The sequence below is a fragment of the Chanodichthys erythropterus genome, chromosome 13 (genome assembly GCF_024489055.1).
Source record: "Chanodichthys erythropterus isolate Z2021 chromosome 13, ASM2448905v1, whole genome shotgun sequence".
Lineage (NCBI taxonomy): Eukaryota > Metazoa > Chordata > Actinopteri > Cypriniformes > Xenocyprididae > Chanodichthys > Chanodichthys erythropterus.
Window position 1 is genome coordinate 12,799,939 of NC_090233.1, and position 71,431 is coordinate 12,871,369.

At 39.5% G+C, this 71,431-nt stretch overlaps 4 protein-coding genes across 9 annotated transcripts; 2 read left to right on the plus strand and 2 right to left on the minus strand.

The window, feature by feature from the left end:
* Positions 1–1,439: 1,439 nt before the first annotated feature.
* On the plus strand, positions 1,440–4,219 carry LOC137034935 (uracil nucleotide/cysteinyl leukotriene receptor-like). Its single transcript, XM_067408182.1, has 2 exons — positions 1,440–1,513; positions 3,265–4,219. Exons 1-2 carry the CDS (start codon positions 1,440–1,442, stop codon positions 4,217–4,219), a joined length of 1,029 nt encoding a protein of 342 aa, XP_067264283.1.
* Positions 4,220–8,160: 3,941 nt separating this feature from the next.
* Positions 8,161–12,637, minus strand: LOC137034515 (zinc finger protein 436). Of its 2 annotated transcripts, none has more exons than XM_067407502.1 (2): positions 12,414–12,637; positions 8,161–10,158 (listed from the first exon to the last, which is right to left on the minus strand). In XM_067407502.1, the coding sequence occupies exons 1-2, from the start codon at positions 12,613–12,615 to the stop codon at positions 8,723–8,725; spliced, it is 1,638 nt and encodes a 545-aa protein (XP_067263603.1). In that variant the 5' UTR covers positions 12,616–12,637; the 3' UTR covers positions 8,161–8,722. The 2 variants fall into 2 exon arrangements, with proteins under 2 accessions (XP_067263603.1, XP_067263602.1); XM_067407501.1 differs by having other exon boundaries at positions 8,161–10,161.
* An 8,793-nt stretch (positions 12,638–21,430) lies between these two features.
* On the plus strand, positions 21,431–38,407 carry LOC137033992 (PH and SEC7 domain-containing protein 4). Of its 2 annotated transcripts, XM_067406534.1 has the most exons (14): positions 21,434–21,756; positions 22,328–22,884; positions 24,935–25,019; positions 25,376–26,327; positions 26,412–26,492; positions 26,591–26,762; positions 26,889–26,978; positions 27,077–27,120; positions 27,199–27,371; positions 29,588–29,658; positions 29,798–29,943; positions 30,021–30,165; positions 33,858–34,004; positions 36,678–38,407. In XM_067406534.1, exons 2-14 carry the CDS (start codon positions 22,477–22,479, stop codon positions 36,960–36,962), a joined length of 2,799 nt encoding a protein of 932 aa, XP_067262635.1. In that variant the 5' UTR covers positions 21,434–21,756; positions 22,328–22,476; the 3' UTR covers positions 36,963–38,407. The 2 variants fall into 2 exon arrangements, with proteins under 2 accessions (XP_067262636.1, XP_067262635.1); XM_067406535.1 differs by lacking the exons at positions 27,077–27,120; positions 27,199–27,371; positions 29,588–29,658; ... (2 more) ...; positions 33,858–34,004; positions 36,678–38,407 and having other exon boundaries at positions 21,431–21,756; positions 26,889–26,984.
* A 7,538-nt stretch (positions 38,408–45,945) lies between these two features.
* Positions 45,946–58,448, minus strand: pax8 (paired box 8). 4 transcript variants are annotated; one of them, XM_067406089.1, is made up of 12 exons: positions 58,309–58,448; positions 57,836–57,975; positions 55,092–55,257; positions 53,865–54,062; positions 53,674–53,750; positions 53,455–53,580; positions 52,709–52,872; positions 52,521–52,626; positions 51,969–52,208; positions 51,759–51,860; positions 48,988–49,074; positions 45,946–46,760 (listed from the first exon to the last, which is right to left on the minus strand). In XM_067406089.1, the coding sequence occupies exons 2-12, from the start codon at positions 57,855–57,857 to the stop codon at positions 46,690–46,692; spliced, it is 1,359 nt and encodes a 452-aa protein (XP_067262190.1). In that variant the 5' UTR covers positions 57,858–57,975; positions 58,309–58,448; the 3' UTR covers positions 45,946–46,689. The 4 variants fall into 4 exon arrangements, with proteins under 4 accessions (XP_067262190.1, XP_067262189.1, XP_067262192.1 ...); XM_067406088.1 differs by having other exon boundaries at positions 51,969–52,211; XM_067406091.1 differs by lacking the exon at positions 57,836–57,975 and having other exon boundaries at positions 51,969–52,211.
* Positions 58,449–71,431: the final 12,983 nt, after the last annotated feature.

Here is a 71,431-nt window from a genome sequence, read left to right on the forward strand (position 1 = left end):
TCGTCCTCAAGCAACAAAGCACCATGGTATTCCTTCTGGAAGTTGTTTTGGAAAAATGATTTAAATGATTTAAGTGATCGTTAAGAGACCATTCAATGAAGCTGAAGAACATGAATGTCATTAGAGGCTTTATATATCTGCCTCAACTGTGTGTTTTACACATGTTATGTAATGAATATCATACTGTTGATCTCGACTCTTATTTGTTTTGTATATGTAATCCACACCAATCTTGATGCTTTTCCATTATTAAAACAAGTCGTTCATTAGTGACACTCTCTTCTGTATCAGTCAACATCAGAGGGATTTCGCTTCTGGTCACTGATTAAATGCAGAGTTATCTTTTTGCTTTTTTACAGAAGACTTGTAGGTTAGTGTATTGTGTAGTTTTTGGTTTTAAGTTATCTGCAAAAATAGTTTGGAAAATAGTAGGACAAAAGGTGAGTTAAAGGACAGAAGGTGGTCACATAAAATATTGATTTTGGCAATACAAGTTAATTGTTAAGTCTAACTTTTCACAGTACTGTAGCTTTACAGTAGTTTTCTCAATGTTTTTTCTGTTTATTCAGGTAATCCCAGACAGACTTCATGATGGTGAGATCAGATCTCTGTTGTTCATACAAAATTAATGTTTGGTAAACTGATATTTATATCCTACTGGCACACTAAATCAAAAGATAATGTCTTAAATTAATTTTTGGTGAAAATATAACATGCATAACACAACACAGTACTGAATATATTCTGCATTTGATTCTGGGATTGATAATTGCCAATAAAATGAAGTGGATAAAATCTGGTTTCTCAGTATCTCTTTCTTTTGTTTTTGATGCATGGTTTTTTCCCCTTAATATTTCATCTTTGACCTCTTACATTTTTATCTCAAAACTGAGAAGATCACAAAAGTGCTTCTGTTATGACACTGAAAATGCTTCTGTTGCACAAAGGTAAAAAAATAATAAAATAAGCCGCTGTCTGACAATCACACAGCCGCTTCTTTGTCTTGTTCTTCCATCCAGATGAACCTCCATGTCATCTTCACGTAACAAATGACACTTTGTTACACTGAATTTCAGAAGTATACTAATGTAGGGTTGCATCAGTTGTTTACCACCAAATTTCCGTCAGGAGCCAATGGCGAGTTGCATCATTGCCAATCAGTGTTAATGATGAGGACTTGCTGCTACACGTCTTCTGAACCAATCCCACCATCCATGAAACTTGTCCTTCACAAAGCCACTAAATAAGGTAATAAGTTAGCATGTTATCTGGTCAATAAACCCAACAATATGCAAATAATTATTCTGTAAGTGAACCATTCGGAGAACACATTTGCATATTGGTTTAATCTCCAGAACGCTTGGCTTCGATTGGCTCCTGAAGCTCCCGGTGGTGTTGAATCATGGGAGTGAAGGTGTCATCAGTGTCTTCAGCTTAAAATGAGCTGTCAGTCCCACAACCAACTTCACACTGCGGCTGAAGACCATCTGCAGACCACAGAAACTTATGAGAGGTAAGAGATGCTGTTTATAATGACACTGCTGAAAGGTTTCTCTATGCCTGTAACAACTGGTGGTTTGAGACGATTCATATTCAGTGACACTTGTTGGTTAGACTGTATTGATTGTAAATAACTGAATAATTCAACTTAATGAAACTGTACAGACTTGTGTAGAGCTGCTTTATGGTTGAAATCATAATGATATCTGAAATGACAGATTGCTGAAACTAAAGAAGCTTTTGACACTCATGCTGTTTTCCTCTTCATTACTATGAAGCTGTTTTGTATAAAGTATTATGAACATGACTTGACAAATCTCAGTAGTTTATTTCACAAACTCTCTATATATACAGATCTTGGCTGTAAAAAATAAATAAATAAACAAGTTAACTGGTTGCCTAAAATTTTTGAGTTCATTTAAATTAAAAATTTTAGCTAATGCAATGAGGGTGATTTATATTATGTTATTTGAACTACATTAATTATCTATGTTGGTTTAACAAAAGAAAATTGATATGATATCAAATCATGAAATTGAATTGTACTGTTCAAATATTGCTAAACAGAAGATTTTTGTACTTTAAATATTTTCTTATATTTCAAAGCAACACCACATAATGTGACAACATGCCCCATTGTAGATGTCAAAGTTTGTTTAAATGAACTGTAACAATCATGTTTTAATGTTTTAGCTCAAATATATTTTTTAACAAAAGAAGATTCATAAAGCCTTTTGTTGCATTTTGAGAGATCGTCACATGTGATGTTAATGCAGCTGCAGGTATATATGAGCTTTAATTAGGGGCCAAGCACCAAAAGTTCATAGGCAACTATTGTATCCGTTGGTCTTCTTCTTCTTCTTCTTCTTCAGCTCTGGATGTCTATGGTACCCTATAGAACCGCTTTCGGGAGATTTATGAAATTTGGCACACTGATAGAGGCCAGGCTGAACTATCACCATAGCAAATTTGGAGTCTATAACTCAATCCCTCTAGCGCCACCAACTGTCCAAACGTGCACTTCAAGATTTCAAGATTTCCTATGAAAATTTTTACTTCCATTTAGAATTTTCAGTAAAACATACTTTTTTAACTCCTAAGCCATTGCTCTGATTTTCACAAAAAGTTAAGCAGAATCTTCAGAACATTCTGACAAAAAGTTGAGGAATTCAAGTTGATTTGTCAAACCGTTTTCGAAAAATGTGTAAACGAATTTTACGTAGAGCTTGCGAAAATAGACGTAAGGCTCTATCTCCTCAAAGCTATATCGTATTCAGACCAAACTTGGTCCATGTCATCACTAGCATGACCTGAGGTTACATGCCACGTTTCGGCGCAGCACCACCTACTGGTGTGGAGATTTGATAAATGGCTATTTTTGCTTATAACTTCTGAACGGTTTGTCCAAATGGTTTGTAGATTTGGGGCGTTATGCCAAATCAAATGATATCCAATTTTCCCATATCGGAAATTTTAAATTTTGTAGTATAATGCTGTATTATACAAGAGCATGAACGTATCATTACGAAACTTGGTATGGGTCATCAGCATGATGCCCTGAAGGAGTCTGAGAAGTTTCAGATCAGCGCCAGTTAGTGGTGAAAATTTTTTGTTTTTTACATGCATATAACTTTGGATGTTGCTGACTTATCAAGTGAAAGCTGTTTAAGTGCTGTTTGGCTTCATGTGTAAGAGACCAGAAAAGCACAAAGCAAGAGTTTGATTGTATGGTTTGGTTGCATTTGATCACTGTTTGTGTTTCAGCGGTTGGTCTGAGCCCACAGAGAGGACAATGGCAATCACAGAGCTGTTCAGATACATCAACTCCTCATTGCTCATCAGCCACCGACCACTGAACTCCTCACCGGCCGAGCAGACGGTCTACGCCGGCTGCACACACATGCCTGCCGTCCTCATCTTCTACCTGGTGCTGCAGTTCATCAACATGTTCCTAGGCATCCCAGCCAACATCATGGTTCTTTGGCTCATCCATAAGAATAAAGGCGACTCCTCCACCTCAGACATCTTCATCGTCCATCTGGCTGTGCTGGACATTTTCTTCTGCCTCGTTCCTCCACTGGAACTGGCCAACATTGTCTATCTGACCACCAGCAGCACCTGGTACGTCCTGCGCTTCTTCTACGGCGTGAAAGACTCGTCGCCACTGTTCCTGTCCTGCATCTGTCTGGACAGATACACGGCCGTCTGCCATCCCATTACCTTCACCAAACTCAAAGACAAGCGCCATCGCTCTGTGTGTGCCGGAGTCGTGTGGTTCATCACCTTGGTTTACGCCGCAGCAAAGTGTGTAGGAAACATCCCTAACTTTGAGAAGGTCTTCACCGTCATGATTTTGGCAGCGTTTGTATTTATGCTGTTCTGTAACATCTCCATTCTCTGGGCCCTAAGACAATCTGCTCCAGGTCGAGATGAGAGGCATCCCGTCAAGAAAAAGGCCTTCAAAATGGTTATCATCATCTTGGCCATCATTGTGTTTAACTACTTCCCACCGGTGGCTCTATTTCCTTTTCAAGATTATTTCTCTCCAGCGGTCTTCCGCTGTTATATCCACTACATTGCCTTTGGCTTCATGGACATCAGCAGCAGTATCCAGCCAGTTCTGTATCTGTCACGGGAGAAGCTGCCCAAAGTCCCGCTCTGCTGCTCCTTAAAAAACACCGAATGTGCAGATGATCCCGTGTTCACCGTCAACCAGTGAGCTGCTGTTATTGGAGTATTTCAATGATCAGACAGATGCACTGAACTACTGTAATAATGTAGGGCGGTGCATTATCTGTTTGGTTTACAATGTGTAATGTTATATTATAATAGAGTTATTAGACTTTTGTGCATAGAAACATGAGCATATTTGCTTGTACTGGATTTCAGTTTGTTACTAAAGCATATTAAAGGATTAGTTCACTTTAAAATGAAAATTAGCCCAAGCTTTACTCACCATCAAGCCATAAGTGTATGTGACTTTCTTCTTTCTGATGAACATAATCTGAGATATTTTAATAAATATCCTGATTCATCCGAGATTTATAATGGCAGTGAACGATACCAACGAGTATGAAGCTGAAGAGAGTGCATCCATCCATCATAAATGTACTCCACACGGCTCCGGGGGGTTAATAAAGGCCTTCTGAACCAAAGCGATGCATTTGTGTAAGAAAATATATCCATATTTATCAAGATATGAAATAAAATATCTAGCTTTCTCCAGACCGCCTTCCGTATTCAAGTTACGAAGAAAGTGTAAACTGGCGTCACGTCAGTTACACTTTTTCCATAAGCTGAATAGGGAAGGACGCAGCGTATGCTTTTTGAACTGCAAGAGTTTTACACTTTCTTCGTACATTGAATACTTGAATACCTTTATTAACCCCCCGGAGCCGTGTGGGGTGTGTTTATAATGGATGGATGAGGATGGAGACACTTTCTTCGGTTCATATTTGTGACCCCTGTTGCCATTATAAAGTTCAGATGCCTCAGGATATTTGTTAATATAACTTTGATTGCGTTCATCAGAAAGAAGAAAGTCATATACACCTAGGATGGCTTGATGGTGAGTAAAACCTGGGCTAATTTTCATTTGAAAGTGAACTAACCCATTAATGGTGTGTCACATCTCTTTATTTATTTATGTCTGGAAATTCTGGATTAATTTGCTGTCTATTCAAAACAGCTGCTAGCATACACTGTAAGATGCTTGTTTTTTAAAAAACATATATATTTCACATTATTGCAATATATATATATATATATATATATATATATATATATATATATATATATACATATATATATATATATATATATACATATATAAATAAGCACACACAGTTCTGTATACAAACACTGCACACACAAGTGTGCCTCTACAAGGCAGTCGCTGTTATTCCAGTTCTTAAACGTTTATTTGTGAATAAATAAAAGAACATTTGAATGTTTCCATGTTTGTTACAACAGATTAAAATCGCCATAAAATCAACATTGACAACTCTTTTTTTTTTTAAGAATATTGCAGTTTTTAAATGTTTTCTCCATGCACATCATTACTGTTTTAAAGAGGACCTATTATGCAAAATTAACTTTTATAAGGTTTTTGAAGACAGATGTGTCCACTAACCATTCAGAAACGTCCAGTTTCATTCTAAAAGTTGTAACTTCTTCCTGAGTCTCTCCATCAGTGTCCAACTCCAGTTCGAACATGCAAGGTAGAACACTGCTACATTTTGGCTGCGTGAGATTCTCCAGTTTTGTTGTTGTTGAGTGTTGAGCTGTTAAAGCTCCGCCCTCTTCTGGAAAGGGGCCGGGAGCAGCAGCTCATTTGCATTTAAAAGGACACACAAAAACTGTGTTTTTGCTCACACCCAAATGGGGCAAATTTGACAAGCTATAATAAATTATCTGTAATAAATTAAATGTTTCAGATTTTCAGATGAAAATTTACAGACATTCTGGGGACACCATTACATCTTGTGAAAAGAGGCATAATAGGTACCCTTTAAATTCATGCTCCTCATAATCTTGAATCAGATTAACTTCCCCTCCCTCTTGCAGTGGCATCTCTTCTCATCTAAAAAAAGTTAATATGTAAAATTCACAACTTTTAAGTCAGTGGATTGTTCCAATTTAAAGCCAAAAATAAGACTGATTTGCCCTTGGTAAACTGTTAATTGGTCAGAACAGGTACCATGATGGTGAACAAACTCAGAGGATTATGGGATTAGATTAGAGATGACAAAATCAAATCAATCCAATCAGGCTTTGTTTTTTACACTGATCATCGACTTTCTCTGCCAACTCTTGGATAACTTTGGAGCGTGTGCACATGAAAGTGACATCAGTAGCGATCACAGGTTGTAAAACTGTGTGAGAGAGTCAGTGGGATTTGCTTCTCTCTTCTACCAAAGATTAAGAGATTGGAAAACATGAAGAATCTGAGCGTATTTGTTTGCGAGTGGAGTTTTCCTTTGCAAAGCAGATCGTGTTTGTTTGCAAAATGCTGGATTTGTTTAATTATGGCACAATATTAACTCCATACTATATCAGTGCAAGTGAAAGTTGTGAAAGTAGTTATTATAATAATTATTTCAATCATACATTTTTTTCTATGTAGTGACCTTTGATTTGTACGGAAGAGGATTAGGGCCAATCAATAATAAAAAAATAGCTAATCCATCTTGAGATTAAAGTCGTTAAATTACGAGAAAAAACTTTCGAGGAAAAAGTCGAGATAAGATGTTGAAAATAAAGTCATTAAATTACGAGAAAAAAGTCGTTAGATGAGAACAAATTCGTTAAATTATGAGAAGAAACTCGTTAAATTTCGAGAAAAAAGTCGAGATAAAATGTTGAGAATAAAGTCATTAAATTACGAGAAAAAAAGTCGTTAAATTACGAGAAAAAAGTAGTTGAATTATGAGAACAAATTCGTAATTTAACGAATTTGTTCCCATATTTTAACAAGATTTTTTCTCATAATTTAATGAGTTCATTAACATTTTATCTTGACTTTTTTTATCGAAATGTAACATTTTTCTCATAATTTAACGAATTTGTTCTCGTAATTTAACGACTTTATTCTCGTAATTTAATGACTTTATTCTCAACATTTTATCTCGACTTTTTTCTTGAAATTTAACAACTTTTATCTCGAGATGGTTTTATTTTTATTTTTTTATTAATGCTTGGCCCTAATCCTCTTCTGTAGATTTGGAGCAAGAAAAACTATAGCTTTATTGTGGTCGTTTGTGATTAACTGTGCTGCTGCCATTACACGAGTGACCACTAGAGGCCACTGGATGCCCATTTAAAACATGACTCTGCTGAAATGAACAGTGACTGATGAAATGATCACTGGAGCTCAAACTAATAAATCTAAGATTCAAACAACAAGCTGATCATTTTAGAAAGCTTTATTTTATCACTGAAGCTTTGAGTTAAAGGATTAGTTTACTTCAGCATTAAAATTTCCTGATAATTTACTCACCCCCATGTCATCCAAGATGTTCATGTCTTTCTTTCTTCAGTGGAAAAGAAATGAAGGTTTTTGATGAAAACATTCCAGGATTTTTCTCCATATAGTGGACTTCAATGGGGTTCAACAGGTTGAAGGTCCAAATGTCAGTTTCAGTGCAGCTTCAAAGAGCTTTACATGATCCCAGACGAGGAATAAGAGTCTTATCTAGAGAAACCATCGGCCATTTTCTTTAAAAAAACAAAACACAAATGCACATCTTGACTTCACGCATTACGTAATCACGTTGGAAAGTCACACGTTATGTAGGCGGAAGTATCGACCCAGTGTTTACAAAGCAAATTTGCAAAGACCAAGTCAAACAGCCTCTACAAAAAAAAAAAAAAGTAAAAAATTAAAAAGATGTTGGACAATTTTGAAGTTTGAGAAGAAAATGCAATGGAGTTTTTTGGTGCTTCCGTCAACATCAGGTGTGACCTTTCCAAAGTCATGGACGCACATAGAGCAAGACGAACATTGTGGTTACAAAGTGTATAAATTTATATATATATATATATATATATATATATATATATTTTAAAAATTACAGATCGTTTCGCCAGACAAGACTCTTATTCCTCATCTGGGATCATGTAGAGCACTTTGAAGCTTCAAACCATTGGTCCCCATTGAAGTCCACTATATGGAGAAAAAAAAAATCCTGGAATGTTTTCCTCAAAAACCTTAATTTCTTTTCAACTGAAGAAAGAAAGACATCTTGGACGACATTGGGGTCAATTTTAATTTTGGAATGAACTAATCCTTTAACATTCAAGAATAGTTGAAATTAACATTAAATACACAATGCTGTACATACAAAAGATATTACACAATATTCTTAAATTAAATTGCATTTCCATCTAAGAAGTGTTTACATTATAACTTCTTCATATTTAACAAACCAGTTCATACAGGACGATTTTCAGGACGAGCACTGATTTCTAATGAACATGAATGAATGAACACTCACAGACAGAAGACTCATCTACCATATCAAAACATCAGTACAGTATGTGTGCAATGTGCAACAAAGTACCATGGTTTTCCTTCAGCACAATCAAGTTAGGGATGAGAAGAGTCATAATCCTACAGTATCCTGCTATTAGAGCTGAACATTATCATCAAGGGATCAAAAATCATTATAGCCAGACAAATTTAACATGTTTATTGTAAGAACTGATGATCAGGGCTCGTTCTTCATGTGGACGGGTCACCTCTGCGGCCTTCGCTCTCGGCCGGCGTGTGCAGTTTCTGGTGCTTCTTCAGAGACGACTGATCGCTGTACTTCTTGTCGCAGTGTGAGCAGCAGTACAGCTTCTCTTTGGTGTGGACCAGCTCGTGTCTCTTCAGGTGTCCGGCCCGGCTGAAGCTCTTGTCGCAGTGCGCGCAGGTGTGCAGCTTCTCTCCGGTGTGCGTCAGCTGGTGCAGTTTGAGGCTGCTGGCCACTGTGAAGCGCTTCCCGCACTCGCCGCAGCTGTACGGCCGCTCGCCCGTGTGCATGCGCTTGTGGATGGTCAGGTGTCCGGCTTGGCTGAAGGTCTTGGTGCACAGCTCGCAGCGGTACGGCTTCTCGCCCGTGTGGATCCTGTAGTGAGTCTTGAGGTCGCCCATGCCGTTGAACCTCTTCCCGCACTGGCCGCAGGCGTACGGCTTCTCTCCGGTGTGGACTCTCTGATGGCTCCGCAGGTTGCCGGCGTTGGTGAAGGTCTTGCCGCATACGGTGCAGGTGTACGGCCTCTCGCCCGTGTGCGTCCGTAGGTGGACTTTGAGCTGGTTGTGTTCGTTGAATCGTTTGGCGCAGTGCGGACAGCAGTACGGCCGCTCTCCCGTGTGGATCCTCCGGTGGATCCGCAGCTGGCCTTGGTGCCCGTAGCTCTTCCCGCACAGGTTACAGACGAAGGGTCGTTCTCCGGTGTGCGTGCGCTGGTGGTTCTTCAAGAGGTCGGCTCGGTCAAAACCCTTCCCGCACTGACTGCAGAGATGCGTCTTCTCCGAGCTGTGAGATTTCAGATGAATGTTGAGCGACGCTTCATGCTTGAAGCTCTTGTTACACTGACTACAGTAATAATCCGGTTTTGGCACCTGTGGGATCGGCGGAGACTCCGTCACGTGAAATGCTCCGGAAAATCCTTCATTAGACAGTCCGTCTGGATTTGACTCTTCATCAGAGATGAGACTGACCTCCGGTGACTCCCGGACGTCCTCCTCGTCACCGGCAGGATAAAGGTGTCTGTCTGACACCACCGTCACTTTCACGTCACAGTCATTGGAGTTGATCTCCGGCTCTAAAGGACGTTTAAATATATTTTGGCGTTCAGAGCCACAGTTCTCCTCTGTATTCTCCGTTTTGATTTCTTTATCGGTGTATTTAGGAGAAGCGTGAGGATTTGAGAGGTCTACGGCACATCCGTCCTCAGTGTCTGGGTCGGCCTTTACAAATAAATCTGTTGTTGTTGCACAATCCTTGTTTAACTGGTTTGATTTGACATCTGGGGTTTGTGGTTTCACACGGCTGCTCCGTAAATCTCCAGCGATCTTAGTTTGCTCATTATATTCACTCGTGTGAGCAAATGAAAAGAGATCTTGGCTTAAATTCTGTTTTGAAAAGTCAAGCTGAAAAACACAATCTTCATCTTCTGCAACACAGACAAAAACATTTTGTTATTTCCAAAAATAAATCATGATGAAAAAACATTCTAATCTCCGAAGAGTTTAACTCTTGCAGTTTAAGTTTACATAAAACCAAAGATTATAGAATAACACAAGACGTGTCACTCGAATTGTTTTGAATGGGAGAAAGTGTAACGCGCAATATGGCGGAATAAGTCCCGCCTTCTAAATAAGAGCCAATTGCAGATTGGTAAAGTCATCGCGTCACTTCAGCGGCCGTTAGAATCACCGGTTTCTATAGAAACAGTCAGACTCGCGCCTCCGAAGAGACGCGCATTTAGGTGTGCGCATGCGCATTAGCTTGATCCAGCCTGAAAAATATCTTTTTTTTGTCATGATTCGATCATTTAGAATCTAAATTTATGAGCCGGTTGTTGTTCGATTTCATTGGTGATTTCAAATGTGAAATTTAATCGTAAGGTTGGCGAACAGTTTTGGAGAATTTGATGTTTCCCCATTCAAAGAGATTGCATGATGCCCGAGAGGCGTTTCAATGATGGCCGCCGAGTGAAATGACTTGTCTTAAAGGGACTTTGGTAAAACATGACTGGCTGAAATATTTAACTCTATATCCTCCTGAAAACCAGAAAAAAAGTTTTGTGAATTTAGTATTTTTTCCATGTCATTACATTGTTTGGAGCATAAAAAAAAAACAATGGAAAAATAACATTTTTGAAAAATATGTTATGCTATGTTCTCTGTAGAGGACACCAGGACTTTTTTTTTTTTTTTTAATAAAAAGCCATGAATGGGCAAAAACAATGGGATTTATTTTTTTTTAAATCACCAATCAATTTATAGGTTTCCGGATTTTTATATCATTTTTTTTCTCAACTGTTATGAAAGATATACACCGATCAGGCATAACATTATGAGCACCTTCCTAATATTGTGTTGGTCCCCCTTTTGCTGCCAAAACAGCCCTGACCCGACGGCATGGACTCCTCTAGACCCCTGAAGGTGTGCTGTGGTATCTGACACCAAGATGTTAGCAGCAGATCCTTTAAGTCCTGCAAGTTGTGAAGTGGAGCCTCCATGGATCGGACTTGTTTGTTCAGCACATCCCACAGATGCTCGATTGGATTGAGATCTGGGGAATTTGGAGGTCAAGTCAACACCTCAAACTCGTTGTTGTGCTCCTCAAACCATTCCTGAACCATTTTTGCTTTGTGGCAGGACATTATCCTGCTGAAAGAGGCCACAGCCACCAGGGAATACAGTTCCCATGAAAGGGTGTACATGGTCTGCAACAATGCTTAGGTAGGTGGTACATGTCAAAGTAACATCCACATGGATGCAGGACCCAAGGTTCACTTGCTGCCTAATATATCCACACACTAACAGGTGCCGTGATGAAGAGATGATCAGTGTTATTCACTTCACCTGTCAGTGCTCATAATGTTATGCCTGATTGGTGTAACATGACATGTGTAAAATGGCCATAAGTGGGTCTAATTTGCATATTAATGTGTTATTGGGGCAACATGTCAAAAAAAGCAAGATTTTCCATAATATTATCTGAGCTTTCATAATAATATTGAAATATAATTTCTTTCTCTATTCACTTGTTGTGTCTCCCAAAATGCCTAATAAATATGCTTTAAGTCCAGGTGTCCTCCACACGTATGAATGTCCTGTTTCGTAACAGAAAGTCATATTTTGATTTTCCTGAAATGGTGATTCATGGTAAATAATTTGAAAATGAGTCAGATTTAAATGATCATTACAAAATATTACATAAGTGTTTAATTTGATCACTAAATTAATGTCCAAGCAGCGACAATTGTCATTGTGAAACCTCCAAACATTTGGGATCTCTGAAAAGCCCTGAATGTGCTTTTTACAGGACATCCAGACTTAAAACTGTGAAATTAATGTTGTCAGAGAAATTCACTAAAATATAATTCCTGGGCCCCAGGAGGATATGATAACTAAATGGTTGTTGTGTTTTTTCCAACAGTGACACTTTTTTAATATTGGTGTATGTAGTCACTGAATTAATTGGTTTTGTTTTTAGAAACTAACATTTCACCCTCTTGATGCACGTTTTATTATGTACCTTTATATATCAGATGTGTTTATCAAATGATAATCATTGAAGGAATAAACCAAAAACATGGTTTTTATAAGCAGCATAATCATTTGCATGCATATGCCAAACAGCAGCGCATATAACATATAACATGTCCTCTGATATCATATTCTGAATTTCACGCACCTGTTTTGATGTGATTTGTCCTTTTCTCTTTTGCACAAAGTCGTTTTCTCAGATCATCGTTTTCGGTCTCAATTCTCTGGATTTTCCGCTGATATTCGCTGACAGTTTGTTGCACTGAATCCAGGATGTCACTGACAGTCACACGGAAGATTTCATTTAATGAAGATTCAAGAAAAGCTTTCAAATCGCCAAACTTCGCCATTTCAACAAATACAAGGAGCTGCAGTGACCTGAGGACCGCCGCGAGCGCCGCCGGACACACCGCTGCCCCCTCAGGACTGGAGGAAAACTACAGCTTCTCTGTTTATTTTGATGCTTCTTTGTGATTTTTCTAACAATGTTTCTGAAAAGGTTACAGTAGCAGTAACAGTTTCACTTTTACTGCACATTTGTTTAATGCGTTGTTAGGTCTTTACATCATTCGGAAGCCCACTTGGGCCTTAATCTATTCAAAGTTTGAGTAACTATGTTCATTTTAACATAATTTCTTCTGAAAGCCACTGTCACTAGTGCTGAATTCGGGACAGTATTTTATATTTTATTTTCCTTTTCTCAGTCTTTCTCTCTGGGTCAGTATCAAAATACACAAATACAGTTTGTGCTGTCCCACAACCAAAAACACATTTAAAATAAAAAAAAATAAAAAAATTTAAAAAATATATTTCTTATATATTTCATTTTAAATCATGAAACTTTTTGTAAAAAAAAAAAAAAATGTCCTGCATTTTCACATCACTACCAGAACAGTTTAGGCTATGTTTTAGTCCATTGGCTGAGATTGATTTTAACCACACTTCTATTCTACTTTAATCACACTTCTTTGGGTGTTTTTTCCATAAAATGTAGTTTTTTATGTGTGTACAGCTGTTCAGAACTGCTAGCTAACCATGTTCTGGTTACCATCTTTAAGTTAGGCTCAAAAGTAGGCCTATCTAAAATTGTCATTACTGAAACACAACATGTCACAACATGTTTCGGTCATAACTGTTTTGGTAGTGACAAAAGGGAACAAATAATTGTTTATTTGGGGGAAATAAACAAAATTTTAGTACAGTTATGCAAATCATTAGTGTTTTAGTATGCGAGTTAAAATTCCATAACGTGATGTGGTCAAAACAGTCACTACAGTGTATGTTTTAGTCCATTGGCTGAGACTGATTTAAACCACACCCCTACATTTTTGATCAGGAAATTTTGGGAGTTATTACATAAAATTTAGTTTTTATGTGTGTAAAACTGTTCAGAACTGTGCTAGATAACCATGTTCTGATTATCATCTTTAACTTAGGCTCAAAAGTATCTAAAATTGTCACTACCGAAACAGTCACGACCGAAACAACATCATTGTTTTTTGGGGGTTATTCGATAAAAATTTGTTTTTGTGTGTGTACAACTGTGCTAACCATGTGCATAGTATGTTAGGCTCAAAAGTATCTAAAATTGTCACTACCAAAACCACGTTTTGGTCATGACTCATGACTGTTTCGGTAGTGACAAAAAGGAACAAATAATGGTTTATTCAGGGGAAATACACAAAATTTTAGTACAGTTATGCAAATCATTATAGTATTTTAATATGTTTTAGTATGGGAGTTAAATTGTGTAACGTGATGTGGTCACTACCAACACATTACTTACTGTCACTATTGAAAATGTGCAGTGTTGACCGAAACATGGGATGTTTTGTCAAAAATAAAGTATTGAATTATCAACTAATAAGATGTTATTATAGTGTTTGGTTCAATGTTTATTCAAACTAATGAATCCTTCACTTTGAAATCAGTATGATAAACTTTATGACTTTTACAAAGAAAGACTGGATTCAAAATACAACAAATCTCATAAATTACACTTGAAATATTGTTAAAATTGTAATTGTTATTTTTTAAAAATAGCAAAAAATATATTTACAAGGTAGATATAAACAAAATATTAATATGTGAATTTGAACCTTTCTTATTAAATTATTTATCATTGTGTTTCGGTAGTGACAAATTTGGGGAGAGAAAAAATATTCCAAAAATTTCTGAAAATACAATATGAGAATTAACTGCACAATTACTAGTAATGTGTACCTTGGATACAATTTGCATACATACAAAATTTGTGGAAAAAGCCTTTTTTTTCAAGACGTTTCAAACTCTGAAGGTGCGTCCCACTTCGCGTACTTGTGCACTTTTCTATTAGGGCTGCACGATATATCGCATGAGATTGTCACGCGCATTTCGTCAGTAAAGCCGGTTCCCTGCTTTCAAATGGAGCGGCATTTAATAGACAGAGCCGTAGATCACTGATAAGCCAATCAATATCGCGTTCATTATCGAAGGCGATTCATCTGCAATATGAACACGATATTTGGTGGCTTATCAGTGATCTACGGCTCTGTCTATTAAATGCCGCTCCATTTGAAAGTAGGTGATGGCGAAGTAGTGCAGTAGTGCGTTCACACTGAAAATTCCTAAAAGAAAAAGTGCACTTTAAATACCCGGATGATGCACTAAAATTTAGTGAACGCACTACTCGCACTATTTACTTAAAAACGTAATAGAATAGTGCATAAGTAGAATTGGGACGCACCTATAGACCTTATGTAGCCCCGCCCCTTTTCAGCGTTGCGCTCGTTGTCTTTTGACTTCCGGTTTGTATTTCCACTGCGATATTACATTTATGAATTAACTGCTCGTTTTAAAATCTTCCCGGTCTACTGACATTTGACATCTGCTTTAAACATAACAATGCTCATGATAACTTTCATTAACATTACAACAAGTAAATCCACTTAACCAACTAATTATTCTTTGACAGCGATGCCATAGAAATGTACAGAGCTACCGCAAAACGGAAGTTCAAAGACAATTTTATAAAGATGGCGGCGCGCTTGTTTCTCTGGTAAATTATCGGTGCGTTCCAAACGGGATATATCGCCCTCCGAAGGTCACTTCGGAGTGAAAATAATCATGGCCGCCATATTGAAGGGTCGTTCCAAACCGAAGTGCTCAAAACTGGCCACTTCAAAGGGCCCTTCGGAATGAAGGATTTAGAAGGGAACAACTGATGGACACTTCGGGCCCCCATGATCCTTTGCACAGGGAAGTCTGACATCACAGAATGGGTACAGGAGGCTCAGAGATCGATTTTAACTAAGGTATGTATAATATTTTTATGTACTACTGGAGTTAGATTTGGTACAAAATCATTATGGTCAAAACGGCATTGCACTTCAACAAAAAAAACTTTACAGCTCCCTTTATCAGTCTATTCAAATGTTTAAAATACATATATACAATATAGCCTACATACCATAAACCTAAAATAAATAAATAAATAAACTAACGTAGGGCTGGACAATAATTCAATATCAATATATATCGCGATATAATTTTATTCGATAACGGTGATATGATTTTTAAACACATTTCCGGTATTTCGATATATACATTACAACATTTCTCACTTACTTGAGGCGCAGCCGTTAGAAAGAGCAGAACGCGATTGGCCATTGGCGTGATGACGTACACCACAGAGACACGCAGCCATCAGCCAGTGCTCAGTGTTAATATGGTTTGTTTAAAATAGCAACATGGAAAACAGACAGACAGAGTTCAGATAATGTATGTTTCAGTCGATGGATGCGCAAAACGTTACAACAACGATAATCAAAAAGCGTGGACAAAACAGTCACTCTTTGTAAACTGTTAACAGCTAGTGCCGTATGCTCTAATGCTCTTAAACCTTCAAGAACAAGACGCGTAAGAGAACTCGCACGCGCTGTGAGAAGATTTGTGTGCGCTCATCCGACGCGCGCACACGCTTATTTCAGTCAGCGCGCAAATACTGACTTCTCTTTCAAGTCTTGCGCTTCGGCGGAAAAATTCATACAAAAATTAAGTCAACATGTCCGTCTTGGCGAGTATCCTAGCAAACATAGTCGGTTATGTCTTAAGTAAACGTATAACAGTCGAGAAAGACATCGCATGTGTAACAGTATATGTACTGGATCGTGCATGTCTTAAAGGGAAAAAAATATTCCTGCTGCCTGTTTTTAATGTTAAATCAAACAACAAATAACAAAGAAATCACTCACTGCTCTTGACTGAATAGTTTTTGTAACTTCAATAATGATTCATCTTTATTTATTTTATACAGTAAAGATAATATGCAGTGATATTTTATATTTGATTACTTTATCCATTCTGTACCTGAAAACCTGAAAAGCACTGTTTATTTTATTTGAATATTTGCTTTATTGTTCTTATTTTTGATCTACTTATTTGCTTGTAGTTTGATCGTTTGTTCTTATTTTCTTTATTTTTATTTGACAGTAGTCTTATTTTTAGGGTCACAGTTTCGGTACGGTTCGGAACTGTACCAAAACCGTGACCCTAAAACCGTGATACGAACCGAACCATGAGCAATTTGAACCATTGCACCCCTAGTGTCATCAACACTCAACAATGTTCCTGCCCCAGCAATGTGTTTTTGTTGTTTCTCACTGTTTTTTTTTCTTCTGTTTTTACTGTTCACAATCTTTATCTTGGCTGAAGCACTTTTGTTTTAATCTATATTAAGGATAATAAAATCAGCCTACATTATAGTTTAATGTTAAAGATATTAATATTACAAAAGTGAGTGAGTCTTATGTTTATTTTTTATGTTTGTATGAAGGCTACGTACAAATAAAAGCTGAACATAAATTTATTTGTACTGTTTTTATTTCTTAAATATTATATAGTTTTATAGGAAGAGATTTCATAGATTTGGCAAATTCATTTTTCAGACGTTGTGGCCGTTCTTGGCAATTTTTTTGGGCGCTATTACATAGTTCATATCGATATCGGAATTATATCGTATCGACCGAAATTAAGAATTATATCGTGATATAAATTTTGGCCATATCGTCCAGCCCTAAACTAACGTTAAATAAAGGGTGCAGCTTGCACAATCTACTCCTCCTTGATTGTCTCGTTTTTTGGAAGTGCGTTCCAAAAAAAGTGTTCTCTAATAAGGCGTTATTATGAGCCACGTAAGGCCAGTGTTGTTGGTTTTTGTCGTGTGCCGTCTGAAAGGGAGGCAAATGGGCACTCTGGTGTTGACCCGTCGGCATGAAAATGACAATTCGGGTACTGTCTTACAACTGCCGTGGCCTGCGCCTGGGACAGAGTGCAGGGGATAAAGCTCGACGTTCTGTGGTGGACAGTTTGCTCGCCGAATGTGACATTTTATGTTTGCAAGAGACTTTTATTGCTAAACAAGATTTAGAGAAACTGAACACTCTTAATGAAAACTTTCTTGGAGTGGGAGAGTCAACGACTGATCTTAGCAAGGCTATAGTCAGAGGCAGAATCCCAGGTGGAGTGGCTGTGCTCTGGGATAAAAAGCTTGATGCTGTGATAAAACCGATCAGGCTTGATGTTGACTGGTGTATTGGTATACAATATACTTATAAATGTAATAATTTTGTCATTTTAAATGTTTATACTCCATATGAGTCTAGTGAGAATGAGGTTGAATATTTAAATAGACTGGCTTTTATAAATGCTTTCATTCAAGACAATAGCATCTGCAGTGTATATGTTGTTGGGGATATGAATGCTGATATCAATGACAGTAACTCATTATTTGCTAAGCATCTGATCTGCTTCAGTGAAGATAATAACTTCACTCTATCAAGTAGAGTACTGTTGCCTGCAGACAGTTATACATACATAAGTGAAGCCTGGCACTCAACATCATGGCTTGACCATTGTCTTAGTACAGCTGATGGGCATGCAGCCATAGAGAATATGGGTATTAAGTATGGGGTCACAACAACAGATCATATACCTTTGGCCCTCACAATTAACATTGAAGAATTACCATCTACAGTCAGCAATGACAGTGCTACCAGTGGTAATGTGAGTACTAAATTAGACTGGTCAACTCTTTCTGAAGAGGATCTTTTGGCTTATTATACTAATACAGACCATTATCTAAGTAATGTTTATCTGCCTAGAGAAGCTATTATGTGTAAGGATGTCAACTGTCAGATTGAGGAGCACAAGAGTAATCTATGTGTCATGTATGATGATGTAGTGGCTGCTCTGTTGGAGGGTGGTAAACCTCTTCAGAAACACAGGAGAAACAGGGCCTATAATATTAGACCAGGATGGAATGAGCATGTAGCACCATATCACACTGAAGCTCGGGAGGCTTACAAGCTTTGGGCCATGGCTGGGAAACCTAGGCAGGGCCCTGAGCTTGAGAATAAAAAGCTTGCCAATGCCAGATATAAGTATGCTGTTCGTTTTATATCTAGAAATGAGCAAGCCATGAGGGCTGACTCTATGGCCAGTAAAATGATGAGCAACAATATTACTGACTTTTGGAAGGAGGTGAGGTCTCTCAATAACTGTAAATCTTCCCTTCCTTGTACTGTTGAAGGAGTCTCTGGAGAAGATAATGTTGTTGAAATATGGAGGCAGCACTATAGCTCCCTTTTTAATTGTTTAAAACATGATCCATATGTGGAGGACTCTGCTATTAGTAATGAATCAATAAGTATTCTGACACATGAGGTACTTGGTGCCATATGGAAATTACCTAACAATAAAGCATGTGGTATGGATTCAATAACTGCAGAGCATCTGAAAAATGCCAGTCTTAGGCTTGTTTCCCTCTTAGCAATCAACTTTACTGGTTTGTTGATCCATGGCATACTTCCAGATTCAATGTTATCTATTCTGCTTGTCCCAGTTATTAAGGACAGAGCTGGAAAAGTTGGCTGCCTGGATAATTATAGACCTATAGCATTGGCCAGTATTTTATCCAAGGTAATGGAAAGAATCCTCCTTGATAGAGTGAGTGGGTATATCTCTTCCCTGGATAATCAGTTTGGATTTAAGCCAAACCATGGCACAGACATGTGTATTTATGCTCTCAAGGAAATGGTGAATTTGTATAAGTCAAAAAATTCCACTATTCTCATGTGTTTTATTGATGCCTCCAAAGCATTTGATCGAGTGAATCATAAACAGCTTTTTATTAAGCTAAAACAAAGGGGAGTCCCTGGGTATATTGTGAGGGTTCTTGCCTATTGGTATGCCCACCAGCAGATGCATATCAAATGGGGGTAGTATATCTGCCCCCTTTAGAGTATCCAATGGTGTTAGGCAGGGAGGTATCTTGTCCCCTCTTTTATTTAACTTATATATGGATGAACTGTCAAGGAGACTTAATGAATGTAATACTGGCTGTATGATTGGTGGCATGCTGGTGAATCATCTTATGTATGCAGATGACCTTGTTACTTTTAGTCCGAGTAGTGCTGGGCAGCAGGAGCTTCTTAATATATGCTCTGATTATGGGGTGGAATTTGATATAAAATACAATTCCAGCAAAAGTGCTGTTTTAATATGCAGAACGAAACAGGATAAATTGCTTAATTTTCCTGTGTTCATGCTAGCCAATAATTGCCTTGAGGTCTGTAAAAAGATTAAATACCTTGGTCATTGTATTGCAGATGTTATGAATGATGATGATGACATATACAGACAGTGTTATAAGTTATATGCACAGGCAAACACCATAGCACGTAAGTTTAGTTACTGTTCTACTCGAGTTAAAGTGGCTCTGTTTAAAGCTTACTGTACACCACTCTATACAGCCCATCTGTGGTCTTCTTACAAAAAATCTAGCATGCAGAAGCTACACGTTGCCTACAATGATGCAATGAGAATTTTACTCAAGGTTCCCAGAGGAGGGAGTGCTAGTCAGATGTTTGTATCTGTAGGAGTAATCACACTGAAAGCACTTTTAAGAAATTTGATGTTTAAATTTATGCAACGTCTGGATGAGTCTACTAACAGTATCATGGTGGCACTCTCAAATCCCTTAGTGAGTTGCTACAGGTACACATCCAGACTGAGAGTGCATTGGCTGAAATGTCTGTATGTATTTTAATTATTGTATTTGTTTTTTACTGTTTGTTTGTTTTTGATCTGTCCTGTCTTGTGTGGCTTTTGGACATGAGTCTGGCAAATAAAAAAAAATTGAAATTGAATTGTTTTTTTGACCCCTACACCCCTTCGAAGCTCTCACTCCGGAGGGTAAACCCTTTGAAGGGATTAGGGCATAGGGATGAGCCCTTCCGAATGGAACGCAGGGAAGGTCTATAGTGTATAGTGGGCATTTGGGACGCAACTTGACTTTGAACCAATTCAGTAGAATGGCATTTAAATAGAGCCAAACTGTGATAAAAAAATGTTTTTAATTATGAATTATATAGGCCCTACTACTGATATGTTTGGGATTAAAAAATATGCTGGTGAAAGAGAATCGTGACGGACTGGCCATCAGGTGTCCGACAGGTAACCGGTTTTACCTGCTGACTGAGGAATGAACGCCGTCAGGTGGGCGGGGCGCTCAGGTGTCAGGTGTGTTTCCGCTTTTGCCATCAGCCAATCATACGATCGCTTTCCTGTAGAGGCGCATCGGTTTTTAATTCGTAATATTTTCACAGATTTCGAGCAGAACTGAGCCGGTGAGTGAATGAGTTTTCCAGTGCTGAATAAGGGTGTTTGTTTTGTATTGACTCGTGTGTCATTAACCCGAATCTGTGCATGAGAAAAAAATGCTGCTGGACTCGTTTGCGGAGGATTTTGCACATGGATTTAATTATCTTCTTTATAATGATCTGTGAGCGTTTCGAGAAGGTGAAAAGAAAACACTTAATGCACCATTTCCTTCAGGTTTCTGTAATGTCTTAGACTGTTCATTTAAATGCTATCGCCTGAAAACATTGTGCTTTTTTAACTATCTACTTTTAAAATAAATGTGCTTTTCTAACTTAAGTATGAATGTCGTGGATAGTGTTTAAAGTGTTATTGTTTAAACACAGTCTGACCTTCACAGATGATCAGATATGAAGATTAAACTGTGTCATGATGTCACTGGAAGAAAGATGATAATCTGGCATTTTCATGTTCATGATCTCTACAGCACAGGAAGTGTGAGGTGATGTGAGGAGCAGCAGGAAGTGATGTGCTGATGATCTATCTATCACTGTTAAAGGGTCAGTTCATGTTTCATCAGTCTGTCAGGCTTTGAGTCTTTATCTGTGTTAAAGATGATTATAGTGATTCTGAATGGCAAGAAAACATACTGTTCTCTGTTTAACAGTGTCTGTCTTTATCTCACCCTTAACACTCTCTCTCTCTCTCACTCGCTCTGTGTCAGAGGAGGTTGTTTGTGGTCAGGAAGTGCAAATGTGTCTCAGTGCTGCTTGAGCAAAAGTCATTGCAGAGCACATCCGCCCTGTGTGTCTTTTAAAAGAGTTGAGTGGGCTTTACTGAGGGACACGGCTGAGGTGAGCTTCATTCTCTACTTTTGTTTGAAACAATCATCACATTTGATTTTATAAATCATGTCACTGATTGTGTGCTGCTTGTTAGGACAACGTGAACATGCAACCAGGCATAAGGCTTATGGGGGACTTCATGAGTGACACGTAAAAATGAATTCATTGCTCATTTCTGTGGGTGGATTTGACAAACTGTTTTCAACTCTGCAAACACTGTCGTTTGGACATATATATCATGAGAAATTTATAATTAGGAAATAACCCTGTCCTTATCTTACACGGCTCCACATATACTCGTTGCAGTGTGCCGTTTATATTTTGTTTTGTGTAAATGCTGAACTCAAGCAGCTGGTCTACAGATCTTCCATTAAAATAGCAGAAATGTAAGATTCGGCGGTCTCGCGCACATGGCTCTAAATTGTGGTGGTTTTGTGGTGTCAATGCAGGATGAATATGACGGATAATGAAATGTTTTCATTAGACTGAAGTGAACATTTGCATACTCTAAATGTTTGATCGCATGTTGAATGGAGTGGTCATGATATAGATGTCATTTGTTTTCTCAAATCTCTTTCAGGCTCTTTGAGATTGCTGGATGAAAGTTTTGTTCTGCGTGGGAGGAAACGGTGTCGATCTCAAAATGGATGCCCTGCTCATCAAGGAGGAAAAAGACTGAACCTAAGCCTTTCCTAAAATCCTCATGATGCTGATCTAAATGAGAAGACGATGGAGGATATTGTAGACTATCAGGAATCTGAGCCTTACTTGGAGGCCAAGCAGTACATCGAGAGGATAAAGCAGGAGAACGAAAAAAGCCTTGGGATTGAGGGCGTCCCAATGAAGAGCGTTGGTCTGGACGTGTCAGATCATGGGGTCTCTCTGACCGTGTACCCCGTCACCATACCCTGTTCTCCTCTATCATATGCCACTGTGCAGTGGGACGCCCCCAAGACCCCAGCAGAACCGCCGGCTCCTGGATCGGACCATGAACTAGACTCCATTGATGAACCAGGGTTTGACTGGACATTGAATCTACCATCTGAAGACCTCAATTACATCACAAATCAGGACGACGTTGTTGATTTGCTACCTGAAGCCGAGTCGCAAGCAGACGTCAGACTTGCATCTTCCCAGGTATGTAAGCCAAACAGCGGAAGGGCTTTGTGGTTTCTCTGGTTGACATGTTCTCGTATCAGTAACCGGTGACCTGCTTTCATAAAGGGCACCTATTATGCAAAATGCTCTTTTACATGGCATTTGGACATAAATGTGTGTTGGCAGTGTGTGAACACAGCCACCCTACTATGATAAGTATCTACCACTCCTTTTTAATCCCATTAAACCAAAGCAGACAATTTAGACATGTGTTTTGACTCTTGAGCAGTGTGACATCACACTGCTCAGGCCCCGCCCACAGCTGCTGACTGACAGTCCTGCATTACCATAGTTTCCACCCTCAGCTTGAGCAGCTGTAGCGTCAACAATTGCCTTGTCCAAATACCCACACTTGTGGTCTTAGCCACTTGAGAGCTTGTGCACGTGACAGGAAGTAAGTGCTCAAGACTGTCAAGACTGTCCCATGTCTTAAAAATGCCCAAGTGCAGTGCTAAACCCACTATCTTGAATACCACTTATGAGCAGTATTTTAGGCTAAGCATATCCCATCATGCATTATGTTCAGGAACTCGCATGCTCCGAAATCACGAGATGTCAAGGAAAACAAAAATTATATAATACATATAATTTGGTATAAAATATAATGTTGTGTATTTTATTGATGCAAAGATGAGTGGGCTATGTGTATTTTGTACAACATTTGCTTTTTATCACTCAAAAAAGCACCACAATTTTAAAATAGTGTCTGTTAGTTGCATAGCGACCACTGAACAGACATTTAGAAGTGTATTTTAAAATGCAGAGCATTGAAAATAATAATTAAAAAAATGCTTGAATTTTTTGCAAGACTATAAGTGTGTCCCATTGGGCAATCAAAAGTTCTACACTCACTTGCGGCCTTCACGCCCACTTGAACACTTAAGGCTAAATACAGGAAATACGTCATGTAAGTAAATGAGTGGTCAAGTGCAAAGACTGCAAGTGTGGGTATTTAGAGGCTAATGTCTCATAAGCAATCCTAGGTGTTCTGTTTTTGAATGCAAGACTGAACATAATACTCTTCATTTTCTCACAACATCTGAGCCACTGAGGATGCAGTGGATTAGTTATATTTTTGAAGATAATGCACCCCAAAATCTACCTAAATTCGTATATGACTGCGCAAATCATTTCACTCCAGACTGCTTTGTGAACGAGGGGCAATACAAGGCTTTGCTAAAAAGTTGGTACTCAAGGAAGGTAGTAAATGTCACACTGTTTATTTTTTATGAATATGAATATTTTATGAATGCGGCTAAAGCTATTGTTGTCTTAAAGACCAGATGTCTGTCGTCTATTTTAAACTTTGTTTATATACTTTATAATAACACGTTTGTAAAGAGCAGTGAAAAAGTTGATTGTCTTGAAAAATGGTGTACGTTTTCTGTAAAGACAAGACATTAAAAATGCTTGTTTACAAAGGCCAGCACATTTATCCACTAACCATTCAGAAACGTCTAAAAGTTGTAATTTCTTCCTGAGTCTCTCCATCAGTGTCGACTCCGGTTTGAACAATGTAAGGCTGAACTCCGTTACTGACAATCCTCATTTTGGCTAAGTGAGATTCTCCAGCTTTGTTGTTGTTGAGCAACCGAAGTGTGAGCTGTTTAAGCTCCACCCTCTTTTGGAAAGGGGGCCGGGAGCAGCAGCTCATTTGCATTTAAAGAGACACACACAAAAACGGCGTGTTTTTGCTCACACCCAAATAGGGGCAAATTTCACAAGCTTTAATAAATGATCTGTGGGGGATTTTGAGCTGAAACTTCACTGACACATTCTGGGGACACCAGAGACTTATATTACATCTTGTGAAAAGGGGCATAATAGGTGTCCTTTAATACTGTTTATGTGCACTTTACAATGTGGTTTACAAACAAAAAGATTCACATTTTTAGTTCACCATTTAGACCTGGAAAAACCTAAAGTGGAGCTTGTATGAATGAATTCAGAGTGAGCTGGTTTAGATTTGACCAAAAGACACTGAATGTTTGAGTGAAGTGAATCTGTTCTGATGTTTTTCCGCTGACAGGCATGTGATGCACAGAAATCAGATACACAAACACAAATGGCACCTTCACATGAGGAGTCCTCCACATCTTTTGCAGATATTGAAGGTAATGTCATTTTTTGAGGTGATGTGATTTTGATAATAGAAGTTCTTTAAATCATGGGTGTGGCTGTAATTGTGTGAGAGTTGTGAAATGGCCATGTGTTTGTCAGCTGTAAATGTTGAACTGTTTGCAAACTCGGCTGATTTGGCTTCCTCTTCACATGTCTAGTTGCATAACCTTTAAAATGTGGCCGCCTACACATCAGTTTTCCATCAGCCTTTACAATCCTAGAGGTTTGGACTTGTTGTTCTTGGTGTTGTTGTTTTTTTTTCCTTAGAAAGCCACAATCCTCCGAGAACACTGATTTTTTTTTTCTGAAATCTGTCATGGAAGTATTTATCTGTGCTGTTTTCCATCAGATTCCAGAGGCGATGTGACTGAAGATGATTTTGAACCTGATGGCGCTCAGATCTTTATGGACACAAGAGACTCAGAGATTCAGCCAGTTCAAGAGAGACCACAGTCGCAAGAAGAGGAGGAACCCGGCATGTTATTCCTTCCCAAAATAATGTTCAAGCATGAGGAAAGCACAGATTCAGGAAGTGAAGAGCAAACACAAGAGTGGACTGAGACCGAAGCGAACGGAGAATCAGCGGATGCAAGAACCAACATTCAGGATCAGATTCAAGAATCTGACGAAGTGGAAAAAGAAGAGTCAAGTCCTACAGAGGTACAGTCTGATCAGTCACAGGACACCTTCATTACAAGCCGAACAGAACCAGCAGAGCAACTGTCGGACCTCACCAACGGTTCGGTGGGACTCGAGGAAGCAATACTGACACAAGAGCAAGACAAGATGAGCACATCCATTACAGCGACAGAGATGAGCCAGAATAATGACAGTCAGGACTTAGACCTCTCAGAGCAGGTCAACAAACAAGACCAAGAAAAATGTATAGAAGAGTTGGTAAATTCAGAGCAAAAGGCTGAACCTGAAAATGGGCTGCCAGAAGAAGCACAAGAGCCTGAACTGGGAGAGCCAGATGAGAGCGAATCCTCGGAGCAGATCCAATGTTCAGATGAGCAGAAACCCTGCGATCAGACGCCACAATCAGAGATGGAGCCACCAGAGTGTCCAGACCCGTCCAGTGACCTGAAACATGTGGCGGACGAGGAACAACACGAACAGGATATGACATCAGTGCACCGTATGACAGAGGAGGTGCCTGTTCCGGACACAAACCCCGCGGGTCCCTGCATTAACGGCAGTGCTGAGATGGTGAACAGGGGCGAGGCTCAACGCTTGGCTGAGAGGCTCTACAGATTGGATGGTTTTCAGCGTACAGATGTGGTCAGGCATCTGGACAAAGAGTAAGTCTTTACTTGGTATTGATGATGTGTAATGCAACTATTGTGTTTCCAACAAATATTCTTATTTGCCTTTTCTTTTGATAGCAACGACTTCAGTCGTGCTGTTGGGGAAGAGTACCTCAAATTCTTTGACTTCACCAGACAAAGTCTGGAGCAAGCACTCCGGTAGGCTTCTCGTTTCCAATATATCTGAGCACACGATCAAGTGATGCATCTCCATCAAGAGATTGCTCAGGTGTTTTTGGGCTCTTTCTGAATCTTAGGTCATTTCTGAAGGAGGTGGTTTTGACCGGTGAGACTCAGGAGCGCGAGAGAGTCCTGCAGCGCTTCTCCTCTCGTTTCCAGCAGTGTAATCCTGACACATTCTCCTCAGCGGGATCGGTGCTAACGCTCACATGCGCCATAATGCTGCTTAACTCAGACCTGCATGGACAGGTGAGTCTCACATAACTGTTACAATCATAGAAAAAGGGGTAGTTAAGACCCTAAACGTTTGAACGAGGAGTCCAGGTGTGACGTCACTTGATCTTTGTAAGAGTAATACTTTACTTGTGTCATCAGAATGTCGGGAAGCCCATGTCCTTGGCTGAATTTGTGTCAAATCTGGAGGGGATGAATGGAGGCGAGAATTTCAGCAAGGACTGTCTGAAGGTGTGATTGCCAAATCATCTTTGTCCCGAGTTGTTCACGTTTTGAAGCTACACTGCCGTGGTGGTCAGTAGTAATTCTCTTTCTTCTGTCTCTGTCAGAGTCTCTACAGCTCCATCAAGGCCGATCCGCTTCAGTGGGCCGTGTGAGTAAACCAACCTGCAGTGCTGAACTGACTTCAAGTGTTGATCTGCTGTTTTACCTGATTTATCCCTGTTCCTAGAGAGGATGAGGTTCTGGCTAAATCCATGATGCTCGAGCAGGATCAAGACCAGGAAGGACATCTACGCTCAAAGAGTAACCCCTTCCAGGATCTCCCTCACGACACCAAGGCCACTGTGTTCCAGAAAGGCTTTTTAAAACGCAAAGCGCATGCAGACATTGATGGCAAACGCAGTGAGTCACAGTGTGGACTAAACCAAGTCTCAAGTTACATATGCAGTAGTTTGTCTTAAAGAGGCCATGTTCACCAGACAACATTTAGATGCATTTCTTCCAAGAGCGTAGTTTTATTTGTGGGGACATTTACTTTGACTTCTCAGGTAATGTCAGTGTTATTTATTTACAATGATGGCTACATATGAGTATATTTTAATTTTTTGATCAAAATTATTGCTAGGGACAATTCAGTAGTCACCGGATATTGTTAAGGACATGTCCCTAGCATCCCTACTAAATGTTACCTCTTAATTTCTTTGCTTCAGTAGTGTAACTGATTAATATTCAACAAATATAAAGAATAATTAACTATAAACTTTTATTCCGCAAAACTATCAGTCCTCAGAAAAAACGGACTCGGCATACTAACAGCATTAAGCGTTCCACTTTATGCTCCGTCTTGCGCTAGGGCTGGGCAGTATATTTATTTTGTACAATATATCAATATTTTTATACGATATGGAATGAGGCAATACCGTTTATTGATGTACAGTAGCTAGTTTAATACGAGCGCATCTGAAAAATAGCGGAGAAAAAAAATACATAATACAATTTGTCCTAAACATGAGACATGCATAATATTAAGGGCTTTAAAATAACTAGTTAAGAAAGTATAGTTTAAAGCTTGCCTCGTCAAATGCTCTGACAGATTCACGTGAGATACTAATGCGTTTGTGATGTGGTGTTTTCCTCAGTGCATAACTTGCATTTCACAGGTATATTCTCCATCTGTAAATGTTGGAAAGTCATGCAAATATTTACATTTTGCGGTCAGGAGTGGACGAGCCTTCTGCTAGCGAATCTCCGCTAAACTTCATAGACTTCCGTGAACGAGCGCCGTCGCGCGCATGCGCGCCATAATTCTGACTAAAATATACAATTTGCTAAAATATTTGTTGTTGAACAATAAATGTGCCATATGTAGAATTTTAAACCTACAAGTAAGTGTATTTTTTTTTATTATTATAGCTATAACTGTAATGGGGTAATCAAAATAACCTCTCTTTTTTCAGTTTTAGTTTAGTGAATTTAACTTATGCTTTAAAATGCATTATTTTTATTTTTAGATTGTAATGTTAAAATTTTAGAATGTAATGTAATCACTTTCCCGCCGGAACACGCCCTCCTCGGACGCACTGAGTGGCAAGTACCTGCTGCATGAATGGATTTAATAGGGAAAACAAACAATTATCAGTTTAAGTTAAAGGCAGATGGACTTGATAGTGTTCCTTACAACTTACCAAAGAGCAAGTGATCCGTGGACGTTGACATGTGGCCAGGATTCGTGTTTAATGACATTTTTATGTGCATGATTTTGACGCCAGGAAATACCTTAAGCAAATTTGCCCGTGAATGCTTTATATAAATGCAATATAGGTTGTTCTAAATCTGGGTGATCACTTATATCATTGTTCACTGACTGGAGTCCAGTTATTTCTGTGAATTGCACCGATCCATTTGCTTCCCTTTTCTGTAGTTTTCGGCAGCCTGTAAAAATAGGCTATCTCTGGTTTCTTGTCAAAGCTATTTGTACAGTCATTCTCACAGCTCTTTCCCATTTTAGAGGTGTTTTGTGTGGTTTTTGTGACATTCAAGCTGGAAACCAATGCTGCCACTCAGTTTTTTTGCTACTAAGTGAGCTGACCACAGCGACTCCTGCTGACGGTGACATCACGTGCATACCCTCAATATTTGTTTTAATAGTAAAGTCAAGTCACTTTTATTTATATAGCGCTTTTTACAGTGCAGATTGTGTCAAAGCAGCTTTACAGTGATAACTGGTATATCATTTCGCTCTTAAAGAAAATAGTGTCAATGCAGGCAGATCAAAACACTGTTGAAGATCAAATGTCAAGTGCCCCCAACTAAGCAAGCCAAAGGCGACAGCAGCAAGAAACCCAAACTCAAACAGGTAACATCAGGTGGCAAACAGGTGTTAAACCAGGCTTAGTTGGCAGAAATAGCCTTCAATATGAACGGGCGTGGACGGGCGAAGTATACTTTGGGCTTAACCATGCGTACTTTGTACAAAAAAGTAAAGTTTGGGCTTTTCGCCCTCTTCAAGAAGACAAATAAACTAGTATTGAAAGTCTAGTCAATGAGTTGACCATCTTGACCCACCCTAGAGTGCTGGACAGACAACATTTAACATGCTGATTTGAACTGATTTGCAGCTCCGTGGGGGAAACGAAGCTGGAAGACATTCTATGCCATGCTGAAGGGAATGGTGCTTTACCTACAGAAGGTCTGTTGCCAGATACTGATGTTATGAATGTACTGCATGTATTAGAGTGCTTTGTCTGCTTTATATATAACCTTGCCAAAGCATCAATACAAATAACGGTGAACGTGGGCATTGGTGAGCAGTGTCTCTGTCTGTCCAGGATGATTATGTGAAGGACTGCCAGAGCTCAGAGGAAGTGGTCAGCGTTCATCACTCTCTGGCAGAGCGAGCTCTGAATTACACCAAACGGCCGCACGTGTTTCGCTTGCAGACGGCCGACTGGAGGGTCTTCCTCTTCGAGGCTGCGTGAGTTTGTGTGCAAATTCTCTTTCAACCAGAATCATGTGACATTCACATCTGAGTGATCATCTTGTGTCCTTCAGATCCACGGAGCAGATGAACTCATGGATCGGGCGGATAAACCTGGTGTCTGCGCTGTACTCCTCGCCACCTTTTCCTGCTGCTGTCGGCTCTCAGAGGAAGTTCTGTCGGCCCATCCTGCCCGCGTCGCAGTCAAACCTTGTGCTGGTAACCGTCTTGTTTATCTGCTTCTCTGTCCGAGGCTAACGAGGCCCATCAGTCAGCAGGTGTGGGTGGACACAGTCACTTTATATGATGAAAAACTTCATTAAAAATATCTTCATTAAAATATGCTTCCGCTTTCTGTATTCTTCAAAAAGCTTACGCTGTATGTCCTAAGCCGTCCCTATTCAACTTATGGAAAAAAACGAAACTGGCGCCGCGTTTGTTCCGTAAGTAGAATAGGGAAGGCGTAGGACATACGGCGTAAGCTTTTTGAAGAATGCAGAAAGCAGAAGCACGTGCAAGGCGATCATTTGTGTTTATAAAGCATATACAGTTGTGTTTTTTTCAAAAATGAGTGATGGTTTCTCTAGATAAGACTCTTATTCCTCGTCTGGTATCGTTTAAAGCCATTTGAAGCTGCACTGAAACTAATTTTGACCTTCAAACGTTTGGGCTCCAGTGAAGTCCACTATAAGGAGAATAATCCTGGAATGTTTTCCTCAAAAACCTACATTTCTTTTCGACTGAAGAAAGAAAGACATGAACATCTTGGATGACATGGGGGAGAGTAAATTATCAGGAAAATTTTATTTAAAAGTGGACTAATCCTTTAAGGCCCGTTCACTCTAAAAACAATAACTACATTAGTGTCCACGCCACCAAGGACAGTAAAATTGTTTATTTTAAGCGAGCTGCAGTTGCATTCTGTGAATGTTCGGTGAACATAACTCTAAAGTTGGGTGATTTTGATTGGCTGTAGATGCTGCGCGCTGTTGTTGGTTCGAGTCAGAGTCCTGCACACAGGCGGGTTGATCCGCTAATATTTGATGTAACGGTGGAATTAATATTTTCATGTCGGGAGCGGTGCGGGTGCGGGCCAGACTCGTGGGAGGCACGGGCGGACTGCGGGTCCAATAGTAAAGACTATTTCAACTCAATTCGGTGCATTTGACAGCTGCTTTCAAATTGTCCCGTGCTTCACGCTTTCTGAAGAGACAGGCTTCTAATTACAGCGTGATTTGCCGCGCTGAGCATTGTAGCCAATCGCGCTACATCTGCCTGTCCCAAATGGTCATTGTCCCAAATGACTTTCGGTCTTGTGGACTTAAATTGCGCATACTCGCCGAGTCTACGAGTCCGTAGGCATTTTAACTCTCTGAAGTGTGCTCAGCAGCGCCCCCTTTGTACCCTTGAAGCAGTCTTCCGCGAAGCCCGCATAGATGCAGGCTCCGCACACTTGAACTACCCAGGAATCCTTGCGAAATGCCAATAAGACAACGGATGGGAGGAGATTTCGCTCAAGAGGAATTGATGACATGGCTGAGAAGAAAATATTTAAGTGTAGGTATCATTACAGTTTTTATGACCTAGGTGTACATTTTGTTACCTACAGTTTATACAAACATTATGGTCATCGACCAGTGGTTGATATCTCAAACATAATAATAGCACGTTGAATAACACGATCGCATTATGATTCATTAAATAAATAGAACCGAATGTCAGGGCTTTACTGAGTCATAAACCTAGTATTTATATTTAAACCTGTAAATTAATCTGAAACTCACGCACGTTTATTATGTGTTAAAATTGTAAATGGAACATTATGTATTATTACATCTGTATACATTATTTAAATAAGCATGTATATATTGTCTAATGCCCAGGTAACATAAGCAAAAGCAGGCTGTGTAGTTGACATGGAGATAATATTTTGCAAAAGAAAAGAAACCTGTTTTTGATGCTAAATATTATCCCCGAACCTGCAGCTCCTGTCAAAAAACAACCAGACCGTTATTTCCAGCGTGACGATCAAGTCTGTCCCAAAAATACCTCTCAATGCGCACTCGCACCAGGGGCCCTGTAGGTCTGCACTTCATGACGTCACCAAAGTGTGGACTCTGAGGAAGTCCACAAGTCTGGAGTGTGCCATTTGGGACAGGGCCATTGAAGGAAGCGCGCTTGATGTATTTAATATATTCACAATTAAAATAAAAGTTTTAGCCTATTTTTGCTGCTACAAAGAGGACCAGCAGCCAGGTTAAACACTGCTGAGTTTCAAAAGAGACAATCGCGTTTAAATGAGTATGCTAAAATATTTTTAAATACGCTAAAACGTTATTTGTTCTATTATTTTACTTGTTTTGTTTAATGCAATTTTTAATTAACTGCATCGACTCATGTTGGTTTTATTGCATGTGTTACGCTACATAAAATTATTTTTGTCTACCTCATTTAAAGGATTAGTCCACTTTTAAATAAACTTTTCCTGATAATTTACTCACCCCCATGTCATCCAAGATGTCCATGTCTTTCTTTCTTCAGTCGAAAAGAAATTAAAGTTTTTGATGAAAACATTCCAGGATTTTTTTCCATAAAGTAGACTTAAATGGGCACCAAACAGTTGAAGGTCAAAATTAGTTCCACTGCAGCTTCTACACAATCCCAGATGAGAAATAAGGGTCTTATCTAGTGAAACCATCACTCATTTTCTGAAAAAAAAATTGAAAATTATATAAGTTTTAACCATAAATGCTCATCTTGAACTAGCTCTTCTTCTTCTTCTCTATTAGAATTCCATCAGTGTAGACACTGCTAAGCGTATTACTGCCCTCCTCAGGTCAAAGTTTGAACAAATTTTTATATGCAATATGCTAGTTCAATAGTATATAACAATTAGTTCAAACTTTGACCTGTGGAGGGCAGTAATACACTCAAAAAGGTACTTTTGGATAGTTCTTGTCAATGAACCAGAGGTTATTTTATGGTGAAACTGGCTTATGTTCTCTACAGATTTAAGTGCTGCATGGTCTTCATTATTTTCATTTTAAATAAAATGCTAGTTTTTGTTATCATTTTCTTTCTATCAGCCAATAATTCTGAAAGAAAATGCTTTAAGAACACATATCAGTGGCTGAGAGCCTACTCGCTAAAGTAAAAAACAACTTTCGCGGGTTGACAGATAAACCACACGCTCTTATACCAGTGTTGTTGTTAATGTTCTAGCTATTTCAGTGTACAGTTTGCTTTATTAATTCTGTGCAAAGTGTACAGTTAAAGTAAACTTCATCATTCAGCTGAGTTGTGCACATTTAGACACTTCATGTCTTGTTCTATCCATGCAATAAATGCACATCCTTAAAATAAGGGATTTATTTTATTTTTATATTATTTTTTTATGCGATACTGCTGGGCTATGGACTATGACCCATTTCAGGTGCAATGCAGCCAAAATTACAATTTAAAATCAATCTATAGAAATGTACCTTCATATTATGAGAATGCTACTTTCTACAATCTTAACACCATGATGGCAAGATTAGGTTCTTTCATTTTAAAAAACAAGAATTGAAAAATAATCGAAAACAGAAGGAGGAATCGATTCTTGGAATCCACACAAATCGATTACAGAACCAGGACTCAGTTACTAAAATTTAGGAATCGAACAGCTCTCTGTAAATTAAGGACTCAAGTTCAACTGTGACACCCACACGTCTCTTTCACATTAATGTTTATTTCTGACCGCAGAGAAAGCTCTTCACCTCTCAAGTGTGATACCAGCTTCCTTGTTCATTCATTTCTTTGGTTTCACTAAAGTGAGAAAGTCATTAAACACTTCAAGCATCTCGTTTAGCATGTCGATCAGTGTATTTGTCACCACTGCATTATTTTCATGACACTGTATGTTTCATCAGGAAAAACAGCTGCAGTCGCATGCGGCCATGTTACATAGCTTCCAGCAGGATCTGACTGCGCTCCAGCAGGAGGCGTCAGAGAGCAGGAAGACCAAAGCCAGGGAGCTGGAGGAGATGCGGCAGAGAGAGGAGTACCTGCAGTACGAGGTGCGTCTGTCAGGCTCTCAAAACACCGTCACAAACTTACAAACGCTCAAGATGAGCATCAAAACAACTTGAATTGCTGAGAAGTTTGGTGAGATAAAAAAAACTAAATATATGGGATGATACTCATCCAATACATCTTAAAACATTCTGCACCTTAAGTAAATGTATCTCTTTTTAAAGGGAAAAAAATTTTCTTTTGTGGGTGAACTCTCCCTTATTTTGCTCAAAAACAAGATACTGATCAAAAAAAAAATTAAAGGTGCCCTAGAATCAAAAATTGAATTTATTAGTTAAATAACAAGAGTTCAGTACATGGAAATGACATACAGTGAGTCTCAAACTCCATTGTTTCCTCCTTCTTATGTAAATCTCATTTGTTTAAAAGACCTCCGAAGAACAGGCGAATCTCAACATAACACCGACTGTTACGTAACAGTCGGGGTGTACGCCCCTAATATTTGCATATGCCAGCCCATGTTCCCAACATTATAAAAGTCATTACACAAGGGCAGAACGTCTGGATGTGTGCACAGCTGAATCATCAGACTAGGTAAGCAAGCAAGAACAATAGCGAAAAATGGCAGATGGAGCAATAATAACTGACATGATCCATGATATCATGATATTTTTAGTGAAATTTGTAAACCGTCTTTCTAAATGTTTCGTTAGCATGTTGCTAATGTACTGTTAAATGTGGTTAAAGTTACCATCGTTTATTACTGTATTAACGGAGACAAGAGCCGTCGCTATTTTCATTTTTAAACACTTGCAGTCTGTATAATGCATAAACACAACTTCATTCTTTATAAATCTCTCCAACAGTGTAGCATTAGCCGTTAGCCACGGAGCACAGCCTCAAATTCACTCAGAATAAAACTTTTAGCATCAAAAAAAATACTTTACTCACATAATTCGAAGCATGCATGACGAACACTTTGTAAAGATCCATTTTGAGGGTTATGTTAGCTGTGTGAACTTTGTTTATGCACTGTATTATAGTCTAGAGTTCAGGGGCAGGGAACGCGATGATTTAAAGGGCCTGAATCGGCGCATATTTAATGATGCCCCAAAATAGGCAGTTAAAAAAATTAATTAAAAAAACCTATGAGGTATTTTGAGCTGAAACTTCAGACACATTCAGGGGACACCTTAGACTTATATTACATCTTTTGAAAGAACTTTCTTGGGCACCTTTAACAGTGTAATGCCTTGGTTTGGCCATGGTCATTAAACCACTACCCAATTTTTTAATTTGAACCAAGGATATTTATTTCTCAAAATAGTTAACACGCATACACACTCAAAACGGTTTTGCAACATACGATTGAGAAACACCGTCTAATCGGCACAGCAGACATTTACAGTCTGTATTAGTCTTATAGTTGTTCGTTCTGTTGAAAGCAGCAGCATCACATGTCTGGACACTCTATGCAAATGGAATTGCAGATAATAAAAAGAGCGTTGTAAGTTCCTTTTATGGTCATTTCAGGTAAGTCCCGTGTATACACCAATCAGGCATAACATTATGAACACCTTCCTAATATTGTGTTGGTCCCCGTTTTGATGCCAAAACAGCCCTGACCCGTTGAGGCATGGGTTCCTCTAGACCCCTGAAGGTGTGCTGTGGTATCTGACACCAAGATGTTAGCAGCAGATCCTTTAAGTCCTGTAAGTTGTGAGGTGGAGCCTCCATGGATCGGACTTGTTTGTTCAGCACATCCCACAGATGCTCGATTGGATTGAGATCTGGGGAATTTGGAGGCCAAGTCAACACCTCAAACTCGTTGTTGTGCTCCTCAAACCATTCCTGAACCATTTTTGCTTTGTGGCAGGAGCATTATCCTGCTGAAAGAGGCCACAGCCACCAGGGAATACCGTTTCCATGAAAGGGTGTACATGGTCTGCAACAATGCTTAGGTAGGTGGTACGTGTCAAAGTAACATCCACATGGATAGCAAGGTTTCACAGCAGAACACTTTCGGCGGTGGACAGGGGTCAGCATGGGCACCCTGACTGATCTGCAGCTCCATACACAACAAACTGATGCACTGTGTATTCTGACACCTTTCTATCAGAACCAGCATTAACTTCTTGAGCAATTTGAGCTACAGGAGCTTGTCTGTTGGATCGGACCACACGGGCCAGCCTTCGCTCCCCACCTTGGCCGTCCATGACCCTGTCTCCGGTTCACCACAGTTCCTTCCTTGGACCTCTTTTGATGGTCCACTGCAGACTGGGAACACCCCACAAGAGCTGCAGTTTTGGAGATGCTCTGATCCAGTCATCTAGCCATCACAATTTGGTCCTTATCAAACTCGCTCAAATCCTTACGCTTGCCCATTTGTCCTGCTTCTAACACATCAAAGTTGAAACTCATCAACTTTGAGGACAAAATGTTCACTTGCTGCATAATATATCCACCCACTAACAGGTGTCGTGATGAAGAGATGATCAGTGTTATTCACTTCACCTGTCAGTGCTCATAATGTTATGTCTGATCGGTGTATACGCCATCTTTTGCTACCTGTGATGTTTGTCCCAGATCTGGCGTATGCACAGTTTTGTCAAATTTTTGATGTTTAGAGAATTTTTTTCACACTGTGAGTTTAAATCCACTGTAAAAGATGTGAGTAAATGTGGCTGTTTCATATTGTTGTCTTCTTCTTTTCACAGAAGTCTCGTTATGAGGTCTATCTTAAAGTTCTGGAGGCCTGGGAGACGCTGCAGACGTCCGATTCATCAGTCGGAGACAGACTGAATGTGTTCGATGAGGGATTGTGGAGAGGAGAGATGGACGAGGAGCAGGATGAGGCTGATGCCGGGATGAAGCGATCGCACTCCAGTCCGTCTCTGGAGTTAGAAACGCTTCCTCAGCCTGTAGTGAAAGTGCGACGCAACATCTCAGAGAGACGCACCTATCGAAAGATCGTAGTTCCACGGCGGAACAAGGAGATTTGAACAAAAAAAAAAAATTAACTGTTACACACAAACTGTCATGCTTGAAGCACTTGAATCCTTTAAAGTTTTACATCATTTAATATATTTTTAAAGTCTGTCCGGTCCAAGGTAAAAGAAAAGAAAAAAAAAAAGCAACAACTGTAGTCTTTTTAAATATAAAGAATTTTTGCACAAACCTCTTATTAATTGACCCTCTTCATACTGTCCACAAGAGGGAGATGTTGCTCAAGATGTTTAAATGAAGGACAATAGTTTTTACCTCATTCCTAACCATCACATGTCAATAAGAGTTTTTGAGAGGTCAGCTTAATGTGTCGTCAACACAACCATAGTAAACAGTGTGAAGAAGGGATACGGTGTGTGTTCAGTGCTGTCGCTCAGGAATACACTTGTTCCAGCCACATTTCCTGTTTGAAATCATGGTGATAAAGAGACCTCTGATAGAGCCACTGCTGAATGGCTCTTGTGTATTGAGTGTTTGTGAATTTCTCATATCCTTTCATTTAAACAAGAACCCGTCATTAAGCGCAGATGCTGAGGATGTGTTTGATGGATTGTGCCTCCAGGCTCTGGATGCTCAGGATGTGTCGGCTTGATAAAGATCTGAAAAGCCAATATCAGATAAATGCCGCCTGTTGACACGTAAACAGATTGTGAGGAAAAACAATCAAACTGTCAGTGAGTCAGAAAATGACTGAACGCCACATGGATAGACCCAGATTTGTGCTCTTATATCGCAACGCAAGTACTGATGTGTGATCCTGAATATGGTTAGACAAAATATTTTGTAATTAAGCAACTTATATAGAATAAGTTGAAGAGAATTATGTTCAAGAAACCAACAATGAACATACATTACACATTAGGGCCATAGCCATTGTGGGGGACAAGTCCTCCCAATAATTGGAAATGGCCAAATTGTCCCCCCCCCCCGATATTTGATATTTCTTAATGCTGCTCTCCATAATGCATCACTTTGTTTGTTTGTTGGATGACTGACAGTTTAAAAAGTTAAATTTTTAAGCTGGTCTGCCTCAGCGTTCTAACAGCACTCATCAATGTCAAAATGACAGCCAATCAGATCAAAGAAGGCGGGGCTTAATGTTCACTGAAGATTGTGAATTCCAATGCAACACTTTTAGTTTTTACAGTGGCGTGTGTGGTAAAATATAGCTAAACATTGGATATTTGACAAATGTTTTACAATGGATATGTTTAACAACCTACAGTAACATACAGTGATGCAAACTACTCAACTTTTTTATGGAATTTCTCCATTTTGAATTGAAAACATGCTATAATTTCAGACAAGAGACGTTTTATGCATTTTTGACATATTAGACATACCAACAAGAGTGAACATGTGCATATTTTTAAATAAAATATTATTTGCCAAGAGTTTAAATGGACTACTTCACAACTACCTTTTACTGTTGTTATTTCTTTTTTTAAATTCCCTTAAATCCCCTTTAATCCTTCAAAGAGGACCTTTTCACAAGATGTAATATAAGTCTCTGGTGTCTTCAGAATGTGTGTGTGAAGTTTCAGCTCAAAATCCGCCACAGATCATGTATTATAGCTTGTAAAATTTGCCCCTATTTGGGTGTGAGCATAAACATGCCGTTTTTGTGTGTGTCCCTTTATATGCAAATGAACTGCTGCTCAGAGGGTGGAGCTTTAACACTTCGTGCCAGTATTGCCAAGTCCGCAGTTTTCCTGTGGAATTGGGCTATTTTTACACTAGCCGCAGGTTGTTTTTCATGTCCGCGGGTTGAAGCGACCCCAAATAACATGATATTTAGCCACTGCAATGCGAATTTTACCAGGGGAAACCTGACAAAAATGCGGATTTTACTCCCCGGAACACGATTTTTCTTGTGGGACCCCCCCGAAACACGATTGGGCTAGTTTTGGGCTAATTTTGAATAGCAATTGGGCGGGTTTTGTTGTGAAAACCTGGCAACCCTGCCTCGCGCTTCGGTTGCTCAACAACAACAAAGCTGGAGAATCTCACGCAGCCAAAATGAGGATTGTCAGTGACGGTGTTCAGCCTTACATTGTTCAAACCGGAGTCGACACTGATGGAGAGACTCAGGAAGAAGTTACAACTTTTAGACGTTTCTGAATGGTTAGTGGATAAATTGATGTAGTTGCTGTGGAGTTGATTCAACTCATCCACTAGCATGTGCCGTCATGTTCATCTTTTGTGTTGAATTGACCCTCGTTTGTGAAGCAGTCCGGTGTAAAATGACGGCATGACAACAACACTCTACTACAACAACTCTTCCTCTTCTCTAAAGCAGCCCAACATGGCCCCACCCCCTTTGTTGAGTGTTCTCAGGGGGTGGGGTTTATGTAAATTTTAGGGTTTAGTGATGTCACTAACCCAGGAAGAAGCTCATTGTAGTCTCTACCAGCCGTTTGTTGTAGTCCTTAAACAGAATTCTGTAATAGAAAATATCTCCCTTTGCTTTGAACTTTGAGTGTCGTAACTTTGCAGACGTTTTTATGCTGAAACAGCAACATTACACGCTAACTAAAGTTAAAAAAGTGAAATCATAATCAGCCACCCCTTTAATTTATTAATTTCTTTAAATAAAAATAAACCCACCCCCCAAAAAAGTCCCCCCTAATGTTCACACAGAAATACTGAAGAAATGAAGCACTTTTTGTAGCGTCCACACAGCTATAGTTGAGCGTTTACATCTTTCCCTGAAGCTCTTGTGTTTGTGTTTGGCAGAAGGTCATGACCAGAGCTCAGCGCCGGAGCCGTGGAGCGTGACGTCTGCGCGGCCCAATGGAGGACGCCTGTACTGGAGTGAGCTCAAGTTCTTCTGTGTTTTTGTTCCTGCATGTCCGTCTGGCTGAAGGGTTTTGTGGCCGCTTGTCAGGCCTGGTTGAGTAATTAAAAAGGCAAGCAGAGGCTTTACTTCATTAAGGGTCCTAACCGGCACTCACCTCCATCTCTCTCGTTCTCGCTTGGTCTGTCACAAAAATTCCTGACATCATCCCTCTGAATTCCTCTTTGTGTCGTTGCTCGCGCTCAGACGCTGCAGATGATGCCTTAACTCCGGCTCTTTCGAGTCTGGTTTCTCCACGCTCATTCTCCATCTGCCCGGCATTCTCGTGTTTCCACCCACAGCGTTCCTCCTCACTCCCCAGTGTTCATCTTGTTTGTTTGTTGGAGGTCGCTTACCCAGATGGAGAGATGTGAGAGACATTAAATGCAAATACCATTTTCTTTCACAAGTAGCATTTCTATCCATCCCTCCGTTTCCTCTTACTTTAGTTTTGTTGATCAGAAGTTTCTAGTTTAGATGAGGATTCATTAGTTTAAATGCATATTTATGTCTGCGAGTGTTTCTTTCTTCCTTTCATTTTTCAAACACTCAGAGATCTTGAGCAAACACTGATCCTGTCCCTCTATTAGCAGATACTTATTTTGTGTTGGTTTGTGTCTCGGAGGCGGTGAAGGTCTGTGTGGCCCGGGGCGTCTCGGCCGATGACCTGAGTTTGGCCTCAGCGCTGGGCCACAACACCTCCACTCACAACACGGCCTGAAGAGATGCTCCACCGGGACAATGAGAGGCTGCATTCCTGATTCCCAGAAGGGAAGCAAGCTGAATGTCGGCAAGTGTGTGCTTTGTGTGTGAGAGAGAGTGTGTGGTGTGTGTGTGTGGGATGAATGCCACACATCTTGATCTGCTACACTGATGTGACTGCAGACAGACGGTTATGATTTGTCCTTTTTAGCATTGAACGCATTCATTCTCAGACAATAAGGTCATTTGTGCCTGAAAATGTCAAAATAGTCAATTTTTTTCATTTGGAAAGGTCATTTGTTTCCACATGGAGAATGGCGGCCGCTGACACACAGCAGATATTACATAAATATTACTTATGATTGTAACTATTATATCTTAAAACAACGACAGCACAATCAATAATAGCTGAACTGTTTTAAAGTGAAGCTGAGAGATCTGGCAAAGCATAATGTCATATTGTTTATTATACATTTAGAGCCTACTTATGACAACAAAATGCAACATCAATACTGAATTTCACCATATATTTGTTAAACAACCTGAGTCAATAATTTTTATTAACTTTATTTATTTATTTAGAGTCATCTTGAAATAACTCAGCCCATTTACACCGATCAGGCATAACATTATGACAGGTGAAGTGAATAACACTGATCATCTCTTCATCACGGCACCTGTTAGTGGGTGGGATATATTAGGCAGCAAGTTAAAATTTTGTCCTCAAAGTTGATGTGTTAGAAGCAGGAAAAATGGGCAAGCGTAAGGATTTGAGTGAGTTTGACGAGGACCAAATTGTGATGGCTAGACGACTGGATCAGAGAATCTCCAAAACTGCAGCTCTTGTGGGGTGTTCCTGGTCTGCAGTGGTCAGTATCTATCAAAAGTGCTCCAAGGAAGGAACAGTGGTGAACCGGCGACAGGGTCATGGGCGGCCAAGGTGGGGAGCGAAGGCTGGCCCGTGTGGTCCGATCCAACAGACAAGCTCCTGTAGCTCAAATTGCTCTAGAAGTTAATGCTGGTTCTGATAGAAAGGTGTCAGAATACACAGTGCATCAGTTTGTTGCGTATGGAGCTGCATAGCTGCAGACCAGTCAGGGTGCCCATGCTGACCCCTGTCCACCGCCGAAAGTGTTCTGCTGTGAAACCTTGCTATCCATGTGGATGTTACTTTGACACGTACCACCTTCTTAAGCATTGTTGCAGACCATGTACACCCTTTCATGGAAACGGTATTCCCTGGTGGCTGTGGCCTCTTTCAGCAGGATAATGCTCCTGCCACAAAGCAAAAATGGTTCAGGAATGGTTTGAGGAGCACAACAACGAGTTTGAGGTGTTGACTTGGCCTCCAAATTCCCCAGATCTCAATCCAATCGAGCATCTGTGGGATGTGCTGAACAAACAAGTCCGATCCATGGAGGCTCCACCTCACAACTTACAGGACTTAAAGGATCTGCTGCTAACATCTTGGTGTCAGATACCACAGCACACCTTCAGGGGTCTAGAGGAACCCATGCCTCAACGGGTCAGGGCTGTTTTGGCAGTAGAAGTGGGACCAATACAATATTAGGAAGGTGCTCATAATGTTATGCCTGATCAGTGTATTCTTATATATATTAATGGGCATCGTAAATAATTAATAAACTGATTTGAAATTATACTACTGATATAAACAGATTATTTGAATGGATTATCTTTTATAAGATCATTTGTAGCCTCTTCTTACAGCGGCTGGAATAATTAAAATTGTCATTTTGATGGCGGATTGTAATGAAGAAATCTCGGATTGCGGAGTGGCTAGAGTAGAATAGGGAATGCAACCAGGCCAGTGCATGAACTTCAATACATTTTGGCAGGGTCTTTGAAAGGGGGCATATTATAGAGAAAAGAACAATTCCTTTAGGTGAAATTCGAATGGTATGAAAATTAGAGATTAGACTATACAGAAATTGAAATCTACAAATAACGCTAATACACACTAAATACACAGTCACGCAATGTTGATGCTGTTAACATTGACAAATTTGAGAACAAAGCATAACAATAATAATAATATGCACCCTTTGACGTGATCCGAGCTAAGCGATCATTAGATTTAATCACCATTTGGTAATGCGATTTATTGTAAAACATTTTTGTTTTTCAGTTGGTCAGAACAAACGTGGCAGGCATACTTGTTCAGATGACATTTTTCTTATTTTGGTCATACTTCCAAGGCGTATCTGGTGTGTTGACTGACAGCCACACATACACCTCAAAACATTAGATTCATTCATGCTGATTCATTCAAGCATAACCCACGTAAAGAAGATGCTTCCGCAAATAACTGCAATTGCAGGTTTCAAACAGAGATGGCGACAAAGAGGCAAAACGTACAGACTGCAGCTTTAATGTCAAACATTTAAACAATATCACCTGTAATGAAACAAACAGTCAGGGTTAATTTGTGACAAACCTGCCAGTGGATTTCAATGTTTTGAGTTTCAAAATACATTTGTTCATCAGCGATTGCTCTATTTTGGTCAGCTTGAGTTGATTTAACCTCTACTTTGTTAAGGTAAACAACATGATTTCAGTTTCAATTAGACAATTTGGATGCATTTGCATAATGAACCTGTTGGATCTGAACACTTGAGGAATGCTGTTCAACCAGACACACTGTTTGAGGACAATAAGCTCAATAGAAAAGATCACTAATTAATTGTCATTAAAATGTGTGCAGATTTCATGTCATAATAATAGAGTTTGCATGCTACTGAAATTAATTACCGAGTCTGGAGTGTTCATTCACCCGATCTGTGTTAAGTGCTTCTGTCAAAGCGACAGTGACCTTCTTCACCCACAAATAACCAGCAAATTGAGGAAGAACAGCCTCATGATGTCAAATGACACCGTCTCTTAATTTATTTTGGCAGACCGATGGTTCTAGAGGGGACTTTGAGTTTGTTGTTGTCGATCGGTGGAAGACAGCGGAGTGTAAAGGTTTGCTCTCTCTCTCTGTAACACACACACAGCAGTAGCACACCAACAGCGAGCTGCCTTTTTGAAAGGGCCCCTGTCTGCCTCTGATTTGGCTCCTGTGATGATAGTAACACATGCCCACACACTCCTGGCCCAGCCGTCTCTCGGTGCCCTCTGCGCCAGCCCCATTTTCAGATGCTTTGTCCTCTCTCAGCTGTTCCAGCCCGGTGCCCGTATTGTGCTGCCGGACTCATTACTGGCAGAGTGGCAGCCGAGCGCCGTGCTAATAGGGCCACAGTGGAGGGTACGGGAGGGGCGCCGGTGTGAATGAGGCACAAATACAGAAAGAGGCTGTTAAAAGAGACAGCGAGGAAGTATTATCATTGCCTTTATGGCCACACATTCTTGTTTTCTCACTCTCTTTGGATTTCAGCAGCATCAAGGTTTGATAGTTGTGGTCGTTACACAGCGGGCAGGAGCCCAGTTGGCATCGCTGGCAGACATTTTTTAAGGTTGATGACAGGAGGGGATTTTGTGTCATTTTTGCCTCCATGAAAGGCACTCACACACTTGTACATTTTTGTTCCTGGTTATTTGTTTCTGCATGCTTGAACAGAAGTTTAAATGTTTTCAGTGAGTGCACTGACATGCACAGCAATACACTTCAGACTATCAAACATCAGCTCGTTTTATAAACCTGACAAAGCGTTTAGATGAGATTTGAAATTACAGAGTTTTGAAACGGACATGCGCACAGCGGTAAGGGTGTTTGCATGCAGAGCGAAATCGGATTTTGATCGGGTTTTGCCTTAAACTAAGAACACCGTTTACATGACCGTACGTGTTGTTGGGTTATTAAGCATAATTGGTGTACAATTTTACATGTGACGGAGGTAAAGAGTGATGCAGGAAACAGACTATATTATTTACATCATCAATTGAGTAGAAATAAAACTCAGTTTTCAGTGATTACAACATGCTTTATTTTATATAGGCTACTGGGAAATGGTACACTCTAAAAAATGCTGGGTTAAAAACAACCCAAGTTGGGTTGAAAATGGACAAACCCAGCGGTTGGGTTAAATGTTTGCCCAATGTGCTGAGCAGTTTTATTTAACTATTGTGTAAAAATTACTATATTTTAGGCTTAAAATGAACCCAAAATAGGCTGAAAATTAAAAATAAGTCACAGAATTACTAAAGGCAACAATAATAATCAAAAGGTGAACATTTATTAAGAAGCAATTTTTGTTTAATTTTTATTCATTAAACTTAATACATTTAGCCTATTAATAAATGTTCATTTCCAACATACTTTGGGTTCATTTTAAACAAGCAATACAGTCATTTTTAAACAATAGTTGAGTTAAATAAAACTACCCAGCTCGTTGAGCAAGCATTTAACCCAACTGCAGGGTTAAAACAACCCAATCGCTGGGTTCGTCCATTTTCAAATCAAGTTGGGTTGTTTTTAACCCAGGATTTTTTAGTGTGAACTTTTTAATAAATGTTAATTTCCAACATACTTTGGGTTCATTTTAAGCAGGCAATACAGTATTTTTTAAACAATAGCTGAGCTAAATAAAACTACCCAGCAGGTTGGTCAAACATTTAACCCAACTGCTGGGTGTGTGTGTGTTTATCAGGAGCAATTACAATATCCAGAAGTGAAAGACTGCTGTCATCAGGAAAGTGATGGTCGTGTGTGATTGCACAACTAGCTAATTTCTAAATGGTTAAAATGATGTTATTAACATTTCCGTACATTTAGTTACACGACATGTCCATTCGACGGACGGTGTTTTTGTCGTTTCAGGATTCCTCTCGTGCACCGAAGCCCCGGGCGCTCGTGCTCCTGGTTTCCGCGTGGAAACGGCCGCTCGTTCATCACGCGCGCGCGCTCGGCGGATCCAGGTGGGCCGCGGCACCGTCGAACCGTGGCCTCGTTAAAGAGCCATTATAATGAGGCCACAAAGAGGCGAGAAATAATTGCAAATAAAAGTACGTGATGCAGAAAATAAAAAAGGAAATTAAACAGATGCGCATGTTTTCAGGATCATTGCTTTTGTCCCTTTCATGTGTTCACTTAAACCGCTGACTGGCGAAAAATACGCAACATAATAAATTATAGTTTTCAACAGGAAAACAGTAGAAACACCATAATCATCACCACCAACTACCCTGGTCTAACAGCAACCTGTATATAATTATAGGCCTATAAGTTTGATTTATTGAAGAACAATCATTCAAGCTGTAATATTCTGACAATATGGAATATACTCATCTACAACTACGCTTATTATTATGGTACAAAACAGATAAATGAGGGAAAGACAACACTGGACTTTGTCATGCTTTATTTAATTCAAAATAATTCTGTAGAAATTATTAATTTACATTTGAATAATATAATTAACAGTACAATAAAACGTAATCTCTGAAACTCAAAACTCGTTTAATCACAGAAATATAAGCATGATAAGATGGAAAAATAGAAGCGAGAATATAAACATTTTAAAACTAATGAATTCCCACACAGTTCAGCCCTAATAATCATGTGTAGAATATAAATGAATTTCATTTTAATAGGGGTACGTTTGCCTTCTCTACATTATTTACATATTGTCCCAAGACATTAAAAATCTTTAATGGTTTGGACTGAATATGCTACTTCTGAATGTGATGTTTTTTTTATAATCCATTAGAAATACGGCAAATCATCTTAAAGTTAACATGTTATTTCTATTTTGTTTGAATATCTGACGTATAAATAACGGTCATCAGCTCCAATCCACCGTTGATAAAATGTCACGTGCTCGTCAAAACGATTTGCTCGTCTTATTGAAACACCACAACAAAGTCGCGATGTTTCTCATGTTCCTTAGAATTATTATATGTTCAGTTGTGTGGATATATTTGTCCGTTTGGTAATATTCGTGAATCGTGTGCAAGTAAAGTGTTTCTGGCCATATGAAAACAGTAGTATGAAATGTCTTTGGCTACAGAGAAATAAAAACACAAGCAACAGATGTTCTGACTGGTGGATAAAGATGTAAACGTGTGGTTGTAAATGGCCTTTAATCAGACCGTGAACAAAGGACATAAATAGTTTTACAGGCAATAATAGGCATCGTCCATTCAATATAATCCTTCATACTCCTCGTGTCTTTCACTGGATTCTTCCGCTGTAAAAAAGAGAAACTCGTGTCCGTTCTTCTTCTGTACTAGAGATGGTCGTACGCCGCGGTGGAGGGAGGCGGCGCTCGTGCGGCGGAACTGTAGTAATACGGGGAACCTGCAGAGGGCGACAGTGATGTCATCATTACATTGCAGCGTATAGAAGAGAGTGAAGGCTTGCTTTGTATTTTTGAGACCGGTTATAAGATGTAGAAAGACGGTTCACTCCTTTTAGTTATGAATTGGATAAACTGCTACTTGCAATATGGCGGAATACGTCCCGCGTTTTAAGTAAAAGCAAAGAATATATTATACACCAACAAGAAGCGACGCTAAATAGAACGTTCCATTGTAAGACCGGCGCCCAGCAGCAGCCCTGGGTTTCCGCCATTTTGGGATGAAAGCGAGTCGGCAGCCCACTAGTTTCTAAGGCAATATCAGCTGCTTTGTTAAAACAAAACGTACATTAAAGCTGAAATCCAACCTGAATGATGACAACATCACTAGTGATCATCAAATCTTTTTAACAGTTTATTTTACACACTTTGTGTTTAAGTCTTCCACTTTTTTCACAAAACCTTTGCTCTCTAGAAACCCAGGCAGTTTGGTTTAAAATTCTTCAAAAGGCTGGTAAATACTGAATTATTACCAACATATGAAATTAAATTAAGGACATGCATCAGAAAAATTGGGAATGTTGGACAATAAATATATGAATATAACAGCTTGATTTTGCAAGTGTTGTCTAAAGTCCATTGAAGCAAAAGTGTCCAAAAGTGGGAATTATGTGATAATGGACACAGCAATGGATCATGTATTATAAGATCGTTATGTTTGTAGTATGATCCATTAAAACGTACAATATAGCCTATTTCTATTCAGACCTAGTGATACTATTACTCCACTAGGTCTAAAATATTAATTATTAATTTACTATTAATAAATGTGAAAAGTTGCATAAAATGGAAATACTCAATAAAGTAGGCTAACTACCTCAGATGGTTGAATGGTGGATTCCACAACTGGTAAAATAAAAGACAGTACAGCATTTACTGTAGGAGCCATACAATTACTGGTGACTTAATTGTTCTATTGCGCTTCTGATTTGGCAGTGAAATTCGCCGATTTTGGGTGCGTAAGATGTGAAGGATTCTATGGTCCAGTTAGTATTCAGCCCATAATGGCGTTCGCTCTACCGGAGCGCCATCTAGTGGCTCTTACCCAGAAAGTATCAAAGTGTCGCCTCTTGGGTTCTAAGCTCTTTGGTAAAAGAGCCAATCGCTGATTGATAAAGTCATTGCGTCACTGCAGCTGCCGTTAGAGGCTCGTGTTAAGGACTGCATATGTGCATTGTGTGAAAAATAAGCTTTTTAACGCTAAGAAACAATATTTATGGGACAGTTCATGTCAGATTTTGTTGATGATTTGAAATATGTTATTTAATTGTGAGTTCGCCAAGCAGTTTTTGAAATTTCATGATTCCCCTATTCAAATAGGTCTTGGATGCCCGAAAGAGCTGCCCGGAGGCGTTGTAAATAAGGCCGCCGAGTGAACAGACTTTCCTTGAAAGGGACTTTGGTAGGAGGTAAGATATTTGTATTTTTGAGACTGGTCAAAGACTATAAGATATAGATCTAAACACGGTCACTCCTTTTAGTTATGAATTAGAGAAACTGCAACTCGCAATATGGCGGAATACGTCCCGCGTTCTAAGTAAAAGAGCCAATCGCTGATCGATAAAGTCATTGCGTCACTGCAGCTGCCGTTAGAGGCTCTTGTTTAGGACTGCACATGCACGTTGGCTCATCTAGCCTGAAAAATAGGCTTTTTAACGCTATTTGAGCATAAGAAACAATATTTATGGGACAGTTCATGTCAGATTTTGTTGATTTGTTATTTAATTGTGAGTTCGCCAAGCAGTTTTTGAAATTTAAGGATTCCCCCATTCAAATAGATAGGACTTGGTCTTGGATGCCCAAAAGAGCTGCCCGGAGGCGTTGTAAATATGGCTGCTGATTGAACAGACTTTCCTTGAAAGGGACTTTGGTAGGAGGTAAGATATTTGCTTGTTTTGTATTTTTGAAATGGTCTGCTCTATAATTCTATAGCTTGAGGGCTAACAGCCGTCTTATGACTGTGGCATTATTTATTTCCACAGAAAAGCTCAATAGCCTGAAGGCACAAAGTTATTGGCAGAGGGTAAACCTACTTCAGAGGACAATTTATGCAATAGTTGAAGGGCACGGCAGTCTCATTTGGGTGTATGCAGGTCGTTAGTGCATTTTTTCTTTACTAGACAACCATGTAGTCCTCATGAAACACAGTGTTGACTCTGCTGGACTCACCTAATATGCTGGAGTTGGTGAATCTCCAGGCGTCGCTGTAGGATGTGTACGGCGGGTGGCTGTAGGTCTGGCCCGTGTACTCTGGTCCTACAAGTGAACACACACCTGATTACAAACACATTAAACAAGACAACAGCCATGTCAGCCAGATCCTCAGTTTGAAACAGATCCTGTAAGTGTTGTGCGAGTCCGTTTGTGCTTTTGGCAGCTTGAGGTCTGGCACATCATTCACTCGGCGGTTAGAGGCGCTTGTAAACCATTAATCCCGCGGGCAGGTGGACGGCTGCTCACTGGTGCATACAGTCAGACTGCTTCAGCGTCTCTCCATCCCTCACTTCCTCCTTCAGCCTTTCATGCTTCCCTCTGCCATTCTTTTTTTTAACATTCCAATATCTAATTGGTAATTATGGGAGCCGGATTGAATCCCCCCCCTTCAGTGAGTAATTGTGTATGAACGCTTCCTCTCAGCGAGCCCACCAGAAAAATAATAAATCAGACCCTCTCATTTCGCGCTTGGCAGGGCAGACTTCAGATGAAAAAAAGAAAAGTGCATCACAGTCTCAGCAGAGCTTGTACCGCTCCTGCCGTTTGTTCCTTAATGGATATACTCTCTGTATATGCTTTCCATATAGATTGTGCACTCATTCATGGTTTGTCTCCACCTCAGTCTCCATCTCTCTGGTCTCTCTTGGACTCATAATCATGCTCCCCTCAGTGGGGCCCCTGGGTGGTCGGGAGCAGAGGGGCCGCTGCGGGCAGCAGGGCGGAACTCCTGCTCCATTCCCTCCAAAGCAAACCGGCTACTTATTAACCCACCCGTCCTTCTGTTAATCTCTAAACTGGCCTTCCGGCATTCTCACGAGCTCCTCAAATTCATACCGTACCATGTTTATCACCGATAGTTTTCAGAGAAACTGCATTTATGAGTCCACTGTTTTAATCACAAAACTAGATCGTTACATTTCCCAAAGAGAATGCGAGTGGCGCTTGCCTGTGCGAAGCTGTTGCTAAGCATTTACATGTATTCATTTAGCAGATGTTTTTATCCAAATGAGGAACATCACAAGCCATTTGTCATAAGAGCCAGATTCATAGCATACAAGTTTAAAGACAAAGCTAGATTAGAGTACAAGCTAGAGCAGAGGTGAAATGCAGAAATACATTTTTAAAGAATAGAAATCACACTAAGTGCCTTTATGGTTGTGGATTAGTTGTGTCGTTGACTCTCATAGTGCTGGGTTTCGCAGGAAGGCATCCGGCGTAAAACCTGTGCCAAAATCCAATGTGTGTTTGCGGATAATTCCAATGAAGCAGGCCCTGCAAATGAGCAGCACTAACGCTATGATATATAGGTTTGCTTACTGGCTCATGCTTCAGAAGCATCGTTGAGACTAGTCCTGTGTTTTTGGGCAGGTCAAATTTGCTTCACAGGCCTACTTTGTGATTTTAAAGGGTTAGTTCACCCAAAATTAAAATTTTGTCATTAATTACTCACCCTCATGTCGTTCCACACTCATAAGATCTTCGTTCAATCATTGGAAGACAAATTAAGATATTTTTGATGAAATCCGATAAGTACATGACTCGTCCATAGGCAGCAATATAATCACCACTTTCAAGGTACAGAAAGGTACTAAAGATATTGGTAAAATGACGTGACTGCAGTGGTTCATCCTTAATTCTATGAAGCGACGAGAATACATTTGTGCACAAAAACTCATTATTTACCGACACTGTTCACTTGACCAGCATTACGCATGCGTGTGATGCTGACGCAGGAGCCGGCCAATAATGAGTCGGCGTTCTGATATATAACCTAGAAGCGCTGGACGTAAGCAATGTATGAGAATGACAGAGAAGAGTAGATATTGTCGAAATAAAGTCATTATTTTGTTTTTTTTCTCGGTGCTTCAAAAAATTAAGGTTGAACCACTGCAGTCACGTCGACTGTTTTTACGATGTCTTTAGTACCTTTCTTGACCTTGGAAGTGGTGATTATATTGTTGTCAATGGACAAGTCATATCCTTCTCGGATTTCATCAAAAATATCTTAATTTGTGTTCCGAAGATGAACGAAGGTACGGGTGTGGAACGACATGAGGGTGAGTAATTAATGACAGAAGTTTCATATTAACTAACCCTTTAATGCTGTCTAATCTGAACAAATCTGTCGTATTTCACACCACAAATATATCCACTGTAAAAAGAATAAGGAAATTTCACTAGCAAAATTTTCTCAGAACAGCCAGTGATGGGTATGACCCTCACTTTAATTAAAGTCCCCTCTGTAGTCAATAATTGTATCTCTTAAAACTAATCTTTGATCAACAAAATTACATATTTAAATGTTTTTTCCTGTGAAAAAACTTCATGCCTTCATGCCTTAAAATAGCTTGAATGTAACTCTACACCCTTGCCTCATTTAGTATACATGGATCAATGAATATGCAAAATAGCCCCACCTCCACTACCTCACTTGGAGATCCACTCGGTCAACTTACTGAGGTAAACGCTGCACAATGGTATCACTTTTTACAAAGTCGGACACATAATGGTGATTAATATGATTAGCCTTTTGTTTGACTATGTTATCAAACAGCTAATAATGTGAATTTGCACATGGTTTGTCTTAAAGCATATTAAAAACACCACATAGACATATAAACAACATTAAAAACTTGATTTTCACGATTTTAACAACTAGAAAGAAATCGATCTGAATAGCGACACAAGCATCACTGTATGCAAGAGAATTAAAAAAGCTCCCTCACCTGCTACCATCCCGGTGATGGTGGACGAGGAGAAGCCCGTCTGAGCGGCCGACGGGATGTGCGGAGGATAACCGGGCAGCATGGAGCTCGCCACATCTCTCCCTGAAACGGTCAACAAATCCACTCATTGCTTTGTCTTGGATTACCAAAATACCGGACAGCTGGGCTATAACTGCGACGGTCATGTGCTATGGATGCATGAAGCTTTACCTGCAATGAGGGGCGGGCTGCTGAACTGCCCGTGCACTGGGCCATGATGGGAAAATGAATTGAAGCCATGAGATAAATGAGTGGCATTGCTGCAACTGTTAGCGATGGACACTGATGACGGAGCCGAAATGGAAGAGAGCTCCAGGAAAGCTGAATTAGCGATGATGTTGGGGGAGGGGCTTGAGCTGTTCACCTCAGGTGACATTTCCTGTTTCAGACAGAGTGGGAGGGGCTGTAGAGCTTCTGGGGCGGAGCAGCGGGTTGACAGACAGATGGAAAAATTCATGTATGATTGTTAATTGATGTACAATGAAATGGATTACAGTAATCACAGACAGTGTAAGCACATATGCTAAACGATGATGCAAATTACAAATACAATTCATTTTGAATCATGAGTTTGGGGAATGCAGTATGTACTATGCAGGACTAAGCTAAATGAACAGTGTAATGTGTTGCTGGACATGACACTCTGGAAGTCTCTTCATACAGTAAATGGAAATATCGTTCTAAAGCAGAGAACAAATGACAAGGAGGAATTAAAGTTATTACCTGCAACCACTGTGTATCCCTGATGTGCTGCCAGGTTTCGACTGATAGCTGAGCCACTTTTACCCTCATCCAAGCTGCCGTTGATGAGTGAGAGAGGATAGAGCGACTGCAGGAGAGAGAGGGAGTTAGTAGTTGAGTGTCCGTGTGCACTGCATGAGCGTTTCCCCTGTTCTCCAGTATTGTAGTACCTGCTCTGTTTTCCCGGTCTGACTGAATGCGTCAGAGCTGTAGTGGTGCCGCTCAAAGCCGCAGTCCAGCTGCTGAGACGGGAAGTGCTCGGTCCTCAGCTGCTTCCGGGGTCCACTGCCGCTGCCCTGAGAGTCCACGCTGTGCCGACAGCTCTCCTGATCGCCTGACATGTTCACAATCAAAGTGCATTCTTTATTTACTGATAATGCTCTCTTTTTAAGATATTTGAATCATATATATACTGGAAATCCTGAAAACAATTCACCACAGATTCACTTAGTGACGGTCAAAGACTTTTTTACTTCCACTGTTTTTACTTTCAATGCATTATCCCTAATCCAACCCTACCTGGAATTTTATTTAATGTTTAAAGATCGAAATTCTCCCTCAGGTAAACAGCAATATAGGGAACATCAGAGCAGTATGATTCAGTATGTCATGCTTATTTAGTGTCTGGTCTGGAGATTCTTTTATCGTCTGAAACTGCATTAGGTTTTCCAAACTGGGTTGTGGGGATGTTGGATATCTCACGGATGGCCAGTCCATCACAGGGCTCACAGACATTTGCACATTCATTTACACCTACACACCATTTCGTGTCTCCAGTTCATCTATTCTGTATGTCTTTGGATTGTGGGGGAAACTTGCACGAACACTGGGAGGGGCAGAAAGGCCTCAAACTGAAGACCTTCTTGCTCCTCTGCCCAGCGAGCATTACAGTACACTAATAATGCTGGACACTCACTGTCGTCGTGGCTTCTCTTGCCCTCGGCACTGGTCTGTGGGATTCCCAGCAGGCCGCTGATGGAGTAGGTGGAGCCCAGAGAGTCCGACTGAGGAGATTCCGGAGGAGTGACGGCTGAACTGGGAACTGTGCAAAATCAAACAGACAGCATTATTCATTACATTGACCGCAATGAACTGGAATACAAGATTACTGGGAATTATTAGTGGATATTCATACTCAGTGTATGTCCAGGACTGAGGCCTTTACTGTCCAGAGGAAGGTTGAAAGGCTGTTGAACTTTTGTGCGAATAATCCTGTGAGAGAAGGAAACTGGGTTAGCAGAGTTTTGCACAAAGAAAATTAAGGACTCAATTTGAGGATTTTCCAGCACTGTTGACCTTTTGTCCCTGAGGTCAGAGTTCAGGTACCTGTTGATAGAACTGACGCTGGGCACAGTGTCACCGTCACAAACTCCCTCGGCCAGCAGTCGGTCTCTGATCTCCCACGCAAACATGGTCGGGTTCTGCCGCTTGTACTCGGCTATCTTCTCCACCACTTTAGGAGTTGCAACTTTCGGCTTTGAGCCTCCAATGACTCCTGGTTTAATGCTGCCTGTCTCATAGTACCTGAAAGAGAAATGACCATTAAAACAAAACTCAAATGTACCTGCTGATAGTTTAATTTACTGCTGTCACCGCATCCTTTGGTCGGACTTCATTCTACTCACTTATTCTTCATTTATTTCTGCTAGATTTGATCTACTCAGTCTGTGTCGTATATTGTATTAAGGTGCTTATCCACTGCAGGAACTTTCCCAGGAACTAGGGACTTTGAGGTGTTTTGACTGCAGGAACCAGGGTCTAAATGAAGTTCTGGGTAAAAATTTCCCCCTCAGAAAGTCCCTGCTCACAAGGTGGTACTTTTTCAAAGTTCAGGAACTTTCGAGGGTGAGACTTGGGCACTGAACATGCTGATTGTTTGAGTTCACGCAGCATTTGGATTGGTTGACTCCACACAGCATTTTATTTCAACCACCATTTTCAAAAGTCTGTAGCGGTGGGTGCCGCTATTCAAATCAACAATGGAGTTTAAAAAATACGACCGGTGGACCAATGATGAGGTTCAGGCTTTATTAAGTTTATATGCAGAGAACGAAATCCAGTGGGACTGGACTACTCTTCACAGTACTTTAGATTGCAATGCAAACACAGACAGCAACAGGTATGGAAGAAAATATTCCTGGGACAAATTTGTCCGGGTGGTAAAGCAGCTTTACTGTATATTGTGTGTAATGTTATATCATAAGTACTTGATATGGCACATTTACTTTAGGACAAACCAGCACCAATTTCTTGCAAGTGCAACTTGGCCAATATATGTAAACTTTACAAAATAAAATATCAGATATGCTGAAACTGCCTGTGCCTGATGACACTAGGGCATCTAGACAACAAATAAAACAACTGAAAAAAAAAAAAATGTATTATATAGCATTTGCTGCAGATTAAATCACATTCAGTATGTTTGACAGTGGAGCACAGGACACTCAACAAAGAAAAAAAAAATAGAATAAAACAGTGAATGTGCTTATAAAATGCATCCCATCATTGTTCATTTTGTCAAGTGTGTGTTTGAAGTGTTCCTGGACTCTTTACCTGCCCAGTATCTTGCTGACGCAGCCGTGACTGACCCTCAGCTGCCGTGAGATGTCGCAGGGTCGCACGCCCTGGTGCGCCATGTCCACAATCCTCTGCCGGATGACTTCCGGGAGCGGCCGACCGTTCACAAACATGCCACCTAGTTGATTAAGACCCCCATGACCTGGGGGTGAAAGGACATGAACGCACATAAACATCACGCCAACCGAACACTGGCTCTGTGAGATTACATTTCATTTGTCTCATAGCAAAGAGAGAAGGCTACAGGTTTCTCTTGGTAATTGCCAAATCATATTAACACTCTTCTGAAAGTTTTGAATGAACAGTATCCAGAATAATACCTTTCCAGGTTCCTTTTCACTCTGCAATTACACATCACCTACTACACTACAATGTCTAGAGCATTTCCAATGTTTTCTCAGCTTCTCAGGATTGTTTTTTTTCTCCACACATCCCTCTCTCAAAGCAACAAATGAACCTACAGCTACTGTATATTGACAGCTTCTGGTCTAGACCGCTCTGTGCAGGTTTTCTGGGAAAGGTCCCAGAGCCGGATCTCATGACATACAGAAGCACAATCTGCATGATGAAGAATATTCGGATTTACTGAGTAACTCTAACTTTGCTCAGACATGAAAGTAGTCATAATAATACATGCACTAATAATACCTACTGCTATTATTCACTTTAGCCATGAACATTTTTTGTTAAATAATCTACACTAAGAAAATTAAAACTATAAAACATTTAAAAGTTTCGCAGAGGGAAAGAATATTATTTGAATGAAATTCATTGCACTGGGTTTTACGTGAACAAATGCATTAATGACTTAATATTTAAATTGGCCTATTATATGATGTTCATAAGAAAACTTGTTCAGTAATAAGTAAACATTATTACTATTTTTGTTGTTTTTAGTGTCTGGAAAATTGATTTAATAAAAAAAACAGCAGATTTTAATTCTTGTTCTTTTTTCGTGTTTTTGTCATGCGCCCTTTTGTGACGAAATTTGTCGGCGCTCGTGTTTCATGCTGCGCTGCACCAGTGACTCTCAGAAGAGCCTCACTTTTAATTTAACCCATTCAGTCTCTTCTTCCCCTTTTGCTCTTTTGCAGCTTTCATTTCCACATCAAACGGCGCTATTAACGGTGTTAGCGGAGTGTGTCAAACTCTCCTCGCCAAGAGTCAGCAAGCGACAGGATATTAAAGCAGAGAAACCCCAGGAGAATACAGACACACACACACACACACACACACACACAGAGAGAGAGAGAGATTCTAATGCTGTACAAATTTAAGGTGGTTCGTTAGACGTTCATTTTTCAGCAGCAAAGGGTTAAAGTAAAACCTAGTTTTGTTTCATGGATTTTAATAGTTTATGATAATGTTATAGGGTTGGGATATTTTTGTATTTATTAATTTATTAAAAGAGATTTTAACCAGACTTATTTTGGATCATGGCCTGCACTTCAAAAAAATAAATTAAATTTCTTACAAAATGATGTTAGCCTATCTAGATAATAAATTTACAAAAGTGATTTTTACTTGTTATGCTTTAGATAATCTATTTTGGCCTGACACTATGGACACTCAATTTCAATTTCATTTATATATTTATTTCAGTACGCAATAAGAGAAAAAAAAAAGGAAAAAAAAAGAAAAGGTCCTGCAAATTTAGACAATAATAATCGTATTTTAATGAACGAATGAGAACAGAAACCATTTAAATTGTAGTCCTAAATTACTTCAAATAGATATGGAAACGTGTACAAAAAGAGAAACGGTAAAGTAAAAATGAGACCGAAAAATCTTGCTAAGTGCAATAGCAAGAAAGTGCTATACGTGCTGTTGTGTAAAGTCATTTAAAACATATTATATAGCCTAGTAGGCTACGTGAAAGCAATCCCTTAAAACGAAATATTAGCGCTAAAGAAAAAAATATATTTTCATGTAAAAAAGACAACAGCGGGAAAGCGGTTTTCACGACCAAACACAAAAAACGGAACGATTTCTCTCTCCATGGCCGCACTAAAAAGTCAGGAAAAATAAGGGCCCTTTGCGAATGTCAATATCAACCACTAGTGTTCAAATGTCTATTACTAGAATATCGACAAAACTCAATGTATTATAACGCTCTTTTGAACGCGGTAGGTTTCTGGAACGGGTTTACTCAATTGTTGAACCGATTTAAGCCATTAACCCTCTAAACGAAAAGTCAATATCTGTGCAAGTAAAGACTTTTATGTCCAACTCCTCTCGAGATTGCTGGTTCTTCTGCAATGCAATCAAAAGATAAACTAGGCCTATTTAAAAACAAATATCAATCTCAGATGAATTACACTTAAGAATTTAAGGATTTGCTATACGTGAGTTATAAGACCTCATTTTGTTTTTTGTTTTTTTGTTATTCCTCACATGAGTTCGTCACACGCACAACCAGAAATTTTCCTATAATATTAGTTCTTGACACAAAACTTCCTATAATAAAATGCCAAACCAGTACTGTCAATTTATGGACATTTAGATTTTCCAGATTGTTCTGACATTACACAGTATTTGTAAAATAAACAAGCAAAATAAAAAAGGAAGGTTTGTCTGATATTCGCTGAATAGTTTCTTGAACAAAATGATGAACATGGATGCCTGAATAAATGCGGCACTTGTTCTTCAATTTTAGACATTTCATGTGATCTACAGATAGCGGTATATAGATTTCAAAATAACTAGTTTATTATTTTTACCTCGCCCAGTTGTGTTGGACATTTCTCAGAGAAGTCTTGGTCTCTTGATGTCCTGGTTAAATGTCCAAGTGTCCCCTCTCACTTAATTTGCTGTGTTTTAGTCCATATGAGGTCTTGCGTGAAAATATTCCTTTTATTCCCTGCAAAAGGACATTTTATGGTGAACCTGACAGTTACGGCTATTGTTATATTTATTATTTAATATTTATTAATTAATATTTGCATAACACAGACTCTCATCTTCGATACTTAAGCACTCTGTGTTTAGTCGAAGAGTTATTGACGTCAAGCTCCTCGTTTTTTAAAGATTTGGCTTGTTCTATTTCGCGTTATAGGCCTACTGTAGATTATATGAGGCACTATAGTTATTGGCTGAAGAATCTGCAGGTATCAGTAAGTTTACAGCTGCCGACCCCAAAAAATCCACATCACATCAATGCGCAAAAAAATTAATATAATAGTGCATGTTTTACCTTTTGGAGAAGAAACGCTTGAAAATATCCGACGGCTTTTATCCAACGCCACAGTGTCAGTTATAATGGCACATATTATGTTGTCTGATCAGAGGTGTGGATTAGAGTTTCTCCAGAATAACGGAGCCGTAAGAGCGGCTGACGGGCCCGGCGGAGGTTTTATCCCGGCGGCTCTCAGGCGCTCAGGACGCGCTTCGACCATTGGACGACGGATTTAGGGGCGGCTCGTATAGGGTGACGTTTCCACCGGGGTGTCGCCCAGACCAAGCTGTACGGATGGATGATTCTGGGGGTTCGACCGCTTCCAGAACACAACAAAACACCGAGCGATACGTCAACGTTTACGGAAATATTTGTCAAGGATCGGGCTTGTTTTCATTCACCCCCTCAGTGATTAGATGTGAGATGTGACGCGCCTCCTGGGGCGATGTGAACGCGCTCATCGTTCACACACAATTGGACTCATGATTTGCTATAATCTGCTGTTATATCATGACAAATACCTGATCCCTCACTTGATGGATACCAGCACTTTACAATGGTTTACCTCAGCGAAGGCGACAACTACTACGACTAATAATAATAATAATAATAATAATAATGACGACGGCTGAATATTATCCTTTAATTGTATTATTATTAGGCTTTTAATGACTGAATTATCAATGCATTTAATTATATTATTAATAATAATAATAATCTAATAATAATGGACTTCAGATTAGAATGGGTTCTATAATCGCTCGCGGTGAAAAGCCCTGAGCTTTAAAAATGTCCGGCATTAAATGACAAGTTTTTCTCGCTCTTTTATTGGACTGTTTTGACACTTGAGAGCTGCTCCTCACGAATAAACTAACTCTCAGCAGGGTAACTGGATTCCCGAGCATTTTCACACAGTTTATGTTGTTCTCACAACTTTAAAACAAACAGAACAACCCAAATTACTCATTTATGACGCCCCGTTGTTTGGCCTTTGCCATATGGCGCGTGGCAGTGCAGAAGGGAGCAAATATTTTATTAGCGCATTTTGAACGGGCTAAACGTGAATGAGTTTTAATATAATGCTTTGTTCTTCCATTAGACCCATTACATGGCTGTGGCCTCAGTAAGTTTTTTCTAGCAGATAATTAAACCACATTAAAAGGCTTGAAAGAAAATAAGACAGGTCAAAAGCACTCCATATTCTTATCTTGTTATTCCTCTGAAGGCTCTTTCATTTTATTCATTCGTATTCATGCCTTGCGTCGTGTAAATTCAGCGAGTGCAGAACAAAGTACTTGTGTTTTCAGATAAATACAGAGTAAAGAGAATCACAGCGTAAATGGAAGCAGAAAATTCCTTTCTTAAGCGCAAAAAAGAGCGAATGAAGAACAAACGCCCGAGGAGAGGGCAGAGAACTGGAGAAAGACAGAGAACCAGAGGTTACCGAAAGTTTAACAAGGGATTAAAACCCATGAGCGATAGTTATCTGCCTTTTAATAATGTAAAATATGTTAGTAGGCTACTAAATTAATGATGCATTAAACGCCCAAAAGTGGTTAGTTATTTCTTTAATTGAGTAACTAAATGAGAAATGATTTGAAACAAAGCAAAGAAAAGAACAATTCTCTGAAGTGTTTTTCATCTGTTTGTGTGTGTGCTCAATGTATACGGGTTTATATTGGGTGGCATATTCCATAAATACATACAATTTGAAATTGTTTTAAGACACTTAATACAACCCTTAAAATAGTCTATACTCATTATAGTGTAACTGTCGACACAGCTAGCCTATATGTGACCCTGGTCCACAAAACCAATCATAAGGGTCAGTTTTTGGAAATTTATATTTGTACATCATCTGAAACCTGAATAAATAAGCTTTCCATTGATGTATGGTTTGTTAGGATAGAACAATATTTGGCCGTGATACAACTATTGAACCACGAAAATCTGGAATCTGAAAATCTCAAAATATTGAAAAACACCTTTAAATTTGTCCAAATGAAGTCCAATGCATATTCACTCACAAATATAAATGTTTGATAGCCTATATTTACGCTAGGAAATGTACAAAATATCTTCATGAAACATGATCTTTACTTAATATCCTAATTGGCATAAAAGACAAATCGATCATTTTGTCCTATAGCCTGCAATGTATTGTTGGCTATTGCTACAAATATAACCGTGCAACTTATGACTGGTTTTGTGGTCCAGGGTCACATATGTAATTAAATATTTGACAGGGACAGAGCAATGATCTTCATTCACATTCTGCATTGGTTTACATATCTCGACGTTTATGTTTATGTTTAATGGACAGATATGCCACGAAACCGTCTGCGATAATGCTTAAAGGTAAATTGAAATGGCTATTAGAAAGGTCAGTTTATGGTTTACTGGGAGAAAGTTTCTGTGAAACTTGATAAACTTAATAACACCGGAAATATCGACAATCAAAGAAGAATGTATGAGCACATACAGATTATACAAATAACATGTGTTCAAACACTTGCAAACCCAAAAGTGTAGCATATTGTTTTTAATCATAGGCTATATGAAATTAGCTGCTAGGCTAAATCAGTTTCCTCTCTCTCTCTTTTTTCATTCCCACGGCGATCAAGATAAAGTCAGCGGTTTGGGTGTGTCCGAATGGAAATCAGAGGGCAAAGGTTCATGTTGTTGCATCTTTCAAGTCCAAACGGTCAGAAGAGACACAATGCGCTGTTGTCATCTTTACCTCATTACAACTGATCAAGGAATGCAGGTGACCGCGGGTTCAGGAGAACTATTGTTTTAATTCAGCAAGTCCTTCTTGTAATGATTTATACATTTTAAATATATATACGTTAACCAATCCGAATAATAAAAGGTCTGCTTTTGGATGATATGTTGCATTGCAACCCGATCTCACGGCAATTCGTACGTATTTTGGTGCACGGCTAATTCATACGAATTCGAACTCACACTGCCAAAGTGGTCAAATAAATAATTATTAGTATTTATTATTATCTACCGGTTTTTAGAGAAATATTCAGAAATATAACTTACAAAACAGCGATGTTTGCCTGATTTAAAAACTTTCTTAAGCATTTTGGATGAACCCTTTTTATCATCTGCAAGGGAAACTGCCAGCAATGACTGCAAATTCTGTAATTTGTAATGGTTTAAAATACGGGTTTTAAAAGAGCATCAAAAAGCTATGCAGTTTCAGGATAAAAGTAAGGATTCAATGCGTGAAACTGTCGCGAACTGAGCTTGCGATGAACTGAGCAGTCCTTTAAGTAATGATTTGCTCATAAAAGCGGAAGAAACGTCCCAAACATGATTCCATTAGTTTTTCGTAAATATTGTTTTATTATAATATTGTGTTGTTGTTCTACGCCATTTTCGTCCTGCTTAAAGCTCCAATTAACAGCTCAAGTTGAGGTGAAAGTTAAAATGTTTCATCCATACATGATCCACGCCTCTCATTTTCCTACAAAAAGTTTTTAGTTTATATTTAATTATCAATCTGTTTGTGACACTGTAATTTCTCTTTACAGTGGACCATATGCATTTGACGCAGGCACCGATTCTCTCCTGATTGAGGCCTTTCTTCTTTTCTTTTTCCCTTCTTTAACCATCTGTTTTCCCCTCCCTCTGTTCTCTGCTCATCCCTGCCTTCCTGGTGTTTTGTGCGCAGTCGCCCCCCTCCATTTCTGTCTGCTGGTCCAGCCCTCGGCATTGTTCCATCTCTGTCTCCCATTTCCGCTTCGGCCTGTGCCCTCTGACCCCAAACCCTGTTCCCATCTCCCCCGTTTCCAGGACCTGCTCCTTCTTTTATTGGTCGCTCGCCCCTGAAAGTTTGGGAGCCTAATAACTGTTTTAGAGAAGCCTGTGACAAAACCTCAGCATGCCGGCCATTGTACGTGCCACAATAATGCGAAGGCATTAAAAGCCCATTAGGAAGAGGATTGAGCGCCACCCGTCGCATGGCAAAGAGAGCAGCCCTTGGTCAGGGTTAGAGGTGTCCAGGTTTATAGAGGTCACGAAAGAAGTTAAATCGTTTGAATGTAGAAACATACTATTTTTGACTCTGCCAGGTAGAGTGTCACTTCTAAGAGAAACCCACTGTCCATTAACATGGTAATAACTCTGAAAAGTATAAAAAGTATGTTTTATATTGTGATTACGGGGACACTTAAAGGTTTATTTCACCCAAAAATGAAAATTCTGTTATTAATTACTCACCCTCCTGTCGTTCCACACATGTAAGACCTTTGTTCATCTTCAGAACACAAATTAAGATATATTTGATGAAATCCGAGAGCTATATGACTCGTCCATAGGCAGCAATATAATCAACACTTTCAAGGTCCAGAAAGGTACTAAAGACATTGTTAAAACAAAAGTCGACGTGACTGCAGAATACTTTCTGTGCACAAAAACAAAACAAAAATAATGACTTTTATTCAACAATATCTTATCTTTTGTGTCATTCTCATATGTTGTTTACATTCAGCGCTTCGAGGTTCTATGTCAGAACGCCGACTCATTATTGGCCGGCTCCTGCGTCAGCATCACACGCATGCGTCGTGCTGCTCACGTGATCAGCTTTGGCCAATAATTCCCAGAATTTGGACGTAAACACGGAAGCCTTCACTGTGCATACTGCATCAGCTGAGTATGGATTCTGAGAGGGAAGAGATTGTTCAATAAAGTTGTTATTTTTGTTTTGTTTTTGCGCACAAAAAGTATTCTTGTCACTTCATAACATTAAGGTTGAACCACTGCAGTCACGTCGACTATTTTAATGATGTCTTTAGTACCTTTCTTGACCTTGAAAGTGTTTATTATATTGCTGTCTATGGACGAGTCATATACCTCTCGGATTTCATCAAAATTATCTTAATTTGTGTTCTGAAGATGAACGAAAGTCTTACGGGTGTGGAACGACATGAGGGTGAGTAATGACAGAATTTTCATTTTTGGGTGAAATAAACCTTTAATATTAAGCAATATTACTGATCTTCCTTGAACGCTTCCTAACATGAGCATATATTTGAAAATACAAAACAAGATATTTTTCTGAAAATGGAAAGAGCTCTGAAAAGTAATATTAGAGCATCTAAAAGCATGTCCTCAAAGATCAAAGATCAAAGATATTCTTATTTATTACTGAGGGACTCTTAATGGCTTAACAGCCTTTTAAGGTCAAGCTGTAAAAGGTGGAAATGTGTGAATGACCCAAGCGATGTGGGTCACTGTAACTGCACTATTGAAAAGGTTTTTGTTGAATAGAGAACACAAACATACTAACACTGTAAATAATAGAAAGCAATAAATGGGAACGACACCGAATCTGTTTGCAGCTTAACTGACAGGAAAATAAACACTGATGAAGATGGCGGCACTATATTCAATCACTGTAAAAAAAAATAAGAGTAGAACAACCCTAAACTTTAGTTTGGAGAGTTTAAACAAGCACTTCATGCTTGAACATTCTGGCTGATAAAATCTTCGTCACATATGAGTTTATGGTGAAAACCGAAGGCTTTCTCTCAGCTTCAGTCAAATATATTTATCACCTCAATGCAGTAAAACTGAGCTGCGCTTTATATTCCAATTAGCGGTCGATGCATTTCAGAGTCGTTAAGTTATAACAGGGGAGTTTTCCCCCGTCACATGAGCGTCTGCAGGAGATTTACTGGCAGGAAACCCTGTGGAGAAATCCACTGAGCTTTACAAACACTCTTGTGTAAATTCAGCGCAATTAGGCCTTTATAGTCCTGTAACTCTCCATCAAATGCTTGTCAGTGTGTTGTTTGTTGAGGACAAGAGAGAAAATTGGATCGCTGACCTTGGTTGAGCCCTGTGATTATATAAACCCTCATTCGGAGCTCCTCGAGATTGTCTGCGGGTCAATGCATGACGGGTGGTTTACAAGAACTGATGGACACTTTTGGGTTTTGCTCATCTCTTCAAAAAGGCTTTGGCATTTCTAACATGTGGATATGTGGTTACCTCCTCAGATGATGAAGATCAGGCTTTATTCAAGTGACACAAACAGACATTTAAGCATTTAAAAGCAGAATATCAGTGAAATGCAACACATGTCTGATATGATATGTGTGTAATGAGCATTAAGTCATTAGCAGTCACATTGATACTGGTTATCCTAGAGTCTTGATAGTTGATAATTGTGGATGTGACTGTGTTAGACAGATGTGTGTGTGTGTGTGTGTGTGTGTGTGTGTGTGTGTGTGTTTGTACATATAGACACAGAGAGCGTCTCTTCAGTGAGTCTCGAGTGTGTCAGAGTGAAGGCTGAATCTTTTCCTTCAGTGACTCTATTAATTTACCTCATTTATCTTAAACCCCACATACATACTCACAGTATCTGAACATGTGTGTGTGTGTGAGAAAGAGGATAAAAACACAACTGCTTCCCTTTTCATTCCCAGAGGACAAATCCGTAGCGGAAAAACTCATTTTCCTGCAAATAGTTTGTCAGTTGAGCTAGAAGAAGTGATAAATTATCACAGACATTTGGAGAGAGAGAGAGAAAGAGAGCGAGCAGTTCTCTCTCCTCTCTGTTCCCGTCTTCTTTATTTAAGAGCATTGCTGAGTCCACCTCACACCTGCCTGCCTGTCTGTCTGTCTGTCTGTCTGTCTGTCGCAGGTACAGTGAAGGGTTATACTGTGACTTTCCGTCCCAGATGATGAATTGATGGCCAGTAAAATGGATTTGTTTTCAACACATCAAAGCAACAATAATTCCACAGTAGGAATGATGGATGGAGCTGTAGAGAGACATTGCGGTGCTGTTACTATAAACGCAGTGGAAATAATCAACAGTTGTTTTGCTAGTTCAATAACTGACACAAGTCATGATGGAGAGATGAGATATTCATCCAGCCACACGTGTTTATCAGCAACCAAATAAACATTAAACATTCATAACTTATTTCTGTAGCTGCATTAGCAGGTTAAACCTGTGATCTTCATTCAGATGCATGTGGGCGTTCCTCGTGAAAGAGCTCCAGGTGTACAGTAGCTTTGGCGACGATATAGTGAGAATCTCCTGCTGAAGCTTCTGTTTAAATATGATTTTTAGCTGGTTTCCCTTTCTGTTTCATGGAGTTCAGGAGGAGCGTGTTCATCTAATCATGTAAGTCACAACACTAATCAGCTGCAGTTATGACATCTACCAGCAGGTTAAGTGACCCATGCTAACCAGACTAACCTTGAGCCCTTGATATAGACACATCGTAAAAAAAATATTTTCATTTTCATTATTTTCATTATCACAACATTTTTTCTTTTGTCAAATCAACTTAGATAATGTGGTTCAGGTAACATAATATTTTGTGTTACCCAGATCCTGGGTCAGACGTAACAACCCAGTGTTTGGGTAGTTTTTGTGTTCCCCTGATCCTGGGTCAGACGTAACAACCCAATGTTTGGGTAGTTTTTGTGTTCCCCTGATCCTGGGTCAGACGTAACAACCCAATGTTTGGGTAGTTTTTGTGTTACCCAATTCCTGGGTCAGACGTAACAACCCAGTGTTTGGGTAGTTTTTGTGTTACCCAGTTCCTGGGTCAGACGTAACAACCCAATGTTTGGGTAGTTTTTGTGTTACCCAATTCCTGGGTCAGACGTAACTACCCAGTGTTTGGGTAGTTTTTGTTTTACCCAGCTCCTGGATCAGACGCAATAACCCAGTGTTTGGGTAGTTTTTGTGTTACCCAGATCCTGGGTCAGACGTAACAACCAAATGTTTGGGTAGTTTTTGTGTTACCCAGTTCCTGGGTCAGACGTAACAACCCAGCGTTTGGGTAGTTTTTGTGTTACCCAGTTCCTGGGTCAGATGTAACAACCCAATGTTTGGGTAGTTTTTGTGTTACCCAGTTCCTGGGTCAGACGTAACAACCCAGTGTTTGGGTAGTTTTTGTGTTACCCAGTTCCTGGGTCAGACGTAACAACCCAGTGTTTGGGTAGTTTTTGTGTTACCCAGTTCCTGGGTCAGACGTAACAACCCAGTGTTTGGGTAGTTTTTGTGTTACCCAGTTCCTGGGTCAGACGTAACAACCCAGTGTTTGGGTAGTTTTTGTTTTACCCAGCTCCTGGATCAGACGCAATAACCCAGTGTTTGGGTAGTTTTTGTGTTACCCAGTTCCTGGGTCAGACGTAACAACCAAATGTTTGGGTAGTTTTTGTGTTACCCAGTTCCTGGGTCAGACGTAACAACCCAGCGTTTGGGTAGTTTTTGTGTTACCCAGTTCCTGGGTCAGACGTAACAACCCAGTGTTTGGGTAGTTTTTGTTTTACCCAGCTCCTGGATCAGACGCAATAACCCAGTGTTTGGGTAGTTTTTGTGTTACCCAGCTCCTGGATCAGACGCAATAACCCAGTGTTTGGGTAGTTTTTGTGTTACCCAGTTCCTGGGTCAGACGTAACAACCCAGCGTTTGGGTAGTTTTTGTGTTACCCAGTTCCTGGGTCAGATGTAACAACCCAATGTTTGGGTAGTTTTTGTGTTACCCAGTTCCTGGGTCAGACGTAACAACCCAGTGTTTGGGTAGTTTTTGTGTTACCCAGTTCCTGGGTCAGACGTAACAACCCAGTGTTTGGGTAGTTTTTGTGTTACCCAGTTCCTGGGTCAGACGTAACAACCCAGTGTTTGGGTAGTTTTTGTGTTACCCAGTTCCTGGGTCAGACGTAACAACCCAGTGTTTGGGTAGTTTTTGTTTTACCCAGCTCCTGGATCAGACGCAATAACCCAGTGTTTGGGTAGTTTTTGTGTTACCCAGTTCCTGGGTCAGATGTAACAACCCAGTGTTTGGGTAGTTTTTGTGTTACCCAGTTCCTGGGTCAGACGTAACAACCAAATGTTTGGGTAGTTTTTGTGTTACCCAGTTCCTGGGTCAGACGTAACAACCCAGCGTTTGGGTAGTTTTTGTGTTACCCAGTTCCTGGGTCAGACGTAACAACCCAGTGTTTGGGTAGTTTTTGTTTTACCCAGCTCCTGGATCAGACGCAATAACCCAGTGTTTGGGTAGTTTTTGTGTTACCCAGTTCCTGGTTCAGATGTAACAACCCAGTGTTTGGGTAGTTTTTGTGTTACCCAGTTCCTGGGTCAGACGTAACAACCAAATGTTTGGGTAATTTTTGTGTTACCCAGTTCCTGGGTCAGACGTAACAACCCAGCGTTTGGGTAGTTTTTGTGTTACCCAGTTCCTGGGTCAGACGTAACAACCCAGTGTTTGGGTAGTTTTTGTTTTACCCAGCTCCTGGATCAGACGTAATAACCCAGGGGTTGAGTTATTTATCACAGGCTTTTTGCACCCTCTTCAGGAGAGAGCAGCACAGCTCTGTCAAATTGGTGCAAGTCTTCAGTAAATTACAGGTTTGTGTACATTTTATTTTATCTAAAAATGAGTTGTTGTTCTGTATATTATTTAATTTTATGCAAAGCAACATACAGGGCGTGATGTGAGTCACCTAAACGAGTGTAGTGTTGGTCATTTCGGTTGGAAATGCCTGATGCCTTGCATAAAATGTTATGATTGTATTCAAAAGGATACAGAATATGAATACTTAGCATGTTAAAATATATTCTCAGAATTGTACACTGATTATGTACAATATGTATTAAAAAATATATAAAAAATATGCTATACTATAAAATATCGAAAATAGAGGAATTATCCAAACCAGTGGTTGTGTGGAGAAAACGTTTAGAGGATTTAAGTTCATCCGAAAACATTAATATGCGTGAAGTAAAAGAGAAAAATAAGCTAGTATTATAGTAAAAATGAATCAACCCATTATGCTGGGTTAAATAAACAACCCAATTTGCTGGGTAAAATTAACCCAATGTGTTTTGTCCTATTTACCCAGCACTTGGGTTGAGAACAACCCAAATTGGGTTGTTTTTAACCCAATGTTTAACTTAAATTTTTTATTTCAATGAACTTTAAGGCCAACCAGGTAACTTACTTTTTTAAGTTAAACCAACAAAGTTTTTTAAGTTACAATGAATTAAAAAGTTGCATGAAGACCAACATTTCTAACGCATAAAATGTATTTTGTTGACACAAATAGCGAATATTAATATTTAAACAATAATAGTTAAATGAGATGCTACTATTTTAGCTTACTTTCCTGCAGAAATAAGGTTTCCTTCTGAAGCCCTGACAAACACTCTCAAGCCGTTGCGTTTCATTTTCCCCGTCAGAATCTGACTGTGTGTAATTGTAAAGTGTGTCTGTTTTGGTCCTGCAACAATGAACAGTTTCCACTGCAAACAGAGGATATGACATCATCATCATCATCATCATCATCATAACCATAAACGGGATCATAATCGTGATCATTATAATAATAAGAGCTATAATCACACATGAATCAGTATATTCCCTGAGACTCTAAAGACAATCGGACGGTTTTAGTGGCTGGAGACCATATGCGGCTATTTCTGTGTGTGTTTTTGCGTGTCTCTGTCGTCCTCATTGTTTGTTGTGTGAAGCTTTGGGCCTGTTTTTAACAATATCTCTTTTACTCTTTGTACCCCCCCCCTCCCTCTCCAGTGATTGATGGAGTGAAGCATGGGAGCGCGCAGCGGCGTGTGGCCAGCGGTCCGAGACACGGAGGAGAGGGAGAGAGAGAAGGAGAGCAGGAGCGAGCGGCGCGGGAGCGGGAGGAGCTCAGCTGAAAGCTGCAGACTTAATTCTATGCATCATTAAACAGTCTCACTCAATGCAACATCCCCTATACATCATCCACGCTCAGTAAACACAACGATGACATTACATTAGCAAGCGCAAATGAATTTTCTTTTTAGAGGGAAATTGAGAATACTCTCTCTCTCTCTCTTTCGTTTTTTTGCTTTCCCTCGCTCCGCGACACACATGCTCGCAGAAACGCACAACACAAACCATTAAAAGAGAGAGATATTTAACCAAACACAAACGCTCTCTCTCTCTCTATCTCTCTCTTACTGTCCTCGTGTCCTTTGCTTTCTCGTTCTGTGAAATCCCGAAGCCCCTGAATCTGTCCTTCATTAGTGAATGACACTCATCAGGACACACTGAAGTTTGATCATGGTGTTTTCACTATCGGTTACATACACTTCTCAATACTGAGGACAGCAGTTCATCTGAGCTCATGTAACACAGCTAGTCTTCATTCAAAACTTTTTTCAGGAGGAATCCAAAAATTTGTTCAAATAAAGTTTAGCTAACATTCCCATTAAAGGGTTAGTTCAACCAAAAAATGAAAATTCTGTCATCAATTACTCACCCTCATGTCGTTCCAAACCTGTAAGTCCTTCATTCATCTTCAGGACATAAATTGAGATATTTTTGATGAAATCTGAGAGGTATATGACTCGTCCATAGACAGCAATTTACCCACCACTTTCAAGGTCCAGAAAGGTACTAAAGACATTGTTAAAACAGTGGACGTGACTGCAGTGGTTCAACCTTAATGTTATGAAGAGACGAGAATACTTTTTGTGCGCAAAAATAAAACAAAATAACTACTTTATTCAACAATATCTTCTCTTCTGTGTCATTCTCTTATGCTGTTTATGTTCAGAGCACTTCCAGGTTCTACGTCAGAACGCCGGCTCAGTATTGGCCGACGCTGTTCATGTGATCAGCACGGCGCATGCGTGTGATGCTGACGCAGGAGCCAGCCAATAATTAGTCGCCGTTCTGATATAGAACCTGGAAGCGCTGAATGTAAACAACGTATGAGAATGACACAGAAGAGAAGATATTGTTGAATAAATTCATTGTTTTTGTTTTATTTTTGCACACAAAAAGTATTCTTGTCTCTTCATAACATTAAGGTTGAACCACTGCAGTCACGTCGACCGTTTTAACGATGTCTTTAGTACCTTTCTGGACCTTGAATGCGGTAATTACGTTGCTTTCTCTTGGGGCTCAGAAACCTCTCGGATTTCATCATAAATCTCTTAATTTGTGTTCCAAAGGTGAATGAAGATCTTATGGGTGTGGAACGACATGAGGGTGATTAATTAATGACAGAAATTAAATTTTTGGGTGAACTAACCATTTAAGTTATGAAAACATTATTTCTGTTCACTTTTGAATGTTTTATGAACGTTCTGAAACAAGTAGTAACATTTAAAAAACATTAGACGAACATCCAACTAAAACAGTTCAGAAAAATAGATCTATATGTTTTTGTGCAAATGTTTTGAGAAAATTATTAAAGAGCAAATAACTTAGAATGAACTTATTAATGTTACTGGAAGAACGTTTGTACATAACTAATCCAGAAAGTTAGCCGCAGTTCTGAGAACGTTCCCTGTTAGCTGGGACATTCCCTTTACGCAATCATTGCTTAAGAACAGTGTTGGGGAAAGTTACTTTTAAAAGTAATGCATTACAATATTGTGTTACTAAGTATCTAATTGCATTACTTAGTTACTTTTTATGAAAAGTAATGCATTACATTACTTCTGCGTTACTGTTTCTCACCTGGACTGGGCTTGCTTGTGTGTTTTAATAACAACAGAAAAGTTCTATTTTCGTCAAATGATAAGGCCCTTTCAAACCAAAAGTGAAATGAATAAACCTCAGGCTGAAGGAAGTGCATATTTACACCTGTACAGTAGAGGGCGCAACTCAAACAAACCTTTCAGCTGTGCCGCCATTCTGGATTAAAGAAGAATAGGATACAGGAGAAGGAAGTTCAACACTCTTATTTCTAAATCTAATCTAAAGTCATTTTGGCTTATTAGTGTGTTTGAATAAGATCATTGAAGGTCAGCAGCAAAGACATTGGTTAATAAAGTGAGATTAAATACATAAAGTATATTTGTGTAATTTCAATATAATTAATTATTACAGGTTTGCATAACATTCTAAAATTGCATTTCACTGTTTTGAGGAATACTAAATGTTTTCATGCAAGTGAGATGTTCACATTTAGTCTAGAACTACAATAACCATCATGTTCACACAGTGCACACAACACCTCTGACCTTTATTTCTCTCTACATGAGGACAGGAGTGCTGTGAGTCAATAAATATGAAAAAGTAACTTGTGTTACTTATATGAAAAAGTAACTTAGATATTTTGTTGTAAATTGGAAAAGTAATGCGTTACTTTACTAGTTACTTGAA

Coding starts and splice junctions, on each gene's coding strand:
- LOC137034515 (XM_067407501.1), bottom strand. CDS start 12,615: ATGGCGAAGTTTGGCGATTTGAAAGCTTTTCTTGAATCTTCATTAAAT. Junction 10,162..12,413: donor GACAAATCACATCAAAACAG/GTGCGTGAAATT, acceptor TCTGTGTTGCAG/AAGATGAAGATTGTGTTTTT.
- LOC137033992 (XM_067406534.1), top strand. CDS start 22,477: ATGGAGGATATTGTAGACTATCAGGAATCTGAGCCTTACTTGGAGGCC. Junction 26,763..26,888: donor ACTCAGACCTGCATGGACAG/GTGAGTCTCACA, acceptor TTGTGTCATCAG/AATGTCGGGAAGCCCATGTC. Junction 34,005..36,677: donor AGGAGTACCTGCAGTACGAG/GTGCGTCTGTCA, acceptor TTCTTTTCACAG/AAGTCTCGTTATGAGGTCTA.
- pax8 (XM_067406088.1), bottom strand. CDS start 57,857: ATGTCCAACACAACTGGGCGAG. Junction 52,873..53,454: donor CAAGAGAAGCCACGACGACA/GTGAGTGTCCAG, acceptor TGAACATGTCAG/GCGATCAGGAGAGCTGTCGG. Junction 52,212..52,520: donor GGGATACACAGTGGTTGCAG/GTAATAACTTTA, acceptor GCTCCGCCCCAG/AAGCTCTACAGCCCCTCCCA.
- LOC137034935 (XM_067408182.1), top strand. CDS start 1,440: ATGAGCTGTCAGTCCCACAACCAACTTCACACTGCGGCTGAAGACCAT. Junction 1,514..3,264: donor ACCACAGAAACTTATGAGAG/GTAAGAGATGCT, acceptor TTTGTGTTTCAG/CGGTTGGTCTGAGCCCACAG.